Genomic DNA, 72,089 nt, shown 5'->3' on the forward strand with positions numbered 1-72,089 from the left:
TCTCCCGATAAAGCAGAAGCATGAATAATTCCAGAGTATGTGTCAATAGAAACATGTACATATTTGAGGTTACCAAAGTTAGGCACGTGAGTTACGTCCATTTGCCAGACAACCAATGGCTTCAATCCCCATGGGTTTACACCATAAGTAGGAGGATGAAGAAATGTGACACAATGGGGACATTGTAATACTATCTGACGAGCATCCAATCTTGAGATGGAAAAATGTCTGTGCAGTGTCATAGCATTGACATGAAAGTTGTGATGAAACAATTTAGCTTCTTCTAAAAAGGAGGCCAAGCATACCAACTGGCTTCTAGTTGCCGAGTCAGCACAGGCATTACCCTGTGATAACGGGCCAGGAAGAGAGGTGTGAGCCCGAATGTGCATTGGATAGAAAGGGGCAGTACGGCTACAGATAAGCTGTTGAAGCTGATTAAAGTAAGTAGATACATTATGGGTGTCACTAATAGCTCCTACAGCCTCCAGAATTTTGAGCGCCTGCACCACATAGATGGAGTCCGAAATGAGATTGAAAGGAAAAGAACACTGTTTAAAAACTGCAATGACAATTTGTAGTTCTACCCATTGTGGATTTCCAGGAGCAAATTGATGCTGGACAGGGGGAGAGTCATTAATCACATAAGCTCCCATTCCAGACTTAGAGCCATCAGTAAAAATGTTAACAGCCCCCGGAATTGGAGTGGGCGAAGTTACTCTAGGGAAAATGATAGGATGTTCTTTAACAAAATGGAGTAATGGATGAGAAGGGTAATGATTATCAATATCCCCTTGAAACGAGCAACATAGAATGGCCCAGTTGTCCAGAGTAGCACACAAAACATTAATTTGAGCTTTAGAATAGGGTATGATAAGAGAAGAAGGTGTTTGTCCGAAAAATTGAATGCTCTGTTGAATCCCTCTAAGTGCTAATGCTGCAACAGCATCAGGATAGTATTCTAAAGATTTTCCTGGGGATACATGTGGGTGGATCCATAGTAAAGGCCCATCTTGCCACAGTACTCCAGTAGGCTGCCGCATAGTGTCAAGCACACATAACTGGAAAGGTTTATCACTCTGGAGCCTGCATAGAGTAGCATGTTGTATAGCTTCTTCTACTTTTATAAGGGCCGCTCTGGCCTCTTTAGTGAGGGTACGAGGGGAAGTAAGATCTGGATCACCCTTAAGAATAGCATACAAAGGCTGGAGCACGATATTAGGAATATGTAAATAACCTCTTATCCAATTAATATCACCCAACAGTTTTTTAAAATCATTTAGAGTTTGGAGATCTTGAGTTTTTATAGTAACCTTTTGTGGTTTTAACATGTCATATCCAATCATCGCTCCCAAATACTTAATAGAATCCCCTGTTTGAACCTTTTCAGGTGCAATATGTAATCCATATTGAGCTAACAACTTCACCAAGTCTTTATAGGCCTCATTAACTGACTGTTCTAATTTGGCTGCCAATAATACATCATCCATATAATGAATAATCTTGATGGAAGGATATTTTTGTCTGAGAGGTGCGAGTGCCTTCCCTACATACATCTGACAAATCGTAGGACTGTTAGACATTCCCTGTGGTAAAACAACCCACTCAAACCTTTGATCTGGTTCCTCATGATTACACGAGGGAAGGGTGAAGGCAAAACGCTGTGAGTCTTTAGGATGCAAAGGAATAGAAAAGAAACAGTCTTTAATGTCAATAGCAATGATATGCCAGCCCTGAGGAACAGAGGAAAGCAGTGGCATCCACCATCCTTGCTACAAAATCTGAAAAGGGTTCTGTAAGGCCTTGTGTAATTTTAGTCAGGTTACCAGACACCTCTCCTCTATTTGGAAGTGATTTCCATGCCCGAATGCGAATATTATTAATCTGGTCATATACTTTAAGAGGAAATCCTGTCTGTTGATTAGCAAATCTCCCTTGCCCCAAAAGCATGTCTTTGTCCCAATGGGGGTGTCCTGCTGCATGATTTTGGGCGGCCTGCTCTGCTGCGCCCTCTAGCACAAATGCTCTCCAGTCCAAATATTTGTCTGGGGAGACGCAAGCCCGAACGAGGCTAGCCCAATCAGAGGGAGTCATGCAGTATCTAGACAGATTCTCTACCTGAGTTAGTGTAAAAGCGGCATCGACCCCATAAGTGCGCACAGATTCCGCCAGGGTCTTTACAATTTTGAAATCCAAAAGCTCATGAAATCTTCCCCTATTATCATCCTGAAAAACTGGATAAGCAAGACCCATCTTAGCATTAACAACCCTCCATGTTTGGGCGTGGAAACTTCATCCCGAAACACCCCCGCCATACGGAGGCGGATCGGGAGGCTGTCCTTTTTTGAGCCCTTGCTTATCTCTGTTCCCTGTACCTAAACTCCCTAGCTGCCGAGACAGCGTCTCCAGCTCCTCCTCTTCATTATCTTCTACCTCTGACCCACTTTCGCATGGGGGCGTGCGCAGCACACTGAGATCTGGATAAAGTCTCCTCCCGTTCTCCACGCCCCGCACACTCCCCCCTTCCTGAGACACTTCACTCTCTGTTGTTTTTGATTTTTCCTCATGCAATTGTTCTAAAACTTCTTGCCCTTTAACAAGCGCTTCTTGGCATCTGCCATCTGTAAGGCAACTACGGACCATCTTCCAGAGGGGTATCACCCTGCCCTCTAACATGCCCTGCTCACAAGCAAAATCAAGGTCTTTGCCTAATTTATCCCAGTTGGGTGTAGTGAGGCTGCCCGAAAATGCAAACCACGGTGCAGCTGTATCTACCCTCTGTAAAAATCTCTCTAAGGTACTGCGTTTCACCTCCAGTCCCTTGGAACGTAAAAGGCCATCTAGGGCCAGAAGAAGTGGACTTGAAGTCACGGCACCCATGACGCAACACAAGAAAACAAAGAAATCGAAAGTGAAAGTACACAAAAACAAAACGAAAATACACAGAAAACAAAACGAAAATACAGAGTGCAATTGCTATGAGATGTAACGCCCTCTCTTTATTTACAGAGGAGTAGGTACCTTTTAACGCTCCCTCTTTATTTATAGAGGAGCCTCCGCTTTTTAACAGCAGGTCCCACCTTACTTGGGACTTACCGGTGCGCCTCCCTGACTGCTGAAAGTTCTGGTTCCTGGGTTTTTCTTTTTTTTTTTTTCTTTTTTCTTTTCTCCCGGGTTTCAGCACCACTTGTCACGACCCCCTTGCCCGCAAGGAAGACGCGACTCAGGAATCTTATTTCAGCAGTTTATTCAGGCCCTTGACATTCTTCTAATAATTCTTCTAATTCCCGGAATAATAATTGGATGCCCCTCCCAGCCTTAATAAAGCACCTCGAACCCCAATGCGAAGCTGCCACGTGGACCCTTCTCACAGGGTGCTAGAGAACGACACGCCAACTTTCTCTGATAAGGAGTTGACAATACGCCAACTCTCTCTGATATGGAGTTGTCCTTCACAGACCACAGCGGAGCCAGCGCCATCATGTAATGGCGACCACAGTCCGCAGGAACGGCTCACCACAGTGCTGGGGGCAGGAGGAGTCAGGAATCCCCACATGCATGAGAGATATTCCTTTTACATTTGTTTTGCAGAAGACAAAAAACCCAGAGGATAAAGGCAAAACCCAAGCAAACTGGTTGTCCCCGAAATTCTCAAAGCTCGAAAGGGTGAAGTTTACACTGTACATAGTAATAACTTATTCATTAGCTGTATATGTTTATTTCTGGTTCATTACACTAGGTGCAAACTCAGAGCTAATCAGATCATCCCCAGGAACAAACCTCACCACCAAGCCATCTACCCAAAAGAATATGGATTTAGAGGTGGGGAGGAGCTCAAGAAGTCTGTCCAAGATGAAGAGGAACTTCTTAAGTGTTCATAGCAATTTCAATTGCATCATTTCTTTGATCTTCCAAATATAAGGGAAACAGAAACCTGATTAGGCCTCCAACTCCAAGGTTCCAGAGGAGAAAAGGCTAGACAGCAATTAAGAGTGAAATGCAGACAGAAGTCCGATATAACCTGTGTGGACTTCTGTCTCAATTTCAGTCTTAAGTGCTGCTAGCCTCCTCTTCTCTGGAGTTGGGGGCCTAATCAGGTTGGCGCTCCTAATGGTGCTCCTTATAGATAGAGGAGCACCAGGCTGATAGATAGGAGGACTCAGGTCTCTATGGAAGAATTTGGGATCAGATCCATCACCACTTTTTTTCAACACTTCTGTCTTCTGAATTTTCCTTTTGACTCTGGGGGATGCTGTTTGGAGAAATGTGCCTGCAGAGCATCCCTTCTGTGCCAAGTGGTGCAAGGCCAGTTTATGTGCTGGAAAATGAGGTGAGACAAGAGCTACAGCCAGAAGAAAGGTCACTGTCTCCATTTCCTGAAATTGGAGGGTGAGATGTCCTTTTTGGAGTTGGTAAAGAATCATGCACTGTCTTACATTGTCTTTTTATAATAAGAACTTCAAGAAGCTACCTTTGGTAAATGCAGTGACTCTGAGGTCCACTGTTCAGTGGGTAACTAAAAGCAGGATAAAGCTTGGTGTTCTACCTGTATTTGGTATCATTTACTAACTTAATATTTTTGACTGCTCAGCTATGCACATAGACATGTTAATCATTTAAGTAGTGCTCATCTAAAAACTAAAAATACCACATTTATTAACCCAAATTTACCTAATATATTTGATACCCCCTTGAAAACTGAGGCAAAATTGAGGAAACATTAAATCATCAGCTTTTACAGTACCTTGTTTCAGAGACCTGGTGTGGTGCCTAGAAGTTTTCAGTCATTGCTCAATCCCTTCCAAAAATGACACAGCATTATAGACACATCACCATGAGGAGATTCTTCCCTCAACAGGAGCAATCATTTAATGGGACCTACACTGCCCCTTCTAGCATCCCAGGTCTGGTAAATGAACATACTATGCAATACATTAAATTTACCCACTTCAAGTGATAAGGACTTCTCAGAGTGCTAGAACTGAGATAATGATCCATCAGACTACAGTTTGGCCAAGACTACTTAAAAATGCATACTTCTTCTTCTCCACTTCTCCAATTATTCTTCTATTTAAACCTTCAGGTCATGTCAGCATGCTGAATATATGCCTAAAGCATGTATCGCATTGTGGCTGGTATTAAAGTTCTTTTCTTGCTTTTCACAATTAGCATTTGGGTTTGTTTATTCAGGTGAGTGGCCAGATCTGGCTTTTGTACCTGGCCTGGAACTCCTGTAATACTTTTAGTTTATATATTGTGGGAAGTCAATAAATCATTGTGTAATTGGTAATGTCATAGGTTATTTGATATCGTGAGAAACCAAAGCAAAGCCACTAGCTTAAATCTCCTTATGTGTCTCTGCAACACAGCTGCTGTTGTTAAAAACAGACTTTCATCAAAACATTCTGAAATCTTTGCCCACACAGTTTTGTCTGCCTAGTATGATTTTGTGCCTCATAAAACATTCCTGCTCAGCCTCCAAAACACATCTCCTACAACGCTTATTTGGTACAGTCTTTCCTTATTTATCTCAAACAGTAGGACAATTTATATTTTGCCTATAATACCCAAGACTCTGGAGGCTGAGGCAGGAGGATTGCAAGTTAAAAACCAGCCTCAGAAACTCAGGGAGGTCCTAAGAAACTTAGATCGACCTTTCCTCAAAATAAAACAAAAAGAGAAGAATAATAGAATGAATCACACATTATTACTCTATGCAAATGATTACTCAACCCTCGTATCTCTACATAGTGTACAACCAATAGATTCATTCTAATATCTTTCTTATCTCCTATCCCCTCTCCTCCCTTCACTTCCTTCTGTGTAATCCAAAGTAATTCTATTCTTCCCCAACCCCCAACCTTTATTGTGAATTAGCATCTGCATATCAGAGAAAACATTCGGCCTTTGGTTTTTCTGGGATTGGCTTAGCACAATATTTTCCAGCTCCCTTCATATACTAAAACATTTCATAATTTCATTCCTTTAGGCTGAGTAATATTCTGTTGTGTATATAGAACACATTTTCTTTATCCATTCACCTGTTGAAGGGCACCAACTTTGGTTCACTGTTCATCTATAAATTTCTGCTCTAAGTACTTGGTTACACAGAAACTCAGCCCCAGATATTTTGATGATTTGAGAGAGGCACACATAAACAGGCAATTTCAGGATGCCAAATAAAGTAATCATAGTGGAATGAGAAACAGCATCCTATCAATCCTGAATGGTGGAGTTTCTTTCTTGCCATGGGATGGTCCGTCCCCTTGTTCTTCGTCAGCACATGTGACATCTCTTTGAGAAGCCTGTTCTGACATTCAGGGGCAAGTAAATTGCTCAAGGTGGAATAGTTCCCACATTTCTCCAGTTCATGCAGGAACCAAGAGATCCTATGATCAGGATGCATAAAAGGTGGAATAAACTGGTTTATGCTTTACATTCAAAACACAAAAGTCATAATATTAAATATGCAAAAAGTAAAAAGAAAGAAATGAATAAAAGAACATAGAAATATTATCTGTGTACCTCAGTTATCAAATGCCCTTTTTTAAAAGTAGGGACTACCTTCATCTTGCAAGTTTTGAGGGGCAGGTATCTAAGCTTTGTAGCTGAGAGAGGGAATGGCCAAATTGTCTGGCCTTTTTGTTTGTGTTGGTGAGGAGAGGTTCAGATCTAGGGACATTCCCTCTTGGCACTGGAAGAAGTATATACCTCACCCCAGTATCACTGAAGGGTGACTGGTCTGGCATGCCTGCTGTATTTAGGATCTGAGCCATGCATTACACATAAGCCAGGCAGAACCTTGGCCTTCACGAAGTTTAAATTTTCCTGGGGGAAAGAAACACTAAACAGCAAAAACAAAAATTCCACTCATACAGATTTTGAATTACAGATTGGGATAAATTCTGTGAAGTAAAAGAATTCTTTACTGAAATCTTTGCAGCAGGATTTGACACATTCATCCTTTTTTTTCCTTCAAATCACTCGTTCTTTAAAAAATATAAAAACAACAGGATCAATGGGACTGGAGGCGTGGAAAGTGTGAGGCATTAAGTCTGCCTGGACCTCTTTCGTTATGTGGGAGAAGTTGACCAAAAAGGTCCAAAAGCCTTGTTATCTCAATCAGAAGACCCACTCAGCACTGCCTGCCTATCTCAGGTTTGGCATGAAACACACCCCTTCCACATTATTCTAATTATCTTGTATATTATAGTCCCCAAATTTCTCCAATTCATGCAGAAACCAAGAGATCCTATGATCAGGATGCATAAAAGATGGAATTAACTGGAACTAAAAGATGACACACCTGCCACAGATTTCCTGAGCTGTAAAATCTACAGAGGTCTGTCAGTTGGGAGTGCAAAAAAAAAAAAAAAAAAAAAAAAAAAAAAAAAAAAAAAGGAACCGCACACAGAAATCAATAACTCAGGAAAGAATAGCTAGAATTAATTTACTTATCCATATTTTTTATTTAGTCATTTTAGATTTACATGACAGTAGAGTGTGTTTTGACATTACACATACATGGAGTATAACTTATTTTAATAAGAATAACATTTTTGTGGTTGTACATGATGTGGAGTTTCATTGGTCTTGTATTCATATATGAACATAGGAAGGTGACATTCAATTAATTCCACTGTCTTTCCTAGTGTATGTTTTTTTTTCTGTTTGTTTGTTTTAAGAACTTCTTCTTCATTATCTGGCACAATCTATCCAACAACTTTATGAGATTTGTGTGGTTATAGTCATTATTTTATGAATGAGTAAACTAAGTCCCACAAGTTTTATTCATCCACCCATGGTTACCTAGATATTACTACTAGAGCCACTGTTCTAATTTAAATCATCTAACTCTAGAGCCCAGGGTCTTAATTTTGCAACATGGGATTATCCTCACCTACTGCAACATATGTTGAGATAAGGGACTGAAATGTGGCCCAGATCTTCTGAAAGTGTTGTACCCAGAGCTCTGTCTTCTACAAAGGCACAAGTTGAAGATGCCATTTTAGCTCTGTGTGGAACATCCTATCTCCCCTCCTAACTCTGGAAGAGGAAACCTTCTGAAAATTTTGAGGTTAAGAGTAAGAAGATTTCATCATGGCTGCTCACATCCTGCTCCATCCCTGAGCCTTTCTTCTTTTGAAAATAACCAATAAGGGAACAGAGTACCTCATAGTTTAGAAAGCTCATTTACATCTCTCTTAATGATAGATCCTATTTCTACTCTGTGAGACAACTAGAGTTGGTTGTTTTAATTCCCTTGTTATAGCCATGAAACCAACACTGATTAAGAAAATTGCTGAGGCAATTTAATCCTGAAGTGGGGCCCTGGAGCCAGAACTTCTCATTCCAAATTTTGCTGAAGGGGCAAGAGATTCTCTCAAAAACCTGGCTGATGTTTCAGCCTCACATGGGTTAAAATTTCTTTTCACACCTCCCAGAATTCTTTCATAATTGTTATGAAATGGTGCAGAACTGCTTGTAAAGACAAATCCACAGACAACCTTTAGTTTATTACTAAATGTGAATTCACTGAATTTCTGGAGTCAGCAGACAGTCAGAGGTAGAAAGAGTTCAGTCATTTTATAATCTGAATCATTTTGATAGTCAGGAAAGCAGGAAGTAAATGAGGACAAAGCCAATAAATCAAAGAAAAATCAGAATTCATGAAAGAGAAAATGAGTAAGGAGAAGATGAGCATCATGGGGTCATGTTGAAAAGCACTGCAAAACCTGCACACTCTCCCCTCCACATGGGACAGTGAATTTATAACTTGCTTGATGGGACTGCAGGCTGGTATTATCCAGGAAATGCCCTGCTCAGCACTAGGCAGAGCCTTGTAAAATGGGCCTTTTAATATTTATTTATTGATTTCGGTACTCAGACTTTTTACTTTTTTCTTTGAATCTTGGGTCTTGCTAAGTAGGCTATGACCTCACTAAGTTGCTAAGCCTGCCGTTAGACTTGTGATCCTCCTGCCTCAGCCTCCCATGTCACTTGGTTTACAGGAGTGTACCACGATGCCCAGCTGACATTTCTTTTGTACTAAAATCCCTCCAAATGCTACTAACACCCAAAGGATAAAACCAAATTGCCTTCAGCAACACCTGATTCTTCTTTACTAAGACATGCTGGCCTCTTCAGTCTTGTCTCACTCTATACCTCCATAAGATGTTTTAAGGGATTGTTATCATTTATCACATCTCAAGCTCCCTAAATGTGACATGTTCTTGTTTTCTTTTCTCTATACAGGATAGTCTTCTCCTGGAGCGTCCCAACCTGTTTTTCATTAAGTGAATTCCTAACCAACTTTCAGAAGTCACACAGGGCATCATGTATCCCCACTAACCCCTTCCCCTGACTCACCAGAGAGGTGGTGAAGAGCTCCACTTCTGCTCTCTCATAATTCCTACAAAGAATCACCCAGTGGCTGTAAACACAGGATTCCCATTAAAATGGATGTGCATAATCATACAACATGGAATATAATTTGCTCCACTCCAGACCATAGTAATTTCTCTGTCCCTCCTATTCTCATTCCTTTTGTTACCCTTTCTCTATTCTACTAGTCTTATTTCTACTTTTGAAAATTAGTGCTTTATTTTTATAATGAGATTACAATAAATCACTGAGTCAAACTCAATATAGGAATTGGAACTTTTATTCACCACTGTCTGCACTACTTGGCCCACTCCAAGGGTTTGAACACATCATTTATAGTTAAAAACCACAAGTAAAGCATGTCCTACATTAAACATAAATGGCTGTTACTATGACACAAAACAATACACATAAATCATAAGCTCTAAAATCATAAGCAGAGGGGGAAATGAATCAAAACAAACCTAAATGAGTATAACTGAAAGAATAGTTACTAATATCTAGACAATCATTCTATGTAGTTAGGGTACATTGCCAAAAAAATGGGAACCAAAAAGAGAATAACTTTACATTGTACAAGAAGAAGAGAAACATTTGCATTTATAAGCAGGGTGTGCTAAGCAGGATCAGGATGGCAGTGGCAGGGTTTTTTTCTGGCAAAAGAATTTCTTATATGAAATGGAGTCTCAGAGTAAAATGGTTTGTCTGGTTAAGGGACTTATATCCTGGCCCATAACTTTTCCCCCTTTTGAATGAGGTAGGGGGTTGTAATGGCATATATATATATATATATATATATATATATATATATATATATATATATATATATGAATATATATCAATGAATATATATTGTGAATCATATATATATAACAATGAATATATAGTATTTTATATGCAAATGAATATATATTGTGAGTCATATATATAATTGATTCACAAAATATGTTTTTTTATTAATTCTGGACTTAGAACACAGTCTGAGTAAGAGAAAAAATATAATTAACTTTTCTTTTTTTTTTTAGTTTTATCTTTAGAGGGTGGTTGAGGTCTCTTAGTCTGTCCAATCTTTTGCAGGAGATTTTTTTTGTCTTGACTCAGGTGAGATAAATCCACCCTGTGAGGTCATTTACCTTCATGGCCATTGGGGTAGTCAGGATGAGTGAATAAGTTCCCATCCAACTAGATGTTAATACTTTGTAAAACAATTTGACATATACAAAGTCATAGTCTTTGTTTTACTTAATAATGAAATTAACAAGACTAAAAATATGCTTAGTTTGTGTAATAGCTATCTTGAAGTTTGGCTATCTTATACATTATATTCCTCTTTGAGATCAAAGTAATCTTTAAAAAATGTATCACTCTTCCAAACATAACTTTATTTGAACTGAAATCCAGCTCATTTTGGAGCCATTTTAACACGTAGTAGGTGGAAGGCAGAGTTTTGTCTCAGGTAAGGTGGGACTTGACAAATTTTAGGTAATGAGTTTTACGTTTGAGATTGATTTTGCCTTTTTAAATGTCATTTTATAAAGTTGGCATATATTATTTCCTGAGTCTATATGAATATTAGTTAACACAATATAACATTACATTTAAAACCTGGATCAGAGAAAGGCTAAGGGGGCTGTTAACTTTCCTTTTGTGTGGGTAAGTGGCAAAATGTTTTCATGTTTTACAAGTTTACCTTAAACAGATAAGGCTCTCATTATTTTTAAAAGTGCATTGATATTTCAATTGTAATGTGAAGAGTAACACAAAATTTTATATATAACTTATTGACAACAGATTACTTTATCTGGTTGTAAAACATTTAATGACATTAATAAATATCAACCCAATTTGTTATTCCTATACATATCTGAGACTTTTGTTACAGATAATTTTAGTTTGTAGAACATCAACATGGCAAAGTGCTCTATTAAGCTTTACATTTTACTGTTTTTAACTTTTACAGTACAGTTTAGTATCCAGAGTACAGTACAAAAATCATACATCTGCATGGGTTTACAAAAATCAAAAGTATCCTTAAATTTATTATACATTTTGTAAACAGTTTAACAATCAGAAACTGCCTTGGTGAAATTAAAGAGATATAGGAGAGATCTCCTGGGACAACATGTGGAAGAAGTAGAACAGACCAACATGGCCCCACACATGAAGGAGGTGGATCAGAGAGATCTAAGCCCCAGAGCAGAGGAAGAGCAGACTGACCACAGCCAGACACACAGAGGAGGAGGAACCTGACCTCATCCCAATGTGGGTAGGAGGAGGAGACTGACCTCAGCCAGACACATGGAGGAGGAAAAGGAGATTGACCACAGCTGCGTGTATGGAAGAGGAGATCAACTATGCACATGTGGAGGAAAAGTCCAAACCACATCTACCAATGCATGGCTCTTCTGGCTTAATTCCATCTAGAGACAACATCCAGGACATGCAAGACCATCACCAAGGTTCTATCCTGGTTACACCAGGGGTATCCTTGCTAGCCTACTTTGCTTCATACCCCTTTCACTCTCCCTAGGACCTAATATCTCTATATTCTCACCTTCTACCTCACAAATCCCATATCCTAAAGCCTCCGTTTTGTTCATCATTCAAAACTGTATACCCTTATGCAACCCTACTATTTTTAATGTGGACACTAATTGAATAAATTATTTCTGTTTATTGTGACAAGACTATAATTGTCTAAGTAGGAATTACGTAGTTTAAGGCTGCATATTGTTTGCTTTTGATGCTGTAAATATTAATATACCCCTTAACGTTGAGGTATTGGTAACCTGCAGGGACATTACAAGATTATAGAGTAGAAACTGTAATACCTCAGATCTATACTGCTATAGAGGAAGACCCATAAACAACATTAAAAAAAAACAAGGGAAGAAAGTGACCCCAAACAAACCAAGATGGTACAATAATAGAATACATTGACAGCTAAGTAGAAGAAATGTCAGAGAAGGACATCAAAACATACACAATTAAAATGATTTTCAAGGCACAGAATAATGTAACACAGAAAATACAGGAGACAATATATCACTCCAATAATGAGATAAGAGATAAAATAAAGGTAGCAAAAGATTACTTCAAGAAACACATAGAGATTCTGGGGAAAAAAACCCACAATCCTCAAAAATGAAGGAATAAATAAACCAAATTATAAGTTCATTACAAAGCATCACCAAAAGAGTATACCACTTAGAAAACAGAACCTCAGGTGATGAAGACAAAATATATAATCTTGAAGATAGAGTTGACTCTGCAGAGAAGATAGTCAGAAACCATAATAGAACATCCAAGATTTATGAGATAACATGAAAAGAAAAAATTTAAGAATTATAAGAATAGATGAAGAAGCAGAGATACAAACCAAAGGAATGCAGCAATAATTTAATGATATAATATCAGAAAATTTACCAAACCTAAAGAATGGAATGGAAGATTAAATATGAGAGGCTTACATTACCCCTGATGTACAAAATTACACCAAGATACATTAGAATGAGAATGAATTACAGAGAATAAAGGTAAAATCCTAAAGGCTGTGAGAAAAAAATCAAATCACATATGGGGGAAACCAATTTTCATCTCAACTGTTTTCTCAACCTAGACCCTCAAAGGTAGGAGTTCCTGGAATAAAATATTTCAAGATGTAAAAGAAAATAGATGCCAAGCAAGAATTTTACATCTAGCAGAATTAAGTTTTAGATTTAAAGATGAAATTAAAACCTTCTATGATCACAAACAATGAAAGGATTCACAACTAGAAAGCCTGAGCTACAGAGCTTTCTCAACAAAATATTTCATGAGAATGAAGTTAAAAAAGTGGAAACCAGCAAAGGGAGAAACTACACTAAAGTAATATTCAACCAAAGGAAAAACTAAATCAAATTAAAAACCAGAAGCAAAATGACAAGGAATACAAATCATATCTCAATAATAACCTTGAATGTTAATGGCCTAAACTTATCAATCAAAAGACCTAGACTGGCAGATTGAATTAAAAAGCAAGACCCAACAATATGCTCACCTCCTCCAGGGGCATGCTTTCCTCTTACCTCATGAGCTCTCTCCTCGAGTTCTCATAGAGTTAGGAATCTTAAGACACCAGTGGTCTGCTTCGACCAACAGACTTATGTATATCCCAGGCATAGTGTGGAGTAGAAAGTGAGTAAGTGAGCAAATATCAGAAAACTTGCCTCCTGAGTTCCCACTCAGCATGGAGAGATGGAGAACTGCCACCTCTACACAAGGAGAAGGCAAGGTCAACACTTGCTCTGAGTTTCCACTTCTGAAAGTTAAGAATAACTTTTTCCATTGTTAAAATGCAAAAGTAGGTCACAGGAATGTGGATTTTGGGACACATCTACTGAAAAGTTGATTTGGGATAAATGGAGAGGAAATTATTGCTTTTTCAGAGAGAAAATGCATGGAGTCTTTCACTGGAACAAACAAAATCCTCTGAATGTGCCAGAGATTTTGGCTGTGAACCTGAGGCAAACACTAGGCTCCAAAGAAATGAGGTTAGAGCCCCACGGAAATCCTGGCTATACTCTGTGGAGCCCACACACAGTTTCTGAAACCTCAGCACTTCTTCCCAAGGAGCAGAATCTAAATGGAACTAAGTGGATCTTTGCAACCAGGAGAAGCAAAATGGAAACTTAAGCAACCCTTACCTTGCAGCAAGCCAGAATAGTTCCCCCAAACAACAGATGTTTTGGTCCCAGAATCTCCAGCTCCTTTAAAAGTCCACATGAGGAGGTCCCATAGCTATACTGTAAAAGAGAAAGCCAGAACACAGGAATTGTGAAAGTATATGGGGCTTGCCTGTCACAGACTCAGAAACCAGAGCAGTCAAGCCAGGGAGGTGACATGTAGGTGATATAATGACAGCAAAATCCCCAAAGCAATAATTGCATTAACCCACCTTCTCCCCCTCCACCTCCAGTGAGGGACCTCCTAAAACTCATGATTAACTAAAAGAACCTGAATTCTTTATGATCCCATCCTAAAATGAAGAGTTGATAAACATCCTCAAACTACAGTGTTCCTGAGAGCTTCAGACTGAAATTCTGCCAGGGCATTTGATTTGCCTATGTGGATTGGTGAAATTGATTATTCCATGAAATTATGATTCTCATTAATGGAATAATAAATGTGCTAGAAATAGAAAGACTTTTTTTCTTTTCCTTGAATGATAAGATTTTGCTTAAGTGCATCTTCTCAACATCACAAAGTCATGAAGCACCTGTGGTAATATCGTTCTTACAATTTGTTCTGAGGGTTTTATAATTTTTCTTTTCTCTGAAGCATGCTCCTATTTTAGGATCTGGAAGTTCGATCTGTCTTCTCAGAAAGATCTGGGAGTGCTCACAGTGCTCTTATATATATATAGAATGACAACAGGGTCCAAGGCTTCCCATGATATCAGAGAAATCTGAACCCCTTCAGAGATACCAAAATTGCTGTTGTCAGACACTCCGTATGATTTGACATTTAGGGAAGGCTGATTTTCCACATTTCACCTGAGTGGCACTGGGAACAAAAATGGGTTACTAAGGAACCAATGTTGAGGCCATTCCTCTCCTCATGAAATCTACAACCAGTGATACTTGCATGGTTAGCACAGTGCCAGCCATGCTCACACTTATAAATAGGGTCAGTTACAAAGCCATTCATTTGCTGCCTCTGTCTCATCAACTACCTCTTTATGAAACCCATTAGGGCTGATGCTTCCTAGGGCAGACCTGCCTGCAACTCATCTTTGATATGTCATGTCCTTAAACCCACAGCTGTGGGTTCTGGATCCTGAAAACCTCTTTACTCCAATGTGGCTGAGATGGGGCAAACTTAAGAAAGAAGAGAGAAAAAGGAAAGAGGCTGCCAGCAACCACTGAATCCTGTATCTGTCATTCCCAGAAGGTTGGTCCCATAGTGACAAATGGGAAGGTATAAAAAGTTCTATGTGTATGAAAGGAATATTCCCCAAGAGACCTTTCAGTTACAATAGAGGTGCCCTTTGAAGTTCAAGTTTCTTCCTGTTCATAGCAAGAGATGTACTGTGCAATATCAAAAGAGAAACTTTGATGTGTTCCAGATGGTTGAATTAACATCTTCTTCTCCAGAGATGAGCCTTTAAAGCAGACAATGTGTCAAATATTCTGTAAAAATCTAGTAACTCTTGTAAAATATCATAAAATTTATTTCAGGAAAAGACTTGTGTTTAAAGGATCCACAGGCATTCCTCAGCAAGGCCAGCTGGGCTCTGGGATTCCTCCTCTGTATTTCCAACAGCTGTCTCTGCTCTAAAAGTTCAACACTTAGAGGTAAATGGTTCTGCACATTGCATGATGTAGAAATTGAGTTCTAGGAGGGGATGGAGGTTCCAGGGGAAGATCACAGAAAAGAGGGAAGGTGGAGTGTGACCCTCCAACTAGGTAGGGGGTGCACTGTGGAGCTTTTTGTAAATGATGCTGGAGAGTAGGAGGGAGGAGAACAGGAATTCCTGATATCCACAAGACAGTCACACATATCCTCCAGCAGACATAATGGAGAAGATAAAGATAATAAAACAAATCTCCAAATAACCCAGATGCCTCCAGAATTCCCAAAGTTAATAGAGAAAGGGGCGAGGTTCCTACTGCACATGGCGGTCAGTTTTTTAAATTTTTTTTATTTTGTATTATTTTCCTCCATTGTATTCTGGATCATTGGTCTGGGTCTAAAATTCAGTTAATCAGATCATCACAGGAAATAATTTTCTCAATAACCCCTGTAGACACAGGAATAGGAAGTTGGGGGAAGGGGTAGAAACTCAAGAAGATATTAAGCATCTAGTTAAGATTAATAGAAACTTATGCATTTCTAGCATTATCTGTTTTGACCTTCCAAACACTTTAAAACAATAAGGCCCTAAAAAACACCTCAATTCCAGGGTTTCAGAGGAGAAGGGCCTGGACAGCTACTCACAGACAGAGAAACACCAGGCTGATTGTGAAGAAAATCCCAATCTCCATGGAGAAGTTGGGGATCAGGTCTATCACAGCTTTCCATGGACAATTCTCTACACTGAGTTTCCTGACAGCTGAATATGAAAACCTTTAGGGCTGAAAAATGACACTCGGCAGAGATGTGATTAAGGATATATGTGACAGAGATACTTACAGACAAGGAAAAGGACAGGAAGAAAAGCTGGGAGGCAATCTCCAGGCATGGTGAGATTGATTTTTAGCCCAGGAAATTCTTACATATTCCTGACTTCTCTCCTTGACTTTAATGGACTCTGTTTCATAGAGTGAACCCTGGTTCACAGAGGTTGAAACTGAGGCTCAGTGAATGTGAATGGCTTCACAACAGCTGTGGATCACAACAAAATAGGATAGATAGAGCTAACGTGAAGGGAGTTTGAAAAGTCTTCTGCTTCTCATTTCTCAGTACTTGCCATTTCCTGACAGGGTCAACATCAGACATAGCCAGATCTATGACTCTAACAGCTAATCAGTTGAGATTCCATTCCTATCCCATAGTTATTTTCTCAGCAGCTCCCCTGTGGCATTTTCAGAAGTAAGAATACCTCTCCCCCTTTCTCTCTCTCTCTCTCTCTCTCTCTCTCTCTCTCTCTCTCTCTCTCTCTCTCTCTCTCTTTCCCTCCATCCTTACCTTCCTCCCTCAGCAGGGATAAAGAGGAGGAACGAAAATCAGGGAGATACTGAAGGTATTAATGAGTAGGACCATCCTCTGTGACTCCATCAGAGGGGTCCACAGAATGCATTGAAACAAGGTCAGAGTGTCATCTATAACCACTGGCAACTTAATCCCAATGCCTTCCTTATTTTTTTTGGAAATAAATTTCCTGTGGAAATTCATATGTTTTCATTTTCCATTAAAGCATATAATTACAAATACTGTGCCATTACCAAGTCCAACGTGACAGTTCCTCTGCCCTTGTCATCTTAGGCCCTAACCAGAGTGCTTAGACTTCACATACAATGGAATATTACTCAGCACTAAAAAATAACAAAATCATGGCATTTGAAAGGAAATGGATGGCATTAGAGCAGATTATGCTAAGTGAAGTTAGCCAATCCCTAAAACAAATGCCAAATGTCTTCTCTGATATAAGAGGTGTGACTCAAAACAGAGCATGGAGGAAGAGCATGAGAAGAAGATCACCATCAAACAGGGATGAGAGGTGGGAGGGAATGGGAGAAAAGAGGGTAATTACATGGAAGATGGAAGGAGACCCACATTGTTATACAAAAATACATATAAGAGGATGTGAAGGAAAGGGGAAGAAGAGAAAAAATGAGTTATGGTAGAGGGGGTAGAGAGAGGTGAGGTGAGAAAAGGGGAGGAGAGGGGGGATAGAAAGTGGATAGGAAGGGCAGTAGAATACAACAGACACTATGGCAGTATGTATAAATGTGGCTGTATAACCAATGTGATCCTGCAATCTGTAAATGTGGGAATAATAAGAATTCATACCCCATTTGAATCAAATGTATGATATATGATATGTCAAGATCAATGTAATGTTTTGAGCAACAGATAAATTTCTGATGTTTTTTTAAAAAAGCAATAGCTATCATTACTTGGGAATGAAATATAGTCAGAACTATTTCCCAACTGATGCAAATGGTCTTACTCTACAGGGGATAATAATAAGAGACATGTTCTTTGTGCCATTTGATTCCCCAGAAGCAATGTTTTCTAACATAAAAAGTTTGCAAACTGACAATTTATTTGAACATATACAGGAAGCACCCAAACCACCCCTTGTCTCCCATCTACTCTTTGTTGTATTGAAGCATCTGCATGTACTTTTAGAGGTCTGCTCTAAGTGCTGAGATTAAAAAGATGACTAAGATTAGGGTGTTCTGGCCAAAAATAATGAAAAACAGATAACTACAGCAAATATTCAAGTATAATAAATGTCTTTGTCAACATTGAATATTTGAGTTTCTGTCTCAGTATTCTTCATATACTATCAATGTGGAGTCTCAAATAATATTCACAGGGCATTAGGCTCAGATCCTATCACTGGATACAGAGTATTGTAAGGATCTCCATGAATCTGATATTATACCTTACATTGTTAGCCCAAGTTTCTCCTCTTATGGGAAACCTGTACTGATTTCTATTGTTTAAGTATTTGCTCTCATTGCAGAGAGGCAGTGTTGTGCTGAAATGATTTGAGTGTTAGATTCAATTTTCACAATTTCTAATCTTGACTGTGAAAAATAGAGAGTAATTTTTTAAATGCAAACAAGATTTTTTTTAAAACTCTGTTCTCAAGAGCTTACACTTCTCAGTAGGGGCACACTTGATTAGGTCTATTTGGGAAACCAGGTGGTATCTAGCTTTGATTGCTGAAGAAGGGGAACAACCAACCCTTGTAGGCCTCATGGTTGGATGTTGTAGGGAAACTGGCAGGTCCCATGGTGTTCTCTCTTGGCATTGGAGAAGGTGTTTTCCTTACCTCAGTGATACTATGAATTGGCTCGGCTGCATGCCTGCTGTGTTTGGGACATGCAACAGCACTGCATATAAACGTCAGAATTATTACTCTCATGGAGTTTAACATGTAACAGGAAAAAGATCCTAATCCTACAAGCATACAACAAATATTGAATTAGAAATAGAACTACTATATGATTCAGCATCCCACTTATGGATATTTATTTAGATAAAATATGTGTCATAAAGGCATGTGTACTCCCATGTTTATTGCAATATTATTCATGATAACCAAGAATAAAAATCAACTTTAGTTTCCATAAATTAATGAATGGATAAAAGGAAAGGTGGAATGTATACAAGAGATAACACTATTCAGCCTTACAAATGATGAATTTCTATCATTTGGGACAGCATGGATGTGACTGAATGGCATCATTTCTTTACAAAATATCCTGCCTCAATTTCCTCATTTTAGTAATAAAATACAGATTTATAGAGAAATTGGTAGTGAGGCATATGGTCATTACTGTAACTAAACTGAAAAAGTGGAAGCATTTTTAGAATTGCAGAATGCCCATAGGTTGGGAGAGTTGGGAAACAGCCAGATAAAAACATACATAGAATTTTAGAAAAAAGAGGAGGAAATAGTAACAGTATTGAAGTGAAATCATTTTAGGAATCTAGAAACATAGACACAAATCTATCACTCACACACCCGACCATGGGAATAAATCTATATTCTTCTAAGTCTAAATCTTTCAATTACATATTCTTAGAGAAAGTAAGTGAGGTGACTGAGACTAGCAGCCAGCTGGAAAATGTCACAATTCCAACAATGTCAGCAAGGATGACATGTATCCAATAGCTTTTTACAACACTATCTCACTAGCAAAATTCTGGTTGAATATTAAACAACAACCTCAGGGGACCACAAAAACCTCAGAAAATGTAGACAATAACCAGTTCAGGTAAGGTAAGAATGGGAATTTGTGACACCCAGGAACATGCTGTTAGTCATTGCTTTAGAGCCTGTCACTAAAAGTCAAGATTTTATTAACAATTTGACACAGATGATATATATCAAAGTGAGTCCTGAAAGGCAGACCTCGACTGCCACCAATAATGACATTTATCTAATGTTTTTCTACCTTGTAGATATAATCCTGGTTGACTATTATCTAACAACTTAAAGTTACACATAAAACTTAGGAAGTTCATATTTTAATCACCCTAATCAGGCCCATTGAGATTGTGAAATCAGCAGACTGATTAACTGGTCACCTTACAACACACCAGTTTGGGCCCAGATTTCACTTGTCATAAAGAACAGTTGGAACTCAAATCTAATTTTCCACGGAGAATGCCCTGTAACCCTGCAGAATTATAAATGGTTCACACCCATTAAATTTTCTAGGGTGTTTAATCAATAAAACCCAATGGTGATTAATTATTTTAGCAACAACAAAGTCAGAAAGTTTCAGACACTTTACCAGAATGAGAGAAGTGCTGCATAGTCTCCTGTGACTACTATAATGAAACAGATACTATTTTTTTTGCTAAATATTAACATGAAACCATATGAAAATATCCAGAATTTTGGTAAAAGTAAGTATATAAACAACACTAAAAAATCTATAAAATAGTTATTTTTGTTGGTAGATCTTTGCTCCTTTCTGTTATAGGTTATCAAAGCTAAAGGTTAAAATGAAGATAAGTCATGTTAAGTGAAATAATCTAGTCCCAAAACATTAAACGTCAAATGTTTTCTCTACTAAGAGGAAGCTAATCCAAAGTAAGGCAAATAAGGTGGAGATTAAAAAAATACAAGAAAAAGAGAGAGGGAACAATAGACGGGAGAAGTAATTTCATCAAAAAATGGGAGTTCATAATTTGCTTGAATCAAATGTATGAAATATGACATGTCAAGAGCTTTGTAATATTTTGAACAACTAATAAAAACTATAGGAAAGTTCAGTAGAATAGATGGAGGGGGTTGAGGAGGAAGAAGAAGGGACATAAAAAGGGAAGAAGAGTGAAATGAATCTCACTAAACATGGAATGTGCATGCATGGGTGTGGCACAATGGGTCCCAGCATCACATGTTTTCATAGGACATTAATAAAAAAAATTGTAAATGGATTTGTTATGGGATGATTTGAAAATTAAGTCAGTCTGACCCAATTTTGTTCAGACAATTCACCCTGGGTAGAATTGGCCCCCATTTCTGCATGAGCCCATTTACATAGAAGCTGAAATCGCCACCCTTGCCAACTTGCTCCCTTACAACAATGTCCATAACCGTAGAACTAATGAAAGCTTGCTTCCTGACTATGCACAAAAAGGTGCCAATTCTGAGAAATTGGTTCTTTCCACTTTGTGAAATATGTCTTATGATTGTACTTTCCTCCCCTGCCTCCCTTCTTTGTGCTTTTTTGTGTTTTTAAGATGCCCCCCACCAGCATTCAATTCTTGGGCTGCAGAACTGGTGTCTTTGTGTTCCCTCCTTGGCCCTGGCCAAGATAAATTCTTTATCTTTACTTCAAAAAGACACAGAGTTTTATTTGGGATTTTGGAATAGTGCCTTAATATTTGGAAGCCCCAGAGAGATATTCTCTGGAGTCTAGGCTGTGCCTCTCAGCCACCTGAGACCCCAATGCCACAAACACAGAGAGAAGATCCTGGAACAAAATATATAAAGCTCTGAAAAAAAATGGGTGCCATTTGCAGTGAAATGGATGGCACTAGAGCAGATTATGCTAAGCGAAGTTAGCCAATTCCTAAAAATTAAATGCTGAATGTCTTCCCTGATATAAGGGAGTTGACTTAAAACAGAGTAGAAAGGAAGAGCATGAGAAGAAGATTACCACAAAACAAGGAAAAGAGGTGGGAGGGAATGGGAGGAAGAAGGGGAATTGCATGGAAGATGGAAGGAGACCCTCATGATTTCACAAAATACATATACGATGGTGTGAGGTTGAAGGGAAGAAAAAAGAGAGAGATGAGTGTCAAAGTAGAATGAGAAGAGAGAGGTAATGGGAGGGGAGGGGAGGGGGGATAGGGAGGGCAGCAGAATACAACTGACACTAAGATTGCTGTATGTATACACATGGATGTATAACCAATGTGATCCTGCAATCTGTACATGTGAAAAAATGAGAATTCATACCCTATTTGAATCAAATGTATGATATGTCAAGATCAGTGTATTGGGTTGAGCAAATAATAAAAAATTACAAATAAAAATGGGTGCAAATCAAGAAGCTTCTATCCAGCAAAATTAAACTTTAGATTTGAAGATGAAATAAAAACCTTTTATGATAAACAAAAGTTAAAAGAATGTATGGCCACAAAATTGGCTTTACAAAACATCCTTGGCAAAATAGTCCATGAAGAAGAAATGAAAAACAACAATGAAAATCAATAGAGGGAGGTAGTACTCTAAAAGAAAAACTAATCAAAGAAGAAAATCAATCAAGTAAAATAACCAAAATAAACAAATATGGCTGGGAATACCATGTCTCAATAGTAACCCTGAATTTTAATGGCTTAAACTCACCAATCAAAAGACATAGGCTAGCACACTGGATTAATAAAAGAACATATTCTGCCTCCAGGAGACTCATCTGATAGGAAAAGACATACAGAGACTGAAGGTGAAAGGTTGGGAAAAATCATACCACTCACATGGGCTGCAGAAGCAAAAAGGGGTGTCCACCCTCATATTAAATAATGTAGACTTCAAGCCAAAATTAATCAAAAGGGATAAAGATGGACATTATCTAATGCTGAAGGAAGCATATACCATTAAGACATAACAATCATAAATATATATGCCCCAAACAATGGTGCAACTATGATCATCGAACAAACTCTTCTCAAGTTCAAATTGAACACAACATAATAATTTTGGGTGACTTTAACACACCTCTCTCACCACTAAATATATCTTCCAAACAAAAATTCATTAAGGAAACTAAAGAACTCAATAATACAATCAATAACTTACACTTAACTGACATATGTAGAATATTTCAACCTGCATCAAACAGGTACACTTTCTTCTCAGCAATACATGGATCCTTCTCCAAAATAGACCATATAATATTCCACAAAGCAACTCTTAGCAAATACAAAAAAGTAGAGAGATACAATCATGCATTTTATCAGATCATAATGGAATAAAATTAGAAATCAACAAGAAAGTGAAAAATAAAAATTTCTCCATCACCTTGAGACTGAACAATATGCTACTGAATGAACAATGGGTTGCAGAAGACATAAAGAAGGAGATCAAAAATTCTTAGAGGTAAATGAGAAAATAGACAAAACATATCAAAATCTGGAACACTATGAAAGCAGTACTAAGAGAAAGGTTCATTGCATGGAGTTCATTCCTTAAAAGAAGAAAAAGCTAATAAATAAATGACCTCATATTACATCTCAAATCCTATAAAAAGAGGAACAAATCAGCAGCAAAAGCAGTAGAAAGCAAGAAATAATTAAAATTAGAGCTCAAACCAATGAAATCAAAACAAAAAAACAATTGAAGAAAATTGACAAAACAAAAAGTTGGTTTTTTGAAAAAATAAATAAAATTGACAGGCCCTTAGCTATGCTAATGAAGAGAAGTAGAAATAAAACTCAAATCACCAACGTACACGATGAAAAAGGTAATATCACAACAGATACTACAGAAATACAGAGAATAATTAGAAATTATTTTGAAAACTTATACTCCAATAAAATAGAAGACATTGAAGGCATCGATACATTTCTTTAAAATTTTTTTTAGTTGTGAATGGATCTTTTTATTAATTTGTATGTGGTGCTGAGAATCGAACCCTTGCTTCAGGCATGCTAGGCAAGCACTCTGCCACTGAGCTACAACCCCAATCCCGATAAATGTCTTAAGTCATACGATTTTTCCATTTGAATCAGGAAGATATACACAATTTTAAACAGACCAATATCAAATGATGAAATAGAAGACGCCATCAGAAGATTACCAACCAAGAAAAGCCCAGGACCAGATGGTTACACAGCCAAGCTCTACAAGACCTTTAAAGAAGAACTAATACCAATACTCTTCAATTTATTTCAGGAAATAGGAAAAAAGTTAAATGTTTTAGACAAAAATTTCACCTATTTTATCAGTCATCCACTTCATGCTGTGAATATAGTCTTTGGCTGCTTCGCCACTGAGGCTTATTTTAATGTGGACAGGATTTTTTTTCCTCTTCTTCCTCTCTCTCTTCATAACCTGGGGGTTGGGAGCAAGATTATCTTTTCCCATCCTAAGCTGAGTTATTCATCTGTCTTTGAGCATACACTCACCACAGGAACAAATAAGTCAGACTTTAGGACTGGAGCCATAAGAATGGTTATCTCCCAAATTAACAGGTAAATTGAACCTCTCACAGGGAACACTTGGAATGGATTATATCTTTAAAAACCATCAGTTTTTGGGTTGAGTCAGAGCACTTGCCTAGCATATATGAGGCACTGCATTCAGTTCTTGGCACCACATAAAAGTTAATAAATAAAGACATTCTGTCCATCTACCAATCCAAAAAAAAAAAAAAGATCAAACAAACAAACAAAAAAGGAACCCTCTGTTCTCCCTGATGGGCAGAATCACAGCCTCTGGGAAAGGAGTCTCCTGTGCTTCTCCTTCCTCAGTAGAACAATAAAACTTTCTTTTTTTCTCAAAACTCTCCTTTTTATTGAATTGACATCAGGGACAAGATTGAGCTTTCAGTAACACTATTGTTGCTTGAGGTACATTATGTGTGTGTGTGTGTGTTGGGTACAGTGATGCACATCTGTAATCCCAGGGGATCTGGAGGAGGATCATGTGTTTGAAGGTTTGAAGACAGATTCAGCAAGGCTGTGAGCAATGCAGTGAGATCCTGTCTCAAAATAAAAAAAAAAAAATAAAGTGAGCTTGGGATGTTTAAGCAACCTTAGGTTCAATTACTGCTACTAAAAATCCCCAAAATTAAGGTGTGTGTGTGTGTGTGTGTGTGTGTGTGTGTGTGTGTGTGTGTGTTGTGGGCAAATATGTGTTTGTGTGCATGTGTATGATGTCCTTTACTCTGTACTCCTAATTGAGAAGCCACTTTAGAATTTTAAAGCTAGGACCTCCTTGGCAGATGTCTTATTCAAGGTCCAGTCTATTCCATTGTCTTCGTGCTTCGTCCTGTCCTCAGGAGTTCTTTGTTTCTGGATGAACTGGAGGGCCTGGGAGTCTCATGATATGCAAGATAAAGAGAATAATGTGGAAGTGGCATTGTTTTTAAATACAAGAGAATCATAGAGGTAGAGAGAGAGGCAGGTGATCCTTAAGATCCTGTGATTTGAAGGGTATTTACTGAGCCCCTTCTACAGTCAGATGAGGAATTAGAGCTAAGCATACCCAAGTTCTCACACAATCAACCCCACAAGTTCTTTGGATTCTGCTTTCATAACTTACTAAGTAGGAGAGAGTTAAGGTTTAAAGGAAAAATCATGATATGGTTTGACTCTGGAATGTTCCCAAAGGCTCAAGGGTTAACACCTTGGTTCCCAGTGCAGCAATGTGGGGAGGTGGAGATTTTGGGGAGGTGATTTGATTATGAGCTTCCCTAATCTCATCTGTGAATGAGCCATAGATGGATTCACATTTGTATGGCATTAACAGAAGGTGGTAGAGAGGATGGAGCCTAGGGCCTAGTTGGAGTTAGGTCATCAGGTGCAGATCCTAGAAGAACTTATCAAATCCCTAGCCCCTACCTTGCCCTCCTTATGCTTTTCAATCACCATGAGGGGAGGAACTTTGCTCCATGTTGCTCTTCTGTCATGGCAATCTGCCTTACCACAGCCCAGAATCAATGGATCAAAGTGATTATGGGCTGAAATTTCTTAAACTGTAAGTCCAAATATATCTTTTCTTGTTTATTTAATATGTTTCAGTTATTTTTTCTCTTATGGTTTTAAAATTTTTATTTATGCATTATGATTAGATAGATGAGTAATTTTCATTGTGATAGATTCATATATGCACATAGCATAAACTATTTCATTCTCAGATCCCTCTCTTTGCTCCTTATTTTCCCTCCACTGATTCCACTTCTCTACTGGTCCCTTTTCTGTTTACCTGTGTTCCCTTTCTTTCATTTATATCTCTCTAGCTTCCACATATGATAAAAAACAAAGAACCCTTGACTTTCTGAATCTGGCTTATATTACTTAGTATGATATTCTCTGTTATAATTTGGGTGTGTAGTGTTCCACAAAGGTTGAGGTGTGAGACAATGCACGAAGGTATAGAGGAGAAATGATTGGGTTATATAGCATAGTCTTAACCTAATCAGTGAATTAGTCCCTGATTGAATTAACTGAATGGGAACTGTAGGCAGGTGGAGTGGGACTGGAGGAAGTGATTCATTGGAGGCATGGCTTTGGGGTATATATTTGTATCTGGCAAGTGAAGAACTCTCTCTCTCTCTCTCTCTCTCTCTCTCTCTCTCTCTCTCTCTCTCTCTCTCTCTCTCTCTTCTGATCATCATATGAGCTGCTTCCCTCTGCCATAATTTTTACACCATGATGTTCTGCCTCACCTTGAGCCCCCATGGAATGGAGCTGGCCTTCTATGAAATAAGACATCTAAAATGATGAGCCTTTAGATAAACTTTTCCTCACCATACAATTGTGCTAGCTGTGTCCTTTAGTCACAGAAGAAAAAAAGCTGACCAAATCATTCTCTGTTTCTATTAATTTTCTTGCAAATGGCATAACTCTATTTATGTTTATGGTTGAGTAAATCTCCATTGAGTACATATACAATATTTTCTTTATCCAGTTGATGGACACCTAGATTGCTTTTATAACTTAGTTATTGTGAAGTATGCTATGCTACCAAACACATGGATATGCATAGTATGTTGATTAATTCTGTTGGATAAATATGGGGGATTATATAGCTGGGTCATATATTGATTTAATTTCTCATCTCTTGTCACATCAACCACCTATGTAAAACACTGCTGGGAAGTTCAACAAATTTTCTTTTCTTTTGTAATAAAATTTGTAATTTAATATTATTTGTGTATTTACTTGATTAGCATTGCTCTCCCTTAAGGTTAAATTTCACAAAGGCAAGGATTATGACTGGCTTATAGGTAGAATTTGGCACAAGTCCTGAACACACTACTTAGACAGTTCTGCCAATATACAGTGATACTGATGTTAGGCACACATTGGAAGAGTCCAATAATGAAAGTAACTGTCTCTTTGACCTGACATGCTCCTCAACCTTCCCATACATTAGCCCAGAAGAGTTGGTTATTTCCTCTTCTAGCCACCAAAGCTTAGATACCACCTGATTCTCCAAATTAGCAAGATCAAGTTTAACCAACTGAGAAGAATGGGCACTTAACTAAGTTAGATAAATAATCTTGCTTGCATTTTTTCATAATTGTAATTATAAATTGTAGAATTTGAACCTTATACACAAATCATTCCAGAGCACTTCTGTGTCTCTCTACACCAAGAGAAATTTAGTCAGACAATTCCAGCCAAGATAGACTTTTCATGGGAATAACAACTTGGGCTACCATTATGAAAGAATGGAAATATCATAATGATTGGGACCCTTACATCACTAAGTTTGTGGATCACCTGTTCATTTACACTTATATCAGCCTGATGTTTTCCTGAATGTAATCTGAGATTGGACTTTTATGTGTTGCATATGAAAACAAGAAAGAAGATAAACCATTCATATTAATAAGGATTGTATGTGTCTCATACTTGCATAATTAATTTTATGTGGCTGAACCATCCTTATTTATACTATGTCCTTATTTTTTGCTATCACTATCTGCAACCAGAATAATAACTGGGATTAAACATCTGAATACTTAAATATATAGAACATATCTTTAAAGTATGTGGTGAGTGCTTAACTAAATATGTAGAGGAGATGCCAGAGTCATGAGGGCAGTCTTCTGGCACATAATGCTTTCCTGGACATGCACAGCAAAAATTTAGTATGCAAATATCTTTGTGTTTGATGATATTACCTTCTATGAAATTAAGTTCATGAGGAACATGCCTCTCTCTCTCTCTCTCTCTCTCTCTCTCTCTCTCTCTCTCTCTCTCTCTCTCTGTGTGTGTGTGTGTGTGTGTGTGTGTGTGTGTGTGTGATGACTTCTCCCTGTGTTATCTGACCTTGAAATCCTGGGCTCAAGTGATTCTCTAGCCTCATCCTCTTGAACAACTAGGACTACAGATATTTGCCACTCTGCCTGGCTAAAGCTTTGCTTCTCTGATTGCCCTTTACAGAAAAAGAACTTTTGCATAGATTGGGGTCCAGCACTGGATGCATTTTTCATCTCATGGAATGTCTAACCCATCTTTGTTGGTACAAATCCCAACCAGTCCAACCAGGTTCAGAGCTATGAAAGATGGGGAAAATAATAATAGCCCTGGCTATTTCATTATAGTAGTCAAATATATGATTTGAAGGAAGATGAAGTTATATTAGTTCTATAGAGGTTTTTTTTATGCAGAAAGTATAAAAAAGATTTTGGATTATGGTAAGATTGTTACTGACAACCTAACCCTGGTACCTACCTTGATTCTGGCTGGCTGGATTTGGCTGTCTATCCACATAATAAATAGACAAAATATGGTAAAATGAGTATTGAACTTTAAGCAGTTTGATCAGCCCAGGAGGAAGTAGTTAGATTACTTCTCCTTACCTATCTCACAGACAGAATTATAATTTACAGAAACAAAAGCCAGGTGATATACATGTGTATATTTGGTTGATCTGAAGAGGGAGCAATCTGGAAAAAAAAGGCAGGAAATACACAGGTGCAGATTTAGTCTGTGTTGTCCTAGATGGAATGAAATCCCCATTTACATCCTCTTTGGTGCCTGTCAGGGTGGGAGGTGGAAGCCTCCCAGCTTCTACTCTCAACATAAGAAAGTCATTCCCAATTTCAGATGGAGTGCCTCTGAATTCAGTCTGTTTCAAGATTGTTAATTGTCAGTAGTTATCAAATGACACTATAATCTCTCCTTGTTTGAATGCATGCCAGAGATGTAGGAAAGGTTGGTGAAGAGTGAGTATCAGTTTACACAGAGTCAGAAGAAAGAGAGAAGGAAGCACACAAGCACAGCTTGAATATCTTCTCATTCTGTTATGTTTTGACAACTTGGAGGCTTTGTTACCTAAACCTCTCTTTCTCAGCCTAGTCAGACAAAGAATTTGACTTAGACTTGAGATGATAAACTGGTATAATTTCCAAACACTCAGACATGGCATCACTCGCATCAGGAATCTGTTGAGTGTCTCAAAAGTGACAATTGTTCTTACAAGACTCCTCCTAAACCAGCTCCCAGGATCTGCTCTCCATTCACATTTACCAAAAAGCAGGGAGCCACCTGCTCAGATACCTCTTGGCCTAATGAAAAATCTGAGATCATTTTTTTGGGTTCTGGTGCTGGATGTGCTCTCTGTGGTGATATCTGCCATGAGATGGGTGAGTAGTGATTTGTGGTTCACCTGGCCGTGCAGGATACTGTTCTCCTCTTTTGTCCTTTCACACCCATTGGTCATGGACATGCATTATTTTCAGAGACAGAGGTTATTCTTTGCTCTAAAATCTGTCTAAAACTTACTGGCTACTGCAGGGATCTCTTAATGGTGGCACAGGACGTAGCTTGGATTGACATTACTCAGTGCATCCATCAGTGTCATCTTGTTCACCCCGTTTTTTAGGGGACTTCTGGCCATCTGGGTACTGGCACACAACCTGAATGTGCTGGGAAGGTGGCGGTGGCCCAAACAAGACAAATCATCTTTCTGTATTAATAAACCAGGAAGATTAAGTGGTCAGCAAAGACACACAGGCAAAGAACCTGCAGAGGCCCAGCAATCTCACCTGACTCAATAACCAAACGTCCCAGATACCAGCTCTTTGTAGAGAACTCTGCTAGGGACTAGGGGTGTAATAGTGGATAGTACAGAGACCCTGCTCCAGAAAAGTTCACATTCTGGAAAGTTAAACAAAGGTGGAATCCAACAATGTTGTACATAAAGAGGACAACAAAAATAGAAATGTGTTCCAGGGAAAATAGAGGTTGTCCAGGGGAGGAAGTGGCTCCGTGTGAAGAGGTGGTGTTTAAAGCCTTTACCAGATGAAGTTTTTTCTGAGCTGGGTTTTGCAGGATGATTAAGAGTCTTCTGGGCTGGGGCTGTGACTCAGTGGTAGAGTGCTTGCCTAGAATGTAAGGCCCTGGGTTTGATTCTCAGCACTGCATAGAAATAAATAAGGAAAGAAAGAAAGAAGGAAAAAAAGGTTCATCAACAACTAAAAAAAATATTTTTAAAAAAGTCTTCTCTGAGCAAGAGGGCATTGTAAGCAGAGGAAAGTGCATGAGTAGTTATTTAGATATAACTTTTTGGGGGTGGAATTTAAGGGTTTTGTAATGAGAAAACCCAAGGAGACAAAAAATGATTAGAGGACATTTAATTCCAATGTTTCACTTGAGTTTCTTATAAGAAGCAATAACCTTTGGGCATAATGATAACTCATTGAATTTTTTATTAATACTTTTTACAAACCTGAGCTCAAAGATAAAAATGGGCATGTCTCATGACTCACTGCCAACTGCCAAGGTGGAGGGCGCACCTGGCTTCTGCAATAGGGGGTGGGGCACAGGTGATTTCTTCTACTGGCTGTACACCCAGCTCTACTTTCTTTCCAAGCATATAAATATGCCAGACTGACTTCATTGACTCACAGCTGCTCACAGAAGGCAAGCTTGGCACCTTCGCCAGTGAAAAGATAGCTCACATAGCTGGAAGTCAAACTCAGAGGAGAAAATTTTGGAAGGAAAGTAGTGATGGAACTGATCCCAAACTTTTCCATGGAAACCTGTGTTCTCCTGGGAATCAGCCTGGTGCTCCTCTACCTGTGAGTAACTGTCCCAGTTCCTCTCCTCTTGAAAATTCCCATTTCTGTGAGTAAGAGTTTTAGTGATATGATTTGATTTGGAGCATAAACTTCTGATTGAGTCTCAATTTGTACCCAGATTAATTAGCCGGAGTTCTGTAGAGGCAGATTACAAACAACTAGACACCTTCTGAAAAGTCATGCACCCTCTGCAAACTTTCAGAATTCTCGGGGTAAAGAGGAGTCTTCACAAGTTTCTGTGTCATTGTCTATCTTTTGTGTTCTATGTGCAGTACAAGAGATGTATAGAAGGCTTGTATCCTGTGGAACAGGTGGTTCCTGCTTCTCATCCCATGTCCCAGCACCATTTGTAAAATGTACCAAGTGCACCCCAGGTGCTACCACAGGCTCAAACTCAGTTCTTCCCTCTGTTCTCTTCCCTTTCAGAGAAACAGTCCTCCCTCTAAAAACTCAATACCTTCACCCTGAAATATGCAACTACTGCTGAATGATGAAACTATTGAGCAAAGACTTAAGAAAAATTTTGAGCTTTTATTCTTTAAGTTATCATAAGTGTCAAGATTTGTTTCTTTCTTGATTTGAAATCTAATGGCAGCTTTAAGAGACAGAAGTTAACAAGCCAATTTTGTATTTTAAACATTTTCCCATGATATTCCAGTACAAAAGCATGAATAAAATAATCTAGTAGAAGAATTCCTTTAAGTAGTGGAATTCCTGGGCTGTGGATGTGGCTCAGTGGGAGAGAGCTCATCTGGCATGTGTGAGGCACTGGGTTTGATCTTCAGCACCACATAAAAATAAATAAATAAAATAAAGGTATTGTGTCCGCCAACAACTAAAACAAATATTTAAAAAATAGTGAGATTCCTGGTTTCATGGATCAGGTAAAAAGAGCAGTTATTTCTGACTGAGAGTAGAAGACATTGCCCCAAAGAGATCTTTGACTTCTACCTTAAATCCACTTTTATGAGAGTTGGCATTCATAATGATGTGAAAATAGAAAATATAAACCTGGTGGTAACAATTGAAGTAAAGGGTGGTATTCAGGCATTTGTTGTATCTATTTTCCCTCCAGTGGCATTTTAAAATTAATAGAAATGTTTTAATTTTATTCTGTTCAATAGTGCAATTTTTTTGAGGTATGTTCCTCACGTTCCTTCTGAAGGTCAAAATAGGACCCTAGGGTTCTGTATTTGTGAAAACCAATCTGTTTAAAAATGACCCATCTTTTTTGAACAATTGAAGGAATATTAATCTAATACATACATCCATGTTGTAGATTGCACATATCTTTAAATATACCTTCCCAGCTGGTTATTCTTATTCAACAGTTTCCCCATATGCCAAGGTTCTTAATCTCTTACAGCAGATGAGTAAAAGAGAACATGGACGAGGGATGCAATAAAAGGCATCCAGATAGGAATTATGAAAAAGTGAGAGAATATTTCTCTCTGCTGAGGGAAGAAGGTCCAGAGTGGGGACAACCCCCACTGGAGGCCACTAGAGAGGCCAACGTGATGGTATCAAGTCATCTTCCTGAACTGACACCAGTGAGTGAAATGACCTAGAAGAAATTTAGGCTGAATTGCTCAGGAATTTTTAAGTTCATGTTTGGGGACTTATATCAGATATTCACTGTAGCATTTGGGAGCCTAGTGATGGAATTAGCTGCTCTGAGCTAAGTATTGTGACTTTTGGAGTCTCTCAGGGAATGTGAGAGAGGAGATGATTAGCAGATATGATTAGGGCCATTGGAGCTTTGTTGTTATTCATGGCCTACATGTTACCTGCCTGGCTTCATGGCTCCCATTCTTGATAAGTGACTCTTGAGCCACTATATACACACAGTCACAATCCCTTGATCTGGATTTCTCTTCCACTTTATAGATATGGGACCTATTCACATGTATATTTTAAAAAGCCGGGAATTCCTGGGCCAACGCCTCTTCCTTTTTTTGGGAACTGTTCTTAATTATCGCCAGGTGAGTATCATTTGAGCTCCCTGTTTTGCCTCTTATGGTTGCAAACATCTGCTTAGTTACATAAGTAGAAATTCAGCTCCATGAGAGAAGTTTCAAGATTTCTAAGCTTCAGAAACTGTGTGAGATCCCCATCCAAAGCACAGTGAGGTTTACCCTGGGGCTCTGTTTACAACTCCTCCTGGCCTCAGGTTCCCTTCTGTTGATGAGATCAGGACTCTGGCACATCCACATTGTAAGCTGTGGACTTTATGTTCAGCAAACTGTGAGCATTCTCAGAGGATTTTTATTTTTCTCAGTGCAGGTTATAGGAAGACACACTCAAACCTCTGGGATGCTTTATTTGTACAGTTAAAATATTACAAATAAAACTTAGCATGAGGAAGATTAATTGCTTAGTTTCTATGATGAAAACTCAGAGCCAGTGTCTAACTATCTGTGTCCTATGGGCAGAGAGGTAGCAACTTCCCTTTTCCAAGTTGAGCTACAACATAGGGCAAGTTAGCTTTTTATTTGCTCACTATGTCACTTACTTACTCAACAACAGGATTGTGATAACATAAATCTTTTAGGCTAGAAGAGGTTGCTGGTGTCCTTAAGTCCCTAATTTTACTAGAATTCTAGTTAAAACCTGAGATAAATTAAAATGATCCTCAATGAGGAGATAAAAGTTTATGCGTGGCCCTGGGAAACACTCACTTTCCTCACCCTGCGTTTCCTCATGTGCCCATGGAGGTGATAATTCAGAAGGTCCAAGTATTTATGAGACAACATAAGTAGAAGAAGAAATATTGCAGAAGAGAAGCATGTTGTATTCATAGACAAGGGAAATTGATTATGTATAATAGAGAAAATCCAAGTGACTTTACATATTTTATTTCAAACATTGCATATTTTCTCTTTTCTCCTCAGAAGCCTCTGAATAAGAGCTTCTCTCTAACCACCTGTTAGAAACAAGAAGCCTGATTTCATGAGATTTGGGTCATTTAATGCAATGTCAGTACATTTGCAACAGTAATGTAATTTCATTTTGTTCTTCTTCCTAGGGTTTGTCTAATTTTGACACAGAATGTTATAAAAAGTATGTAAAAACATGGGGGTGAGTATTCTGGAAATTTCTCTTTGGTAGACTTGTTATGATGTGGTGCCCCAAAGCATGAGGACAACCTCAGCCCCGAGCTTTTGGATGCAACCCTCTGTGCTGCAAAGTCCTTAGAGGCTTGTCCTGCCAAAGGTTCTGCATCTCACCATGAATCTGGGTCTACAGTCTGACTTAGGTTGAGAATGTTGCATGTTTTGGCTTTTCTCCTGCTTTTGATGACCCAGAGTTTCCAGCCTTAGTTTGTGTCCAATGCCTGGCTATTCCTATCTTCCAGATTTTTCTTTCTTTTTGTCCCCTTTAGATGAATAAAATGTATTATTTGAGAATTGTTTTTTAAAATCATTGGCTTATAAATTTATGGCATAATCTATTTCCTCCATTGATTTCCTTTTAATTTAAAGACAAATTCTCTTATTTAAATTTTAGATTTAATGTATGCTTTTGAACAAAAGGCTGGGAGGTACTGGGAAGCAGATGGGAAACCATTTCTGCTCAGATTTTTTCATTTCCTTAACTTTCTTTCTTCTTTTATATTTTCATGATTATTGTTGCTCATATGCCATTTTTAAGTTTTCAGTGTTGACTTTTCAATAAAGCATTTCTTTCTCTTCTTCATCCATTTGATGTTGAGACCAGACATAGGATATAGTTCCACTAGTGAGTTTCCTGGTGAATTGATAGGGTTTATATTGGAGGGTGCCTCAGCTAAGTAAAGCAACTATTCTCTTTTAGAGCTGGTGGGGGATTGGTGGGAGCCAAAGAAGACATGTAATAATTTTGCTCTCCACTAAAAATAGTGGTAGAAGACATTGACTCTTCTTCTTTATCTTCTCTCATCAATCCCCAGAAAGCCACAGGCCTGGCCAGAGTGTTCTGCTCAGTTGACATGGCCCAAGGACACAACATGTGATCCAAGGATACAACATGCTCCACTGGGTCTCCAAATCCCCCATTTTAGCTACCACTTGAAAAACTTAATAATTGTGAGAAGTTATTCAATTGTCTGCCTTCAATTTTTTTCACAAACCTATATTTGGCTATGTAAAAAGTTATGGAGACTATGGGCTGAGGCTGCAGCTCAGTGGCAGAGCACTTGCCTAGCACGTGTGAGGCACTGGGTTTGATCCTTAGCACCATATGAAAATAAACAAATAAAGGCATTCTGTCCACCAATAATTACAATAAATAATAAATAAATAAGTTATGGAAAATAGTGTAGGCAATACTATTGTATTCACTATCTAGATTTAACAAGTGTTCCAATGCTATTTCTAATTATGATCTCTTAGGTGGTGTATTTTGTCTCTTTCTACCTACTTTATCTACATTACCCTTTATGCTATGAAGACTGCAGTGTCTTCTGAGGTCAGAATCCTCAACTAGAACTTTATGTTGCTATGTATTGTAGGGCTAGGCAGGTAGAATAGGTAACATCAGGATCGAAGTCTGGATTTCTGCTGCAAAATCTGGCCTGTTATATTTAATAAGCCCTATTTTTCTAACACAGCATATATGATGGTTGACAGCCTGTTTTGTTTATTATGGAGCCAAGCACTATCAAAACAGTGCTCATCAAAGAATTTTATTCTGTCTTCAGTAACCGGTGGGTAAGCATTCACTTTTCAACATTTTCACATTTAATTAGTTATATTTAAGTTTTAATGTATTCTTTTCAGTTATACATGACACTAGAATGTCTTTTGACATATTATACATACAATGTACAACTTCCCAAGCCTGTGTTTGGACATAATGTGAAGTTTCTCTAGTTGTGTATTCATATACGAAGATAGGAAAGTTGTGTGTGATTCATTCTACAGTATTTTCTATTCTCATCCCCTCACCCTTCCATTTGTTCCCCTTTGACTAATTCAAAGTAACATTTATTTATTTATTAACTGAATTTTTATCCTGAGATATTTATAGGTTCAGAGGTCATTCCTTGCCAAAAAAATTATCAGGCAGTTGCATGTATAATTTATTCTGTTTTACCCAATGATAATTTTTTACATGACTATAAATTTATTAAGTTCCTATTTCTATAGTAACAGGAAATTGATACAATCTAAGTTTTTATTTTTATTTTTCCTGTTTTTTGTGCCTATATGTATGAGTGTGCAGCTCTGTGCAAATGTATCACATGCCTACATTTGTGCAGTTTTAGATTGTGTTTTTAATGTGTTTTCACCAATTCTTCATTAACCTTAGAAATGTGCCTGGTTTCTTGTGTGTTGACCACAGTGGTCAACGTTTGCACCTACAAATAGGGAAAATCCTATCTGTATGCTTTTTATTTGTTTGTTTTTCTTTTCCTCTGACATTAGCTGGGAATTCCAGTGTGAGATTGTATAAGAGCTATGAGAGTGAACATTTCTTTAGAAGGATATAGACTTTAATCTTCCAAAGTTTACCCCAATTTTAGATGAGGCTGATGTGTGTGTGTGGATTCCCATACAATCTCTATCTTCACTTTTTAAAAACTTTGGGGACTGGGTTTAGCTCAGTTGGTAGAGTGATTGCCTCAAAGACACAAAGTCTGGAGTTAAATTCTCAGCATCACAAAAAATTTTTTAAAATCTTTGATTAGTGTATGATAATTGTGGATGATAATAAGATTTGCTGCTATGTTTAATAATACATATATTTCACACTGCCCAAATCTAGCCTCTATTTACTTCCCAACATGTTCAAATCACTAATCTACACTCAGATGAATATTTTTACTTGTCTTTCTGTATGTGACTGAGCATACATTGTAGAATTATTCCTGATGCTTGGGAGAAAGCATTCAGTTTGCCACCAGTAAGTGTATGGTTAGCTGAAATGGATTTTTTGTAGAATCTCTTTGTCAAGTTGAAAAAACTTTCCTCTGTTTCTAATCTCCTAAATTTTACAGTGAATGAGTGTTGAAAGCATATATTTATTTTTGGGTGGGGTGGGACTGAAGATTGAACTCAGGGGCACTCAACCACTGAGCCACATCTTTGGTCCTATATTGCACTTTATTTAGAGACAGGGTCTCACTGAATTGCTTAGCACCTCACCATTGCCGAGGCTGGCTTTGAACTTGTGATCATCCTGTCCCAAACTCCCGAGCTGCTAGGATTACAGGCATGACCACTGTGCCTGGCTGGAAGCATACATTTTAGTACAAAAATATATTATATATGCTGGAACTAAATTTCAGGGGTTTTGCTTTGGTGGGCTAGCACCCAGGTGAAAAATAGAATTATCTTTCTTTCCCCCTCTTCCCTTGTAGAAAATATTGGAAGAAATTCCATTAATAACGTGTTTTTTTTCTGTATGTCTTTTATTTATTTGTTTTTCTTTTCTCTGACATTAGCTGAGAGTTTTATGTAGACAAAATATTTTATGTTTCAAATATTATTATTTTTAAAATTATCATATCTAAGCACCCCTTTATCAAGATGCTTATGTTGTAAATGCATGTAAAGACAGAACTGATCTTAGGTAACATATAGTTGACCAAGAACATCTGTTATCTGTCACCAACCCATTTCTCCTCTGCAATAGCCCTGGGGGTTGTACTAGGTCTTCTTAGGTCTTCTTCCTGTCTATTCCTCTGGAAAAAGCTTTCAACCAAAGGAAATTTTACATTTAAACAAGGGTTGGAATATAAAGTCCAAAAATGATGTGAGGTACCTGGGTGTCTCTTCCAAACTCTTAGGTGGTTAGGCATTTGGAATAAATACTATTGAATGTCTGACATAGTAGGCAGTGGATGTTATAGTTAAAGCTTCATCCCAGGGCTTCACAAACTGATTTCCAGACCACTCATATATAATCAAATCAAGCCTTTATTCAGGCACACTGGTGGCAGCTGACCAGAACATAAAACTGTTCCCCTGATCAGCCCCAAACAATTGCAAGGGCATTTTTATAAGCCTGTTTAGGGCGTCTAGTCAGTGCAAGCAAGTCAGGAAACAGAAGTGGGACAGTGCAGTCAAGCAGAGGTAAGCCTAACCAATCAGAGTTAGCCCAGTCACCCCTGTTACAGAAACAGAGCCCAGTTACTCTAGTTACAGAAACAATACCCCATTAGGTAGTTCTGTGTTCTTAAAGGTTTCTATAGCAAAAGGAAAAGAACATCTTGTCCCAGTCATGACTTTTCTACTTGGCATGGTTGTTTTACAGTATGAAGTCATAAAACAAAATGGAGTCACATTTGCTCCTACTATCACATTTCCCACTGGTTTTAGTAGGTTTGATGTCAATCTTGCACATCATTAGGCTTAAGTCCAGGTGTTCTTTTTCTACTATCACACACTAAACATTTTTTAAATAAAGCTTGTTTAACAAACTTGTGCAACTGTGGAGACCTCCACATTTATGTAGAAAAAATATCTTTTCCTTTGACTCCAGAGTTTTGGTCTAGTGGGATTTATGAAAAAAGCCATCACCATGTCTGGGGACGAACAGTGGAAGAGAATAAGAACACTTCTGTCTCCAACCTTCACTAGTGGAAAATTCAAGGAGGTAATAAAATAGGAAGGTTTTTCATTGGAAACTTAAAGGATTAATCTGGGTATGGGTAGAAAGTGAGAGAGATAGTAGTCCCTTTCAAACGGATAGTCCTCTGAATTTGAACTTCCTAAAAATGTTTTTTTGTCTTTATGTTTTAGAAGAGGTATAATGGGAATCATTATAAATGTCTCATATTTCTTCATTCTGGGAAAGCCATAGTGTTGGGGACTGAGTCTCCTCACTTAACTATGCATGATCTTTTGTTTTGTGCATAGATATTCCCCATCATTAACCAGTCTGGAGATGTGTTGGTGAATAACATGAGACTGGAATCAGAGAAGGGCAAGTTTATAAACTTGAAAGAGTAAGTAGCAGGGCAGTTCTGGCATTCCAAGCTCCACCAGGAGCCCCATCCAACTGCCTTCTGAATTCCAAATGTTGAGCTAGTGCAATGAGCAGACAAAAGCAAGTTTGGAGTCACAACTCCAACTGTTCATCCAAGAAGGAGCTTCTCCCAGGTGGAGACAGGGAAGCTGGGGAGAAAGGATCTCTCCTGTATCCACCAAGGTTTGTTTGGCTGCTATTTGTGACTTTGGATATACTAGAAGACAAAATACTGTCAAGGTCAAGGTCACCTTATTTGAGCCCTCTAGGAAGACTCAGTTATTCCACCCTTGTCCTGCTGAAGCTCAGTTTGAACAAAACTATCATCATTCACATTCTTTTTGTGCTACTGTAGTATGTCTGATTATGGATCTTATCCCTGTTTGGGTAAGCTTCTTGAGTTCAGAAGTGAGTCTACCTCACCTCACTGTGCCCATCACTCCTGGAACAAGGGCAGTACTCATTTGCAACTCATAAAGGCCTCATAGTAAGTGTGAAGGATCATGGAGTCATCTGAGAGTCCAGCAGATAACGGTGAGTGTGTGGCTCACTGCTTGTCTTGCCTGGGTATGTGAACTTACTCCTACTTTTTGCTGCATGTGTAGTGGAAGGACTGGGAAGAGCCACTGGTTTTAACTTTCCATGTCTTTCTCTATTCAGCATCTTTGGAGCCTATAGTATGGATGTGATCACAGCGACATCATTTGGAGTGAACATTGATTCTCTCAACAACCCACAAGATCCCTTTGTGGAGAAAGTCAAGAAGCTGTTAAAATTTCATTTCTTTGACCCTTTGCTTCTCTCAATAAGTATGTGGACTACCATGTTATTAGTTCCCTCTCTCTATTTAAATAAGATCATTATTGATACATAATTAACAATCTTTTAATTACCCCACTTAATTATACAATTAAATTGTTCAGTATGAAGATATACTCAACCATCACTAGTGACCATTTTTCAACTCAGAACCAGACTACCATTTCATTATAAACTCTGTATTCCTCAAGCCTAAGCAACCATGGATTTATTTTCTAACTATAGATTTGCTGATACTGTGAATTTTCTATTAACAAATCCTACAATATTTGTCTTTGCATGTCTGACTTCTTTCATTTATCATTGTATTTTCAAATTCTTTCATCCTGAAGCATGCGTGAGTACTTCATTTCCTTTTTAAAAAAATTATTTATTTATTTGTTCTAATGAATTATACATGACAGTAGAATGCATTCCACTACATAAAACACAAATGGAGCACAACTTTTCACTTTTTTGTACTTGTACATGAAGTAGATTCACACCATTTGTGTCATCATACATGTTCCTAGGGTAATGATGTCCATCTCATTCCACCATCACTACTACACCCATCGCCCCTCCATTTCCCTTGCCCTATCCAAAGTATCTCCATTCCTCGGATAACCCCCCCCCCCATTATGGATCAGCATTCACTTATGAGAGAAAACATTTGACTTTTTGTGTTTTGGGATTGGCTTACTTCACTTAGCATGATATTCTCCAACTGTATTCATTTTTGTAAAAATTCCATGAATTTATTCTCTTTTAATGCTGAATAATATTCCATTGTGTATATGTACCACACTTTCCTTATCCATTCATCTGTTGATGGAAATCTAGGTTGGTTCTACAGTTTAGCTATTGTGAATTGAGCTGATATAAACATTAATGTGGCTGCATCACTGTATTATGCTGATTATTAGTTCTTTGGGTATAAACCAAGAAGTGGGATAGCTGGGTCAAATTGTGGTTCCACTCCAACTTCTCTGAGGAATCTCTATACTGCTTTCCAAAGTGGTTGCACCAATTTGCAGTCCCACTAGCAATGTAAATGCCTTTCCACTCACATTCACACCAACATATATTTCTGCTTGTATTCTTCATAACTGCCATTCTGACTGGAGTGAGATGAAATCTTAGAGTAGTTTTGATTTGCATTTCTCTAATTACTAGAGATATTGAACTTTTTTTATACATTTGTTGATCACTTGTGTTTCTTCTTCTGAGAAATGTTTGTTCAATTTCTTAGCCCATTTTTTGATAGGGTTATTTGCTATTTTTTGTGTTAGATTTTTTGAGTTCTCTATATATCCTGGAGATTAGTGCTCTATATGATGTGCATGTTGTCAAAACTTGCTCCCATTCTTTAGGCTCTCTCTTCACCTTATTGATTGTTTCTTTTTTTTTTTTTGATAAGAAGCTTTTCAGTTTGAATCCATCCCATTTATTGTTTATTGATTTTATTTCTTGCACTTTAAGAGTCTTGTTAAGGAAGTCAGAATCTAATCTGACATAATGAAAGTTTGGGGTACTTTTTATTCTATTAGGTGCAGGGTCTCTGGCCTAATTACTAGGTCCTTGATTCACTGTGAGTTAAGTTTTGTGCATGGTGAGAGGTAGGGACTTAATTTCACATCGCTACATATGGATTTTCAGTTTTCCCAGAACCATTTGTTGAAGAGGCTTTTTTCCCCAGTTAATGTTTTTGGCACCTTTGTCTAGTATGATATAACCACATTCATGTGGGTTTGTCTCTGTGTCTTCTATTCTGTACCATTGGTCAGCAAGTCTATTTTGGTGCAGATACCATGCTGGTTTTGTTTCTATAGTTCTGCTGTATAGTTTAAGATGTGGTATAGTGATGCTTCCTGCTTCACTTTCTTTTTAAGGATTGCTAGCTATTCTGAGTCTCATATTTTTCCAAATAAATTTTATGATTGCATTTTTATTTCTATGAAGAATGTCATTGGGATTTTAATAGGGATTACATTAAATATGTATAACACTTTTGGTAGTATGGATTTGCCAGAATTTAATTGAGACTTTTTGCATCTATGTTCATTAAAGATATTGGTCTGAAATTTTCTCTTGTTGATGTGTCTTTGGCTTGTTTTGAAATCAGAGTGATTGAATGAGTTTGGAAAAGTTTCCTCTTTTGCTATTTCATGGAATAATTTAAGGAGTATTAGTTTTTGGTCTTCTTTGAAGGTCTTGTGAGAATCTGACTGGTAGAGCTTTTCTTTGTATGTAGGCTTTTGATGGTGTCTTCTATTTCCTTGCTTGAAATTGATCTAATTAACTTGTGTATATTACCTTGATTAAGTTTGGATAGATCATGACTCTAGAAATTTGTTGATGTCTTTGATATTTTCTATTTAACTGGAGTATAAATTTTTTTAAATAGTTTTTAATTATCTTCTATATTTCAGATGTGTCCATCATGATATTTCCTTTTTATCACAGATTTTAGTAATTTTCCTCTCTTTTTATTAGTGTGGCTAAGGGTTTATGAATTTTATTTATTTTTTTAAAGAACAAACTTTGTGTTTTGTCAATTTTTTCAATTGTTTCTTTTGTTTCAGTTTCATTGATTTCAGCTCTGGTTTTAATTATTTCCTGTCTTCTACTACTTTTAATGTTGATTGTTATTTTGGGGGGGGCTTTGAGATGTAATTTTAGGTCCTTTATTTATCGACTTTTTATTCTTTAAAGAAATGAACTCCATGCAATGAACTTTCCTCTTAGTACGACCTTCATAGTATCACAGAGATTTTAAGATGTTGTATCAGTGGTCTCGTTTACCTCTAAGAATTTTTTTATCTCCTCTCTGATGTTTTCTGCTATCCCTTGATTATTCAGTAGAATATTATTTAGTCTCCAGGTGTTGGAGTAGCTTCTGTTTTTCATTTTATCATTAATTTCTAATTTCATTCCATTATAATCTGATGGCATGCAGGGTAGTGTCTCTATTTGTATTTGCTAAGAATTGTTTTGTGGCATAATATATGGTCTATTTTAGAGAAGGATCCATGTGCTGCTGAGAAGAAAGTGTATTCACTCATTGATGTATGAAATATTCTCTATATGTCTGTTAAATCTAAGATATTGATTGTATTATTGAATTCTATAGTTTCTTTGTTTAGCTTTTGTTTGGAAGATCTACCCCGTGGTGAATGTGTTGTGTTAAAGTCACCCAGTATTATTGTATTGTGGTCTATTTTACTCTTGAATTTGAGAAGAGTTTGATGAATGTAGATGGCTATTACATTTGGCATTTTCTTGTTATCCCATAATTCATTGTTTGGGGAATAAGTATTTATAATTGTTATTTCTTGTTGATGAATGGTTTTCTTAAGCAGTATAAAATATCCTTCTTTATTCCTTATAATTAACTTTGTCTTGATGTCTACTTTATTTGATATGAGGATAAAAACCTGTGCTTGTTTACACAGTACATGTGAGTAGTATATTTATTCCCAACCTTTCACCTTCAATTTGTGGATGTCTTTTCCTATGTGATAAGTCTCTTGAAGGTAGCATATTGTTGGTTTTTTAAAAAATCCAATCTGCCAGCCTATGTCTTTTGATTGATGAGTTTAGGCCATTAACATTCAGGGTTATTATTGAAGTGTGGTTTATATTTCCAGTCATTTTGCTTTATTTTTGGTTTTTAATTTGACTTGGTTTCTTTTTTGATTGGCTTTTCCTTTAGTGTACTTCCTCTCTTTGCTGATTTTCATTGTTGTTTTTTATTTTTTCTTCATGGAATATTTTGCTAAGGATGTTCTGTAGTCCAAGCTTTCTAGTTGTAAATTCTTTTAATTTTTGTTTATTATGGAAGTTTTTCACTTCATCATGAAATCTAAAGCTTAATTTTGCTGGATATAAGATTCTTGATTGGCATCCACCTTCTTTCAGAGTTTGGTATATATTATTCCAGGACCCTCTAGCTTTGAAGGTCTGGGTTTAGAAATCTGCAGAGATCTTAATTCATTTTCTCCTATATGTAATCTGATTCCTTTCTCTTGTGGCTTTTAAATTTCTTTCTTTATTCTGTATGATAGGCATTTTAATTGTTATGTGCCTTGGTGTAGAATCTGTTGTGATTTTGTACACTTGGTGTCTTGTAAGCCTTTTGTATTTGATTTTCTAATTCATTATTTAGGTATAGGAAATTTACTAATATTATTTCATTGAATAAATTGTTGATTTCTTTGTTTTGAAACTGTATGCCTTCCTCTATCAAAATAATTCTTACATTTGGACTTTTCATAATTCATGAATGTTCTACTCATGGTTTCTTACCATCTTCACTGTGTGGTCAACTTTACTTTCAAGATTATATATTTAGTCTTCATTGTCGGAGGTCCTATCTTTCAAGTGATCTAATCTGATGGTGATGATTTCTATGGAGTTTTTAATTTGCTTTATTGTTTTTTTTTATTTCAATGATTTCTTTTCCTTTTTTTGGTAGAATCTCTATCTCATTATTGAAGTAAACTTTTGCTTCCTGTATTTGGCTATGTAACTCTTTATTGAAATGACCTTTTGTTGCCTGTGTTTGCTTTCTTATATCATCCTTTAATTCACAGAACATTTTAATTACATACATCCTGAACTCTTTTTGGACATCTCTTCTGCTATGCTGGCCATTGGTTCTAGTAATGTATCTCGGTTTTTTGGGGGCACTTTCTTCCCTTGTTTTTTCATATTGTTTGCATGTCTTTCCCTTTATCAGTGCAGATCTAAGGTATTACAGTTTTTACCAATAGACTTATAGTATCCCTGCAGAATTCCATGACCTCTCCTTTAAAGAGGAGATCAATATTAACATATCCCCATGCAAACATTATGCAGGCTTAATTAAACCAAATAGCTTCTTTTGAGATGTTTACAGGTTTGTCACAATAGACAGAAATGGTGAGTTTGATTATTATTAACAATGTAAACAGTAGGTTGCAAAAAGATCTACAGTTTATAATGGTGGACAAAGAGAGAATGGGGGACTGATTTAGGATGAGATGTTAAGGAGGTAGGAAATGAGGATATAGAGTTATTAGATCTTAGGAAGCATAAAAGAGGAATCAAAAGATGTTGGCTAGTAGCAGGAGAAAAGAGACAAAGAGACTTTGAGGATATAGATAAGTGGGAAGGAGAGAAAGAGAGAGAGAGAGAAGAGAGAAGAGAGAGAATAGAGAACAACAAATAATTTTATTTGCTAATATTCTGTTGAGATTTTGCATCCATAATTATAAGATATATCAGTTTGTAGTTCTCCTGTATTATCTTTGTGTTAAGTCTTAAGATTAGGGTAACATGGGCATTTTAAGATCTTTTACAAGTGTTCACTGTATTCTATATTTATAAAATAATAGATATTTCTATGAATGTTTGTAAAGAGGTAAAGAAAAGGTATTAGTTCTTTTAATGTTTGGTAGAATTGTCCTTGGAACATCTGGACCTGAGCTTCACTTTGTAGAAAAGTTCCTAATTTAGTCTCATCACAGGATGTATGTCAATATATATTTTGCATTTCTTTTTGTGTCAGTTTCTGTTGTTTGTGTCTTTTTAGGAATTTGTCTATTTCATTTATGTAATTTGTATAATTGTTGTGTAATCTGATTGTTACAATATCTTTATAATTCTTTCTATGTTTATAATGTCAGTATTTCCCAAGTTTTCATTTTGAATGCTACTAACTGTAGCCTTTCTATTTCTAGGTCAGAGTAGCTATTATTTTGTGAATTTTGTTGGTTTTTTTTTCAAAGAATTGCATTTGTTTTAATTAATTTATTCTATTGATTTTATTTTTTATTTGATTAGTTTTCACTTTGGTCCTTAATATTTTCTCTCTTCTGTTTCCTTTAAGTTTAATTTGCTTTTTCTTTCATGATTTATTATGTAAAGTTTGATCATTCATTTGCAATCTTTGTTTTTATTTAATAGATGAGAATTTATCTTTGAGCAATGATGGCTTTTTCTCCATTCCATATTATACCTTCTTTATTTCCTTTCAATACTTTATCTATTTCACGTTATATTTCTTCTTTCATCCAGTGTTTATTTAGGTGCATATTGATCAATTTGTCCATACTTTGAGTTTTTCAATTTTCTTTCTAATAATGCCTTCTGGATTCCTTATGTGGTGATTGAGGAAAACATGCTCTGTTGGTCCATCCTGACTGCTCTTTCTTGAAGAGCATGATTAACTGCAGCTTCAGACAAAAGCCTAGTTTTATCCAAAGCCACTTTATTCCAGTACAATAAGGGGAAAGGGGTCAGGGTTTTCATCTTGCTCCTTTGGTCACTCCAAAGAGGCATAAGGGGCCACTGATCTCACTGGTATAGTGGTGATCCTATATATGACATCTTCTTCCTCATCCAGGGGCCTGGAGCCCAATCAGTGGTCCAAATAGAAATAGTTCCTCTTTAGGAACTCCTGTTATTTCCACTTTTCCAATTGGTAGAGAAAATGTAATTGCTCCAGGTAAATTTTACATTTTTCACTGAAGTGTCCTTTGTTTTTTCTTTCCCCTGCAGTAATATTTTCATTCCTTACTCCAATTTATGAGAAAATGAATATCTCTCTGTTTCCAAAGCATGTCACAAATTTTTTAAAGAAAGCTATAAAGAGAATGAAAGAATGTCACCTTCAAAAGAAACAACAGGTAAAATCTGGTTGTGGTTACAGAGGTTCATTTTTGATAATTTATTTGCCTATGGGTGTATGACTTCCATACTTCTTTGTATATTTTTAAAAGGTAGATGAAGAACTCTTGGTTGGGAGTAGTAGAGGGTTTCATTTGGGGAGAATAAAGAATTTAGCATCTAGTAATTGAAAAACAAGAATGAATTAGAGAGGGAACTGAAATAGAGTAAGATATATTCCATGCTTTTATAATTATGTCAAAATGGACTCTACTCTCATATAACTGAAAAGAACTAATAAAAAAGACTTAAATAAATAAAATTATATTTTCCAAATACTGAAAAAATAATGAATCAGAGGGAAAGCATTTACAATTAAATAATGGGCGTGGAATTTAGTTTGTCAAGGCATAAATATTGCTGATAGAAAAAGTCCCAAATGCTCTAAAAAGGAGTCCTTGTATGTTGTTGACTAGAATGCACATTAGGACAGCCTTTATGGAAAACTATGAGGAGGGCCCTCAGAAATCAAATACAGACCCACCGTATGATCTAACAGTGTCACTACTAGGTTATAACCACAGGAAATGAAATCAGTATGTCAAAGAGAGATATGCATTCCCATGTTTATTGCAACACTACGTTAAAATTGTTCTTATTAATTTTTTTAATTGTTTTTTAATTTTTTTATTGGTTGTTCCCAACATTACAAAACTCTTGACATATCATATTTCATACATTAGATTGAAGTGGGTTATGAACTCCCAATTTTACCCCAAATGCAAATTGCACAATCACGTTGAATACACATCCACAATTTTACATAATGCCCTATTAGTAATTGTTGTATTCTGCTACATTTTCTATCCCTTACTATCCCCCCTTCCCTTCCCTCACATGTTCTCTCTCTACCCCATCTACTTTAATAATTTCTCTTTTTGTTCATTTTCCCATTCCTTTCACAACCTCTTATATGTAATTTTGTATAGCAATGAGGGTCTCCTTTCATTTCCATGCAATTTCCCTTTTCTCTCCCTTTCCCTCCCATCTCATGTCTCTATTTAATGTTAATCTTTTCTTCCTGCTCTTCCTCCTTGCTCTGTTCATAGTTGTTCTCATTATATCAAAGAAGACATTTGGTATTTGTTTTTTATGGATTGGCTAGCTTCACTAAGCATAATCTGCTCTAGTGCCATCCATTTTTCTGCAAATTCCATGATTTTCTCATTTTTTAGTGCTGCGTAATATTCCATGGTGTATAAATGCCACGTTTTTTTTTTTTTATCCATTCATCTATTGAAAGGCATCTGGGTTGGTTCCACAGTCTAGCTATTGTGAGTTGTGCTGCTATGAACATAGATGTGGCAGTATCCCTGTAGCATGCTCTTTGAAGGTCTTCAGGGAATAGTTCCAGAAGGGCAATAGCAGGGTCAAATGGTGGTTCCATTCCCAGCTTTCCCAGGAATCTCCATACTGCTTTCCAAATTGGCCGCACCAATTTGCAGTCCCACCAGCAATGTACAAGTGTACCCTTTTCTCCACATCCTCGCCAGCACTTGTAGTTGTTTGACTTCATAGTGGCTGCCAATCTTACTGAAGTGAGATGGTATCTTAGGGTGGTTTTGATTTCCATTTCACTGACTGCTAGAGATGGTGAGCATTTTTTCATGTACTTGTTGATTGATTGTATATCTTGCTCTGAGAAGTATCTGTTCAGGTCCTTGGCCCATTTGTTGATTGGATTATTTGTTATTTATTGTCTAATTTTTTGAGTTCTTTGTATACTCTAGATATTAGGGCTCTATCTGAAGTGTGAGGAGTAAAAATTTGTTCCCAGGATGTAGGCTTCCTATTTACCTCTCTTATTGTTTTTCTTGCTGAGAAAAAACTTTTCAGTTTAAGTAAGTCCCATTTGTTGATTCTTGTTTTTACTCTTGTGCTATGGGTGTCCTATTAAGGAATGTGGAGCCCAACCCCACAATATGTAGATCAGAGCAAACTTTTTCTTGTATCAGATGCAGAGTCTCTGATTTGATATCAAGCTCCTTGATCCATTTTGAGTTAACTTTTGTGCATGGCGAGAGAAAGGGATTTAGTTTCATTTTGTTGCATATGGATTTCCAGTTTTCCCAACACCATTTGTTGAAGATGCTCTTCTTCCTCCATTGCATGCCTTTAGCCCCTTTATCGAATATAAGATAGTTGTAACTTTGTGGATTAGTCTCTGTGTCCTCTCTTCTATACCATTGGTCCACTCGCTTTTTTTGGTACCAGTACCATGCTGTTTTTTTCACTATTGCTCTGTAATATAGTTTGAAATCTAGTATTGCTATTCCGCCTGATTCACACTTCCTGCTTAGAATTGCTTTTGCTATTCTAGGTCTTTTATTTTTCCATATGAATTTCATGATTGCTTTATCTCTTTCTACAAGAAATGCCATTGGGATTTTTATTGGCATTGCATTAAACCTACAGAAAAGTTTTGGTAATATCGCCATTTTGATAATGTTAGTTCTGCCTATCCATGAACAGGGTATATTTTTCCATCTTCTAAGATCTTTTCTACTTCTCTCTTTAGGGTTCTGTAGTTTTCATTGTATAAATCTTTCACCTCTTTTGTTAGGTTGATTCCCAAGTATTTTTTTTTTTTTGAGGATATTGTGAATGGAGTGTTTTTCCTCATTTCCGTTTCAGAAGTTTTGTCGCTGATATACAGAAATGCCTTTGATTTATGAGTGTTGATTTTATATCCTGCCACTTTGCTGAATTCACTTTTTAGTTCTAGTAGTTTCTTTTTAGACCCTTTTGGGTCTTCTAGGTATAGAATCATGTCATCCACAAATAGTGATAATTTAAGTTCTTCTTTTCCTATTTTTATGCCTTTAATTTCTTTCGTCTGTCTGATTGCTAAGGCCAGTGTTTTGAGAACTATGTTTAACAGAAGTGGTAAGAGAGGGCATCCCTGTCTTGTTCCAGATTTTAGAGGGAATGACTTCAATTTTTCTCCATTCAGAATGATGCTAGCCTGAGGCTTAGCATAGATTGCTTTTACAATATTGAGGTATGTTCTTGTTATCCCTAGTTTTTCTAGAGTTTTAAAAATAAAGGGATGCTGTACTTTGTTGAATGCTTTTTCCACATCTACTGAGATGATCATATGGTTCTTATTTTTAAGTCTATTGATGTGATGAATAACATTTATTGATTTCCGTATATTGAACCAGCCTTGCATCCCAGGGATGAATCCTACTTGATCATGGTGCACAATTTTTTTGATATGTTTTTTAATCCGATTCACCAGAATTTTATTGAGGATTTTTGCATCTAGGTTCATTAGAGATATTGGTCTGTAGTTTTCTTTCTTTGAGGTATCTTTGTCTGGTTTCGAAATCAGGGTCATGTTGGCCTCATAGAATGAGTTTGGAAGAGCTCCCTCTTTTTCTATTTCCTGAAATAACTTGAAAAGCATTGGTATTAATTCTTCTTTAAATGTTTTGTGAAACTCCACTGTATATCCATCTGGTCCTGGGCTTTTCTTGGTTGGTAGTCTTTTGATTGCTTCTTTAATTTCATCCACTGATATTGGTCTGTTCAAATTGTGTGTATCCTCCTGACTCAGTCTGGGCAAATCATATGCCTTAAGAAATTTATCAATGTCTTCAGTATTTTCTATTTTATTGGAATATAGGTTTTCAAAATAATTTCTAATTGTCTTCTGTATTTCTGTAGCATCTGGTGTGATATTGCCTTTTTCATCCCTTATGTTAGTAATTTGAGTTCTCTCTCTTCTTCTCTTCGTTAGCATGGCTAAAGGTCTGTCGATCTTATTTATTTTTTCGAAGAACTGAATAGATTTTGAAATCATCCACCATTAGGAAATGATAAATGCAATTAAAATGTGTCTGAACTGACATAAACTTCAAACAGCATATACATATATCAAAGTAATCAGGTACCTGTTGATATGTATATTTTAATGTTTTAATATATCAGTTGAAATAATTTTTTTAAATAGAGGGAAAATGTTTCATCATATCCCGTCTATTTAATAGGTAAAATTTCAACATAAAAGTTATTTTCCTGGTGATTTAATTTCATCAGATTTTATATAGTCAAAAATCATTGCATTTCCAAACCTTTAAAAACTCTCACTTTACATACTCTCCACAGAAGGCATCCTCAGGGTAGCTGGAACTTTCTGGCCCCTCATGGAGCAGGCATGGGGTTCTTTAGGTGAAGATTTTGTTTCATGTATGAAGCCTGACACAATAATGTGTGCATGCCAGGGAGCCAGGATGAGCCCTCCAGGGGTCAGTACAAAATTCATAGCTTTAAGCATGGTGGGAGTTTTCAAGAAACTTGCCAAAAATCTGATGATGAGCTCTAACAATTGTAGGAGATTAATCTGTGGCATCTTTGGTGAAGAATTAAGGTAGTAAAACAAAATATTGAAGTCCAGGACTTCTCTCTAAGCAAACAAATGCAACAAGAGACAAAGCCAACCACTCTCTGGCCAGGAGGCTGTGTTCAGAATCCACAGGAGCTCACAAGTAGTGAGAGCAAAGGCCAGTAGCTATTGGACACCACAGCCAGTTTTCATTCGGGGAAATATCCTACTCTTCAAAGTTTGTAGATGGATGCTTTTCTTCACTGATGACTTAGGAAACTCCAGCTGGACTTCTGTACTTAAAGAATTCATAGTATCAGAAGGGAAGATAAGTTCTGCACTCTTAATGCCCTGCTATCTTTGAAATCTCTCTGTTTCTAGCATCGGGTGGATTTTCTTCAGCTTATGATAAATTCTCAGAATTCCAAAGATGTGGAGTCTCATAAAGGTAAACAAGGTTGCTATCTCATCTACTGATGGGGAAACTAGAGGGAAAGATTGTTCTGGAAATGTACAGAAGATTTTCCAGGAAGAAGAGTATTTCTACCTAGTTGCAGAAAGTGCATGATTGGATGTCATATACAATAGCCTGAGGAACTTTCTAGAGAAGCACACCTAGAGCCATGTTCAAATGTTGAAGCTGATAAAAACAAGTATTTCTTTCACTAGCATGGTAGTTTTATTCAACTTATTTTCTTACTATTTTTATTTTGATGCTCAATTCTCCCATATTTGTCCACTGGAATCCCTTTCATGTAGGCTCCTGAGTCCTCTATTATTCTTGTCATCTTTTTTTATGATTGTTTTAAAAGTAGCTTCTGTTTATTCTGGCCATAGCAATATTGAACTGAAAACATAGAGGTTCTCCATGTAGTCTTGAATACACTGCTTCACTCCCCATATCTACCACCAGAGACTTATATTTACACAGTTCAGGAACCTGTATTGACACACTTCTAGCATTCACAGTCCACAGATTTTCTTAGGGTTTGCTCGTAGTCTTGTACATTTTATGACATGTAACCACATTATAGTAGGATATAGTGTATTCTGTGTCCTTTTCATTTATTTTGTAAGTATTTTCTTGCTTTCTGATTTAAGATATTCTAGGTTTCTGCGCTGTTTCTCATGACAGCTTTGTTTTTTGTTTTTGTTTTTGCAATTAATGAAATTTAGAAATCAAAATTTTTAATCATCTTGTGGATTTTTGCTTTTAGATACTCTCAGTAGGCAACATTATTAACATGAAATACTTCTACATGCAACAGAGGAAAGAAATATTTCTGTATCTACTCACATCCAGTGATATAAACTATTTTTCTCTCTCCTTCAATTTTTTTTTTCTAATTTATTGCTTTTTTCTGTAATGCACAAATACTTCCATTGCAGTTCTAATTCATGGTACCCAGTACTATGACAATCAACTGAATAAAGTCTTGAATGTTGACCAATTAATTCTAGAGATGAGGACTGGGCTTACTACAACCTGCCAGTATACATATTTTTTAAAAGATATTTTTATTTTTTAGTTATAAATGCACACAATACTTTTATTTTATTTTTATGTGGTGCTGAGGACCAGTACCTCACGTGTGCTAGGTAAGTGTTCTACCACGAAGCCACAACCCCAGCCCCAGTGTACATATTTTTAGGTTCACATGTACATATGATCTATTTATCTATTTATCTATCTATCTATCTATCTATCTATCTATCTATCTATCTATCTATCTATCTATCTATCTATCTATCTATCTATCTATCTACTTATCTATCCATCCATCCATTCATCCATCTATCCTGTATGTATCTACCCAATTCTATTCAGCTTTTTGTGATGAAGTAAACAGTCTGTAGTTTAACTCTTCAATAAAATAACCACCAAACACATGTGCCTTCTTAGCACTTGACATGTGGCTAGTGCCACTGAGGAATTGTTTAAAATTTAAACATTCACGTGTGGCTAGTAGCTACGAATGCAAAAAGCCAAGCTCCAAACCTTGACTTTTTTTGGTGCAGGGGAGAGGGTTACCAGGAATTAAACTCAGGGACACTCAACCACTGAGCCTTATCCCCAGCCCTACTTTGTAGTTTATTTAGAGACGGGGTCTAACTGAGTTGCTTAGCACCTCCCTGTTGCTGAGGTTGGCTTTGAACTCATGATCCTTTTGCCTCAGCCTCCCACTGAGATTACCGGTGTGTGCCACTGCACCTGGCCTGAACCTTGACTTTATAGTCCTATTTCATGGGGTTCATACTCACTGGGATAAAAGATTTGGTAATTAAATGTTCTCATGACAACATAGAAAACCATCATCAATAAATCTGAACTCTGTAGACCTTTCAAACACTTGTTGTGTGTATTCTTTTTTTTAATCTTGAATTGCATGATTTGCACAGAGACCATGTTTATTTCAGGGCCTAGGTATCTAAAAGTCCATGTTGATCATACTGTGTATCTTAGATAGAAATGGTATCTCTTGCAATTACCTATCTTTGGTGGTGCTGAGAATGGCATAGTTAGTAGCCAAGTCCAAGAGTGTTATAGACCTCAGGAAAACAAGAATAAAAAAAAGTTTTTCTTTGTCTCCCCTATCAGAGAGACATGAAAGTGAAAACCACTCTGCGAGTGACTCTGAATTGCTTTTCCATGGTCCTACATAGTGATCTGTGGGGTTTAATGGGATTTTCTTTATCTAAACTCTGATGTTGGGATTTGCTGAATTTACCTAAATTGTGTTTTCTCTTCTATTAGCCCTGTCTGATCTGGAGTTTGTGGCCCAGTCAATTATCTTAATTTTTGCTGGCTATGAGACCACTAGCAATGCTCTTTCCTTCATTTTGTATGAACTGGCCACCCATCTCGATGTCCAGACCAAACTGCAGCAGAAGATTGATTCGACTTTGCCCAATAAGGTGAGAAGATGTTATCTGGAGAGGGAGGAGGGGAGGCTGAGCCTCAACAAGACTGCCTCCTTTTCACTTCCTAGGAGGCTTTGTCAAAAATATAGTCACTGATTCTTTCCACCACCTCTATTTTTAAAGGATTTGAAGAGACAAATGAAGGAGAAAACAGTATTTTGGGGAAAATGCTATTCCCAAAACTACAAGGAATTTTTAAAAGAGTGTAGTTTCAGTTGTATCCATTACCAGTTACCATCATTACACCCAGGAAGTGTAAGCATGTGTCACTCAAGTGTCCAGATCATTGGCTCTGCTGAGCTGTGGCATGAGCTCCTGCCTGGTTGTCTGCTGAGTGAGCCTGGGCTTGATGGGCAGGACGAAAATGCTCTGCTCCACACATCTAGTAATGTATTTGAGAGAAGCAGTTAGGGGATGAGTGAGGTTTTCTGACTCCTGAGCCAAATTCTTTACTTCTACTTTGTATCCTCTCCAATGACACACCAGGCATTAGTCACAAGTAGTACCAGCTGTCCTTACTCCTCTGCCTAAGTAGGGAGTCTATTGGATATGAAGACACCTGGTCTCTGGGGCTGGCATGGCTGGTTTGGAGTGAAGTGGGCACAAAGCCTCTTCTTCAGAGCTCACAATGAATCCCTGAAGAACAACCAGGAGACTGGTCCAGCAACAGAGGGTGGGGCTGAGAGTGGCTTCCTGCCCTCCTTAGAATGTACTCTGGAACTGAAATTGTGTGACATGGTGCCATCCAAACTTGGACTTCTTTTGGTGGTACTGGAATGGAACTTACCAGATTCTCCCAATATTTTTTCCATGATGTAGTGTTATCTTAAAGTTTCATACACACACACACACACACACACACACACACACACACACTCACACACACACATATATATATACTCAAAGCAGGATTATTCAAAAAAATTTATATATAATTGGTTATTTCCTCTTTTCTATTTTCGTGAAATAGGCATGTGACTTTTCTAGAGAGAGGTAACAGTGATTTTTACATATTTTCCCTCAGTGTAATTGTCATATTCTATTAGTTACTTTTCCTTGCATGAGGAAAAGTAGTACATGATGATGCTGAGGATATTATACACTGAATTTGGGATTGTCCCAAAGGTCTCTTATGTACAAAACTACTCTGCACTTCTCAATGAGCCATGGACATGGTTGTCAAATGGACATGATTGTTATTACAGTGCTTAGTCAATTGTAAGCATTACTCTCCTTCTATATTGTGTTATTCCTGGGACTTCCTAACACTTTAATAAAACTACGTAGATTGTGTTTAAAGTTAGTTCTAAACATAAATTTCCAAAAATCTCTTTTTTTCTCTTCAGGCACCTGCTACCTATGAAACTGTGATACAGATGAAGTATCTGGACATGGTGGTGAATGAAACTCTCAGGTTGTACCCAATTGCTGGCAGACTTGAGAGGATCTGTAAGAAAGATGTTGAAATCAATGGAGTGCCCATTAGGAAGGGGACAGTGGTGATGATATCAAGCTATGTTCTTCATCGAGACCCACAGCACTGGCCAGAGCCTGAGGAGTTCCGCCTTGAAAGGTACAGGACCTCTGGGAAAGGGAACCACCCTGGGCTAGGGTTGTCCAAGCATGTCCTTGTATTTCTTATCATAGATGACATATAGGTAGCTATGTAATTATTTTCATATATGTCTTTGTACTTTAAGCAGTTTTCCTGTTATAAATATAACACTTTCTTGCGAAATGATATGAATTTGTGACAAGGAACAAAACAAATACTATGTCTATTCACTATCCTAAATTCTTTTTTTAAAATTTTAAATTGATTTTTTAAAAAATAAATGACAACAAAATGCATTACAATTCTTAGTACACACACATAAAAACAATTTCTCATATCTCTGTTTGTATATAAAGTATGTTGACATCAATTAATGTCTTCATACCTGTACTTTGGATAATAATGTTCATCACATTCCATCATCCTTGCTAATCCCCTGCCCCTCCATTTCCTTTCCACCCCTCTGCTCTATCTAGAGTTTATCTATTCTTCCCATGCTTCCCCTCCCTACCCCACTACAAGTCAGCCTCCTTATATCAGAGAAAACATTCATCATTTGTTTTGTTTTTTGGGAACTGGCTAACTTAACTTAGCATTATCTTCTCCAACACCATCCATTTACCTGCAAATGCCATGATTTTATTCTCTTTTAATGTTGAGTAAAATTTCATTGTGTATATATGCCACATTTTTAATCCATTCATCTACTGAAGGGCATCTAGGTTGGCTCCACAGTTTAGCTATTGTGAATTGTGCTGCTATAAACACTGATGTGGCTATATCTCTGTAGCGTGCTGTTTTTAAGTCTTTTAGGTATAAACCAAGAAGAGGGATAGCTTGGTCAAATGGTGGTTCCATTCCCAGATTTCCAAGGAATTTCCATACTGCTTTCCATATTGGCTGCACCAATTTACAGTCCCACCAGCAATGTATGAGTGTACTTTTCCCCCCACATCCTTGCCAACACTTATTGTTGTTATCATAATAGCTGCCATTCTGACTGGAGTGAGATGATATCTTAGAATAGTTTTGATCTGCATTTCTCTAATTGCTAGAGATCATGAGCATTTTTTCATATATTTGTTGATTGATTGTATGTCATCTTTTTAGAAGTGTCTGTTAAGGTTATTGGCCCATTTATTGATTGAGTTATTTGTTTTTTTGGTGCTTTGCTTTTTAGTTCTTTATATACTCTAGAGATTGATGTTCTATCTAATGTGGTAGGGGTAAAAATTTGCTCCCAAGGTGTAGTCTCTTTATTCACCTCACAAAATGTTTCTTTTTCTGAGAAGAAAATTTTTAGTTTGTTAAATTCTTTAAATAACCATGAATTAATAATATGATCATGTTCTCATAAACATATTTCTATGTATAGATATATATTTTTGCTAAACTAGATTGTATCATATTTTATTTTTGCTTGCACCTGATAATATATACATTCAACCTCTGCATGTATGATTTTTTTTGCGTGGTACCAGGAATTGAATTCATGAGTGGTCGAGCACTAAGCCACATCAGTAGCCCTATTTTGTATTTTATTATAGACAGGGTTTCACTGAGTTGTTTGGGGCCTCACTAAATTGCTGAAGCTGGCTTTTAACTTGGGATCCTGCTGTCTCCCAAGTTGCTGGGATGACAGGCATGTGCTGTGCTCAGCCTTATGTATGGTTTTTCCATCTATAATTTCAACTAACTTATAAACTTTTTTCTTGTCAGTTTCTCCTAAACAGTCTAAAACAATAAGTATTTATATAGTATTTAAATATTATTACTTATTATAAGCAATCCAGAGATGATTTAAAATATATTTCAGGATGTGCATAGGCTATACATGTATTTCCCCATTATTTTTATAAGAGCCTTCAACACCCAGGATTTTGTTTATTCTGATGCTAAAATGAATTCTCCTCAGATATGGCACATTATTCTGTGTGTATGAGTGTGTGTGTGTGTATGTGTGTGTGTGTTTGTGTTTTCAAATTTTAAAGCATGTGCCATAACTGACATAACCACTATCTCATTTTATTTTATGTATTCACTCTTATACTCCTTAAATTTTATGTGTGTTTTGTTTTCTTTACTGTCTCAATTTACCATGATTTCCTTTGAAACAGCATTAATCTCATCTCAAAAAGACGGAAAGATCCTATAGGCTAAGAGGGAGAAAGGTGGAAAAACTTCTATAGGCTAAGTAATAGAAAGGTAGAAAAATTCCATAGCTTAACAATTCTCATAGCAAAGCCACAGCTGGATTTCAATGACCAGCCCAGAAATCATCTTTTACACCATTGCTTGAGAGTGTCTAAGGAACAAACTGAAATAAGTAACTGTTTAGGTTTTAATATTTTGCTTACTTCTCATCTATTGTGGGACAAGGTTCAGTAAGAATAACAAGGACAGCATCAATCCTTACGTGTACATGCCCTTTGGAAATGGACCCCGAAACTGCATCACCATGAGGTTTGCTCTCATGAACATAAAACTTGCTCTTGTCAAAGTAATGCAGAACTTCTCCTTCCAAACTTGTAAGGAAACACAGGTCAGTAGCTTTTCATATATACAATGTTTTATTTGAAGATGTTTTTCCAAACAGAGGGGGCCAAGTGACAGAAAACTATATGCTCATTCATCATTTAATTTTTAGATCTATAGTCCAGTGAGTCTCTTTTGCACGATCTTTGAGATTTAGAGTTCTACACCATGGGGGCTCTAAATCTATGGCTTTATGAAGACCAAAGTGTAAAAAACATATGGACTCAATGCAGACTAGTGTTCCATGTGTATGTGTGGACTGTGAACTTGAGCACAGTGTAAATTCAGCTCCAAGTCTCCTGGAGAGACCCTGTACACAGTCATGAGGTGTGGTTACCACAGGGTTCTGATGTTTGAGTGAAGCTCTCCTCACCAGAACTTACAGAACTTCCTTGTCTCAGGCCTTGTACAAGATAAATGTTTATGAAATAATTTTTCAGATAAATGAATAATTTTACTATCCAATTATGACACACCTTAGAGAATGAGTAGGATGAATTCAAAGAACATGATACTAAAAGTAGTTTTTTTTTGTTTGTGGAGCATTACTGGGCTTAATGTATCTTCTTGACTTTGTTGCTTTGGTTCCTGGTGTTTCATTCATTTCTTCTCTATGTGCTTGTCTATACATTACAGATTTCCCTGAAATTAGCCGATCAAGGAATACTTCAATCTGAAAAGCCAATTATTCTGAATTCTGTGTGCAGAGATTGGATAATAAGTGGAGCCTGAACTTCCCTAATGATTTGTGCATTGTTGTCCTCAGATCCTGGGACCCAGAACATCAGAGAACAAAAATGTATTTTGTGAAGAAAACTCAAAATGAAGATAGACTCTATATTCCTCAATTGATGAATGATAAGAGATGCTGGACCTTTGCTGACCTTGCTCAGGGTCTGTGCAAAGTATTATGTATTTTCTAATGAAAAGGAGGTGCCCACTTCAGTGCCACACATGAAGACTCACCCCTTCTGGGTCTAATGGGCTCTCTCCTCTCACTGCCAGTTATTACTGGCAGCTCCTCCTGAGCTCTAATTAGAGAATCAACAATTATCACCAAATTTTTCAATAATTTTTAATGAAAATGAAGGTGGTTGTGGTGGCTTTTGTAGTGACATTGATATAAGATGTGTTCTTTTAAATATGTTATGATAAGTTTTATAATGAGAAAGTCAATAAACATATCCTTATAGAAGTTTATCTGAAGCCTCTATGCCCATTTAAGGGGATATATAGTACTCAATCAGTGAAAGTCAAAATTCAATCTTTTGATCATCACAATAAGTGAATACATGAAGCTTTTTATGAAATTCAAATTAAATAGTAAGATAGAGTTAATCCACTGTGAGTTTCCCCATTGCTGGAAAAGAATATTCATAGTGGCCTTCTGTCATTTTTGAAGCACAAAATTTGTAACACTTTACTGCGGTAGTTATTACTATCTCTCTAGCTTAGATTTCTTACTTCCATCCTATCTCCCTTGTTGATTCTGGAAAGCAAGAAACATATTTGTAGTCCATCTTCAACTCCTAATTTGATCACAAGCACAATTAGCATTGAATTAGAAAGTGGTTGATAGTGAATTGTTTTTATAGCAGTGCTCCTGAGATTCAACTGGTATCAGGAGCTACACAGGATTTTTTCATCTTCTGTCCTGTACCTTCTCTTCCTTCTCTCTACATCCCCTTCCCTTCTTGAATAATTCACTCCTAATGCCATTTGGTGTGGTCCAGCATTGTGAGGGCACACTTTGCGGTGGAGAAGGAAATAATGGTGGCTTCAAGTCAAATATGAGATACAATTGGGAAGGTGCTCTCAGAAGGGACAGCCTGCCTGAGTATGAGAGCCCAAGCAACCTGAGATGGGCTCCAAGCAGAGGGATGCCCTATCATAAACACTTATTTGCGCCGGAACTCAATGTAGCGGGAACCCAAGGTAGCAGGAAGCCAAGGTAGCGGGAACTGCTTTATTGTTGAACAGTAGAGGTATATATACCTAACTGATTACACACAGCTTGACTCAATTAGCATCATCTAGATACAGCAATCCGCCAATAAGTAATCCCCACCATCTTAATGGCTTGGTGGCGTTGCCTCACAAACCACTCCTTCTGGCAAACTGCCAGGCGCCATCTTGACTTGATTGCAGCCCCCAACACTCATTGACTAAATAGGGTAAAGAACACCCAGGTAAGCTAAGGAGGGCTTGTGGGGTTAGAATAGGATAAATGGAATTTAGTTGTATAAAGAGAGATTGTTTAATAAGTAAATACATGAAGAACAATGAAATCCAATTTTCATAGGAAATGTTGGTGAAATGACTCTCTGGTTCAGGAAAGAAAATTGGCATGAGACCTGTAAAGTAGGATTGAAATGAAGTGTATCCCTGTGAATTCATGCTTTTCCAGATAGAAAAATAGAGAAACATGTGTGTGTGTGTGTGTGTGTGTGTGTGTGTGTATGAGAGAGAGAGAGAGAGAGAGAGAGAGAGAGAGAGAGAGAGAGAGTTTGAATGTAGAAAACTAAATTCATACTTGTCTGCAAAAATGGGACTGGGTAACAGTGACATTTTAATAGCAAAGACCAGTGGATCAGTCTTGGTGATCAGATCCTAGAACAAAAAAAAACATATTTCACTATAGGAAGCAGGGCTGGTTAGACAAAAGGCTGATTCAAGGTTAAAAATCAGGAAAAGCCCAAGGTGAGCCTTTACCACCCTTCTGTGCAAAATGCAAGAAAACATTAAAAAAAGGGTAGAAGAAATCCCAGGTCCACCCAGCTGACTGGCAGACCTACAACAGAACTCAGGCCTACCCCACCTCCATCTTGAGCCCCTATAAACATCAACATAACCCACCCAATGCAGTAGTCTCCACCTTGGGAGAACAATTAGGGCTTGGAGGGAGCTGCATCTCAGAATAGGCAGCCCAAAGCCACTGTTAAGACCACGTTTTAGCCCCATCTCTGAAAGTAGTTGCATCCATCTTGACACAACCCCACAGCTATCTTGAGTTATCTCCAATATTGCCACCACCACATTTAGTTGCAGTAGCATTATCATGACTCATTCGCTGGGGGCCAGAAGTCCAAAACCAAGGTGAGGTACAAGTAATCTTCAGGGAAACTATAAGATTATAGGGTAGAAACTGTAATAACTCAGATTTGCACTGCAAGAAAGGAAGACACATAGTCAACATGAAAAAACAAGGGAGAAAATTGCCCCAAACACACCAAAATACTACAATAATAGAATCCATGGACAGTGTAGTTAATGAAATGTCAGAGAAGGAATTAAGAATACACATAATTAAAATGACCTACAAAGTAAAGGATGATCTAATTGAGAAAATACAGGCAACCATTGATCACACCAACAAAGAGATAAGGGGGCTAATACAGGTAGCAAAAGAGTACTTCAAGAAAGAGGGATTCTGAAAATAAAATCAGAAATCAAGAAAACAGTCAACAAACAAACAGAAACCTAAGAGAAAGCATAAACATCAGATTAGATCACTTGGAAGACAGAATGTCAGATAATGAAGAGAAAATATACAATCTTGAAAGTAAAGTTGAGCACACAGTGAAGTGGTAGAAATCCATAAACAGAACACCCAATAATTATTGGATAACATCAAATGATAAAATCTAAGATTTATTGGGATAGAGGAAGGCACAAAGATTCAAATCAAAGGAATGCACAATCTTTTCAATAATATCAGAAAAATTCCCAAGTATAAAGAATAAATCGGAAAATCAAATACAAGAGGTCTAGAGGAAACCAAATGTATAAAATTACAACAAATCTACACCAAGATGCATTATAATGAAAAGCTCAAGCATACAGAATAAGGAAAAAAACTTAAAAGCCACAACGAAAGGAATGATATCACATATAAGAAAAACAAATTACGATCTTTGCAGATTTTTCAATCTATACCCTGAAAGCTAGAAGATCCTGGAAAAATATATGCCAAGGTATGAAAGAAATTGATGCCAACCAAGAATCATATTCAGCAAAATTAAGCTTTAGATTTGATGATGAAATAAAAATCTTCCATGAGAAACATAAGTTAAAAGAATTTAAAACTAGAAAGAGTGCACTACAGAACATCCTTGGCAAAATAGTCCATGAGAAAGAAATGAAAAACAGCAATGAAAATCAGCAAAAGGAGTTATTACACTAAAGGAAAAATAAGCCAAAAGAGAAACCAAGTCAATTTAAATACCAAAAATATACAAAAATGACTGGGAATACAAATCATGTCTGAATAGTAACCTTCAATATTAATGTCCTGAACTCATCAATCAAAAGACATAAAGTGGCAGGTTGAATTTTAAAAAAAGACCCAACAATATGCTGCATTCAAGAGGCTCATCTCATAGGAAAAAGCATCCACAGACCAAAGGTGAAAGGTTGGGAAAAAACACACTCACATGGACTGTGGAAACTAGTAGGTGTTTCTACCCTCATATCAAATAGACTTCAAGCCAAAGTTAATCAAAAGGGATAAAAAAGAAAATTTCATACTACTTAAGGAAACCATACATCAACAAGACATAAAAATAATAAATATGTATGCCCCAAGCAGTAGAGCATCTATGCTCATCAATCAAACTCTTCTCAAATTCAAGAGTCAAATAGACCACCATACAGTAATTTGTATGACTTTAACATGCCTCATTGCCACTGGATTGACCTTCCAAACAAAAGCTAAACAAAGAAATTATAGAACTCAAAAATACAATCAATAACTTAGACTTAACAGACATATGGAGAATATTTCATCCACCAATGAGTGAATACACTTTCTTCTCAGCAGAACACAGATCCTTCTCTAAAATATTATGCCACAAAGCAACTCTTAGCAAATATAAAGTAGTAGAGCTACTACCCTGCATTCTATCTGATTATAATGAAATAAAATTAGAAATCAATGATAAGATAAAAAATATAAGATATTTCAAAACCTAGAGCGTGAATATTATGCTATTGAGTGAACAATGGGTTGTGAAAGACATCAAAGAGGAGATTAAAAATTATTAGAGGTTGTGGCTCAGTGGCAGAGTGCTTGCCTAGCATGTGTGAGTCTCTGGGCTTGATCCTTCGAAAAGCTTATGAAAATAAGTAAAATGAAGACATGATGTCCATGTCACCAAAGACTCCCCAGAGAGGATCATGCAGAGCCACAGAAATCTCACCCAATTCAACTCAGCAAACTTTTCTTGATGCCAGGAATAAAACGTTCTGCTGGATATCACAATAGTGGATAATACCCAGACTGGGCCCTTGAGACACTCAATGTCTGGTTCAGGGAAACACTGGTGGAAACAAGCAATGTGATATAAGAGTAGAGAAGACAACAATGGAAGTGTGTGCAGAGCACAGAAGTTGCTTAAGAGGAATAAGTGCTTTTGCTGGTGGTAATGTTGGTGGTTTGTTCATTTCTTAGATTGAGAGAATTTTTTTTAACTGGGAATTGAACCGAGAGGTGATTCTCCACTGAGGTGCAGCCATTATTCATTTATTTTTATTTATTTGTTTATTTATTTTGGTACTGGGGATTGAATCCAGGGGTGCTTAATCAATGAGCCATATCCCCAACACTTCACTATTTTTTCTAATTAGTTATACATGTCAGTAGAATGCATTTTGAGACATTATACAAAAATGGAGCATAACTTCTTATTCTTCTGGTTGTACATGATGCAGACATACACTAGTCATGTAACCATATATGCACATAGGGTAATGACCAGTTCTTTCTACTATCATTCATATATATATATATATGAATGATAGTAGAAAAAAAATATATATATATATATATATGATGCTTAGGGGTTCACTGCATTTCTGAAGCTGGTTTTGAACTCATGATCTTCCTGCCTCAGCCTATAGAGTCCTGAGGAGAACAGACAAGGAATAAGTTGTCCTTCTCTTTGAGATTAGTAAGGAAAGACTCTACCAAAATAGGTGCTATAAGAGCTGGCTTTTGGAGGCTCAGCAGGAGTCTTTTATGAGGCACAAAAATATTCTAGGAAGAGGAACCTGTGTGGGCAAAGATATATGGATGGAGCTTGTGTTTACAAAGGTCTCATGATTTGTACATACAGCAGCTATGGGACTGGGGCTGTGCTCAGAGGTAGAATGCTCATCTACCATGTGTGAGACACTGGGTTTGATCCTTAGCATCACAGGAACATAAAATAATGATATTGTGTCCACTTATAACAACAACAACAACAATAGCAAAAAGAAAAGCAGCTAGGTTCCAGGAACATATAAGGAGATTAATCCCAGTGGCTTCACTTGGATTTCTCATAATATCACATAACCATTGGCATTATTGATTACACAGTCAATTATTAATTTTACACAAAATAAGAATTGAAAAAATTATGGAGTCCCATTCCAGGTACAAAATACAGGTCTGGCCACTCACCCACCCCTCTAAATCCAAAAATTAATTGTAAAAATCAAGAAAAGAACTTTAGTCAGTGCAGCCACACCAGAAAGACAAGGAGATTCATGTTTTTAGTCATGTCTTCTTGGTGCTGGCATGACCTGAAGGTTTAAATAGAAGCAGAATTTGGACAGTGGGGAAGAGGTAAGCATTGTTAAGCAGTCTTGTCAAAACTGAGGTCTGAAGGATCACTATCTCACTTCTAGCACTGTTAGGTGGCTCCTGAGAAGTCCTTATCACTTGAAAGGAATAAATTTTATATATTATTCAGGATGTTTATCTACCAGACCTGGAATTTTAAAAGGGTCAGTGTAGGTCCCATGAGATGATTGCTCCTGATGAGGTAATAAACTCCTGTGTTTATTTGTCTATAAGGCTCTGCCTTTCCTGGAAGGTAATAAAAAATGACTGAACTTCTGGGAACCACCCTGGGGTTCGGAAACAAGATACTGTAAAAGCTGACACTTGAGGGGTTGAAGTTGTGGCTCAGTGGTAGATCACTTGACTGTCATGTGTGAGGCACTGGATTTGACCCTCAGCACTGCAGAGAAATAAATAAATTAAACAAAGGTGTTTTGTTCATCTACAACTAAAAATAATATTTTTTAAAAAGCTGATAGTTGAATGTCCCTTCAATCTGGACTCAATCTTCAAGGGGTATAAGATAGATTAGATAAATTTGTAATCTATTGCTAGTTTTTATATGAGCACTCCTTAAATTATTAACATGTCTATGTGCAGAGCTGAGCAGTCACAAATATTAAGTTAATTAAGGATACTGAATGAAGGAAGAATGCCAAGTTTTATCCTGCTCTTAGTTATTCATTGTACAGCTGCAGGCCCCAGAATCAATGTCTTTACCCAAGGCAGTATCTTTAAGTCCCTGTTTTCAAACAAAGGTCAAAGTAGAAGAGTGCATGATTCTTTGCCAACTGCAAAGAGGACACTTGACCCCTCCAATTCCAGGAGATGCAAAAGTGGCCTTTCCACTGGATTCATCCCTGGCCCCACCTCCTTTACCCAGCACAAAAACTGGCCTCAGTGAATCGTAGCTTGTCACAGAAGGGACCCTCTGCAGGCATAGTTCTTCAAAGGCAGCCCATATAATTGTAAGAAAAATACAGATTTCAAAACTGATGAAGAAAAGTGGTGAAGAACCTGACCATGAATTCTTTCATAGAGACCTGGGTCCTCCTGGCTATCAGCCTTATACTTTCTATCTGTGAGTCACTGTCCAGCATTTTGTCCTCCAGAAGCCTGGAGTTGGAGGCCTAATCAGGTTACTGTTTACCTGAACTATTGGGAAGATCAAAATAGATGATGGAATTGAAATTGCCATGAACACTTAAGAAATTTCTATTGATCTTAGGCAGACTGATTGAGCTTCTCCCTGTCCTGAAATCTATTTTACTATGGGTTTGGGGATTCATGGAGAGGTGTATTCCCAGGGATTATCTTATTGGCTCTGAGTTTACACGTAGAGTGATGAATCAGAATTCAAAAGATACAGATAATGCATAAGTTCTTTTCACATGCAGTGGAAACCTCACCCTTTCAAGCTTTGGGAATTCTGGGGAAAACCAGGTTCTTTGGTTTTTGTCTCTTCATCTTCTGGGTTTTCTGCTAAAAATATTCTGGAGGACTGTACCTGTTCATATGGTGATTCCTGTGCCCTCCTGGCTGTAGAACCATTTGTACAATGCACCATAGCCCCTCAGATTCCCAGGGAGGCTGACTGAACAATTCTCTCTTTTCTGTGAACCTCTCCTAGCACATTCTTCCCTCCAAAATCTCAATTCTCCCACCCTCAAATTCACAGAAATGTCTAAATGATGAGCATCTAGAGCAAAAATACCTGACAGAAATTTTAAGAAGTTTTATTCTTTTCTTTTTTATTATCTTTCCTCTCTCTGGGAGATTAGCATCAGTAAAGAGACTTATTTACCCTCAATATAAAATCTTCTAGCAACCTGACAAACAACCCAAACTCAATTGGGCTTTTTAAAGAATTTTCCTCTACACTCCAGGTTGAAAGAGTAAATCTATACCATCTAGAAGTGATGTAATTTAGTTTTATTTTACTGTTATATTTAAAGCTTTGTTCAATGGTTTTATAAACTAACTTTCATACCAGTCACATATAATTGAACCCAGCCTTTATTGAAGTGCACTAGTGGCCACTGACCAGAACTTAAAGCTATTCCCCCCATCAGCCCTGAACAATTTAAAGAGTGCTCCTTATAAGCCTGAAAACAACAAAAGGGATGTTTGGGGGTCTAGGCAATGCACGCAAGCCAGGTTACAGAAGCAGGAGAGTGCAGTCAAGTGACAGGAAGCCTAACCAATAACAGTGAGTCCAGTCACCCCATTTACATAAACAGAGCCCAGTTACCCTAGTTACAGAAACAATGCCCCACCAGGTAGTTCCATGTTCTTAAAGGTTTTGATAGCAAAAGGAAAAGACATATTGACCCAGTAATGACCCTTCTACTTAGCATGGTTGTTTTACAGAATTGAGTCACAAACCAAAATGGAGTCACATTTGCTTTTACTATCACATTCCCACTGGCTTTAGTAGGTTTGATGTAAAACTTGCACATCATTAGGCCTCAGTTTCTTTTTCATCCTTCTGTGTCTAAGGGACCATGCTAGGCTTGCAGAACCACAAATCGGACCTCACCTACACTCTTGTGTAATAGGCAGAGCCCTATAGTAGTCCCAATCAGGAGAAAGACTTAAGGGCCCAACTATGGCTGAGATGATGGTAGTCAGCCAAAGATACCATGAGAAATGGTTTTGGAACTAATTGCCTGAAGCTTCTTATGTTTTGTGTTTCTTTCTCACTAGCACCAAACTTTTTTTTTTTATTTTCCCAGAATGGTTTGCATAAAACAACACATTTTTCCTAGGGCCATATAAAATCCTACTTGTTTTAGAAAGAGATGATCTAGACCTCATCTGTTTGTAATACTATTTCTGTCAGAGAGTCTAGTAAAAATTTTAGTTTGGAGACTGACATTTTTAGTTCTCCTAAATCTATATCTATTCTATGGTTGAGGGACTTAAAATTTTTAGAGCCTGTGATAAGAGCTGCAGTTCCCAAAGCAGCATACTGAACCAGCTATTCCCATACCAGCCAGGAGGAGAACTAAAATGGGGGCAGCCTGTCTATGTTGATAAATCAGTGGGCCCTGGCCTTTTAATAAGCCCAGGTTCTTTTCGTTTTTCTCCATCAAAATAGTAGGTTACATAAATCAGAGTTATTGACAGTTTTGAGTTTTAGGCAAGGAGTTTGTAGTGGGACTGGGAAGCATAATTTTTCGCGAACGGGGAGTTGTCCCCCTTATAATTTGGGTTGTGGAAGCAAGTGTCTCTTTCTGGGAGATCACACAGGGTGATCATGGGGGTATTTCCCCAGGTACAGCTTCCTGAGCTAGACATATTGGCGAATATCTATACTGACCATAATTTTTTTTCTAATACTAGGGACCTACTACTGCTGTAAAGTAAAAGGGCGATGACTGTTCTTACTGCTTTGAGCTGAGAGAGAGCAATGTTCAATGGGAAAGCAGTTTGGAGTCCCTTTGTAGAAACTGAGAGGGTCAAGGAATACATGGTAAAAATCTGGTTCAGGAAGAACAGATTTTAAATTCACCTGGGGGTGTGCACTTCTATGAGAGAAACAAAAGACATGAGTACTGTAAATAAGATTAATGCAAAATAGCAGTTGTAGCATCTGAAATCTTTTCATGAATATTATGAAAATGATAGAAATTAATAATTGTTTACCAGAAGGCAGAAGACCTGAGAAATTGTTCCCATAACAAGGCCTAACAAAGCCTAATAAGGTTCTTTTTTTTCTGGACATAAATCTTTAACATTGTCAGAATTATCAGAAATTTAGACACAACATTTATTTAAGTTAGATGATGTCATCTTATTTTTGTAAAATATCTTTATTGGCACGACCTCTACATTCAGTAGAGATTTCTTTGTTACTTAGGGGAAGATAATTATACTAGCAAACACTGATTAAGTCTACTTGTGTATGAGGTTAGGAAAATATGTAGGCCTTAAACTGACTTTAACTTCTGACTCTGGCAATTTTTATTATCAGGCATTCTTGCCTAAGAATTTTTATTTTGTTGCCTCCAGTCTTACTTATTTTGAGGGGTGTTAACACAAGTGTACATTTTATGTTACATTAAAATAACGTTGTTTATTTTAAATGCCCAGGAATGGCTGTTCTTTGGTTTTTAACTGTTTTTTCTAGGTGTTTAAGACCAAGCTGGTCAAACTGAGCTTTTTCCTATCTATTGGTAAGAGTCAGGTGAGTTTCCTTGGAGGACACTCTTGGGGAACTTGTGAGCAGCATTTCAGCTCTGCTAGTACCATCTGCATTAGGATGGGTCAAGGTCTTGCTGACCATGTGGCTTCCCTTGGAAGCATCAGGCATGTCTCCCTTTTTAATGATCCTCCTTTTTTGCAGCATGTACACTCATTGGCTCTCTTTTCTTCAGTGGTCTCATTAATCTCCCTTATCAGGAGGTTATGAGGCCCAGAGTTGCAAAGCTCTTCCCTCTGTCCTGGGTTCAGGCTGACTCAGAGGGCAAGAGCCAAATATTGGTTTTCTTGTCCCCTTTATTTTAACCTTAATTTTTAAGTTTGACCTTTAAAATCCAGCAAGTCAGTTTTATCAGTCTTATACTGAGAATACTGTTTTACCTTTAATGTTTATAAATTTAGAGTTATTTTTTACATAACACAATATCTTTATTTTATTTATTTACTTATTTAATGTTGAGGATTGAACCTAGTGACTCACTCATGCAAGGCAAACATTCTCCTGCTGAACCATAACTTTAGTCCCTTTTCAGTTAGTTTAATCCCTTTAAATTATTATCTGTCTACAGATGATGGATTAACATCTCAAATTAGCTTAGGTTGTGTGTTCATGAAGTTTTACTTCTATAACACATTAACAGGCATCAGTTATTGTTAGTTGCGGAGCAGGCTGAACAAATTTTAGCTTTGCTTGTTTGCCTCAAGTCTGAACACTCAACCCCACTTAAGGTTGAACACTCGACTTTCACCCATCTGGGATAATGGAAACTCACATCTGACCCCTGCCTGGTCTGCCTGAAGGCAGAAGATGACACCCCTAGAAAATACAGTGATACAATCACTGTATGCCAACAAGGCAGCTTGTAGATCCAGAGAGCCGATTAGATTTTGGCTATAAAATCTCTCTCTTGCCAGGTACCCCTATGTTGTTCTCTCTTTCTTATCTCACTTTTACTCTCTTTCATTCTCCCTCTCATTCTCTTTCTCTTTCTTTCCCTCTCTCTTACCCTTTGTTCTCTCTCTCTCTCTCTCTCTCTCTCTCTCTCTCTCTCTCTCTCTTTATCTCTCTCTCAAACTTTCCTTTCTCTCTCTCTCTTTCTCTTTTTTCCCTATTAATCAGACACTGCCACAATAAAGGTCTTTTGGTTGTTCTGAGTGTCATGGTCACTTTTTTTAGTTATAATGAAAATAGAAAGTGAAATTGACAATAGTAAAAACATATCTAGCTTGTATATAATTTTGAACCTTGGCTGAGTTATATATTTTTATTTGAGATCATAGCAATATTTTTAATAAAATCAATCTTTGAATATAACTCTAAATTAACTGAAATCTGGTCTACTTTGAAGTTATTTTGACATGCTGTAAGGTGGGAGGCAGAGCCTTATCTTAAGTAAGGCAGGGCTCTTCACAAATCTTAGGTAAAGTGTTTTAGTTCTAAAGCTGATTTTTGTCTCTTTTTTAGATATTATTTTATAAAGTTTACATATATTGCTTTCTGACTCTGTATGAATGTTAGCTAGCACAATAGGACATACATCTGAAACATTAATTTAAAAAAGGCTGAGCACTCTTTCTTTTATGTGGAAATGTGGCAAAAATCTTTTATAATATTAACATTTAAACAGATTAGACTATCATTATCTCTTAAAATGCCTTTAAATTTTTATATCCCAGTGTAAAAGGTAACAGAAGGTTTGGTTACAAAACATCAAATAATATAAATAAAACCCCAATAAAATCTATTATCCTTATAAGTTTAAATTACCATTACAGACAATTTTAGTTTGGAGAATACCAACTTGACAAAATGTTCCTTTAACCTTTTACCTTAAAGACTTGCATACCTGAAGGATATGAACACATTCAATCTGTAAAGAAGAGTAATGTACCACACTTTTATCGATGTTTTTATATTAACCAAGGTTATCTTTTAAAGAAAAATCTAGACTGTGTAATGTAGAACAAAACTTTAAAATAAACGTTGCTGTTTAACCAAGATTATTTGTTGTAGGGGATAAAATTTACAGACACAATGTAAAAAATATTTTTAAAAGGTTTTGTCATTTTAGCATATAAATATATCAGTACATTAGTATTTGTCTGTAGAGAAAGACGTTGAATAGTTTTAAATATTTGTGTTACATATATCACCAACTTATTAACATATAAATCTTTTAATATTTATCTTTTATTTTTAGACCTTTATATTACTTAATTAGACACTTTTGTTGTTTACTTATATGTATTGAAATTATACTTTACTACATAAAGACTTTTTACCTGGAACAATTTTTGAAATGGTTGTAAAGCTGATTTTTGTCTCTCTCTTAAAATATTATTTTATAAAGTTTACATATATTGTTTTCTGACTCTGTATGAATGTTAGCTAGCAGAATATAATATACATATGAAACATTACCTTATTTTTAAAAACCTATTAGATTTTTACTAAATATATTTTTATATTAGAACATTTTAATAATTTTAATCCATTGATCCTTCTTTCTGTTTATACCTTGAAATAATCTTTATACATTCCTGAATTTAGGTAAATTATTCTATTTTAATAAGATGAAATATTTGTTATTTATGGTTTTTAATTGAAATGTAGTTGAAACCTCTTGACTCCTTATATGTATATACCTGTTGAGACTTTTAATTTATAGTAACCTTGTTTTTATGATAGCACAAATTTTTTAAGAGAGAGAGGAAGAGAGAGAGAGAGAGAGAGAGAGAGAGAGAGAGAGAGAGAGAGAGAGAGAGAATTTTTAAATATTTATTTTGAAGATTTGGTGGAGACAATATTGTTATTTTATTTTTATGTGGTGCTGAGGTTTAAACCCAGCACCCCGCTTATCCCAGGTTAGCGCGTTACCACTTAAGCCACATTCCCTGTCTGACACAAATAATTTAGTTCTTTTTATTAGATGTTTAAAACATTACAAAGCTCTTGACATATTATATTTCATACATTAGATTCAAGAGGGTTATGCACTCCTATTTTTACCCCAAATACTGATTGCAGAATCACATCGGTTACACATCCACATTTTTACATAATGCCCTATTAGTAATGGTTGTATTCTGCTACCCTTCATAACCTCTACTATCCCCCTTCCCTTCCCCTCCCATCTTCTCTCTCTACCCCATCTACTGTAATATATGTGTAGATGTAATTTATGTTTCATTTTTTTATTGGTTGTCCATTTTTTTCTCTTTAGAAACAATTGAGGCAGAAATTAACACAGAACACAAAGGCAACAAACAGAAACAAACCAACAAACAAAAGTTCTGAAAATTGTTAAGAAAATAAGTTAAAGGGGTACAGGTAGAGATCTCTATAGAGCTTCCTTGTCCCATGATGATGGTGAAGAGAAGGAGTCCTGATGAGAGAAGAGCAGTTGTGAGAACAAAAAAAGGACCCATGCACAACACAGGGACAGATAAATACAAGACAGGTGGCTGGCAAACAGACACTGGACAAATGACAAATAGGAAGGCAGAAGCTGGAGAAACAACAAACAGCAGAACAGATGCAGGACAAGCAACAATCGGTAAGGTCACATAGGGAGACCTCTAATGGGGCAGAGACCACGTCTCATTCTGCCCCCAGGAACATATGAGACCCCACAGTGAGGCCTCCAGTGAGACACAGACAATGTCTCC

General features: G+C 37.1%; 1 pseudogene; it reads left to right on the forward strand.

Annotated features, from left to right (window-relative positions):
• The first annotated feature begins 30,657 nt into the window (after positions 1-30,657).
• Positions 30,658-58,813, forward strand: LOC101976807 (cytochrome P450 3A12-like; annotated as a pseudogene).
• Positions 58,814-72,089: the final 13,276 nt, after the last annotated feature.

This window comes from Ictidomys tridecemlineatus, chromosome 2, assembly GCF_052094955.1.
Source record: "Ictidomys tridecemlineatus isolate mIctTri1 chromosome 2, mIctTri1.hap1, whole genome shotgun sequence".
NCBI lineage: Eukaryota > Metazoa > Chordata > Mammalia > Rodentia > Sciuridae > Ictidomys > Ictidomys tridecemlineatus.